At 41.6% G+C, this 60,948-nt stretch overlaps 1 protein-coding gene across 6 annotated transcripts; it reads left to right on the forward strand.

Annotated features, from left to right (window-relative positions):
* The first annotated feature begins 5,868 nt into the window (after positions 1-5,868).
* On the forward strand, positions 5,869-60,539 carry LOC140198100 (CD48 antigen-like). 6 transcript variants are annotated; one of them, XR_011886100.1, is made up of 11 exons: positions 5,876-6,045; positions 18,109-18,414; positions 20,638-20,892; positions 28,515-28,631; positions 32,324-32,404; positions 34,207-34,329; positions 34,417-34,500; positions 36,193-36,300; positions 50,944-50,969; positions 59,299-59,456; positions 60,426-60,539. XR_011886100.1 is itself a non-coding variant. In XM_072259003.1 (10 exons), the coding sequence occupies exons 1-10, from the start codon at positions 5,988-5,990 to the stop codon at positions 59,314-59,316; spliced, it is 1,176 nt and encodes a 391-aa protein (XP_072115104.1). In that variant the 5' UTR covers positions 5,876-5,987; the 3' UTR covers positions 59,317-60,539. The 6 variants fall into 6 exon arrangements, 5 of the variants coding, with proteins under 5 accessions (XP_072115103.1, XP_072115106.1, XP_072115102.1 ...); XM_072259003.1 differs by having other exon boundaries at positions 59,299-60,539; XM_072259002.1 differs by lacking the exons at positions 50,944-50,969; positions 59,299-59,456 and having other exon boundaries at positions 5,869-6,045; positions 28,560-28,631.
* The last annotated feature ends 409 nt before the right edge of the window (positions 60,540-60,948 follow it).

Consider the following 60,948-nt stretch of genomic DNA (forward strand, 5'->3'; position numbering starts at 1 on the left):
TGCACACCAACATCTGCTTAGGCCCATTTCGTGCTTTGGAACAGGAAGAAAAGATTTCTGTCATAGATGAGAGGGGAAAGCCTGAATGTGTTTTGTTGGATCGCCTTAAACCGGCCCACCAAGATCTGGAGGATTCAGCCTGTCTTGTTCTTGCCATCACAAATTGACGATAAGCATGGCAACACACCTCTGGGCGAGTCAGAGGCTCCTGCTGTTCCTCCACCTATGGAACATAGGACCCGAGCTGGAACGCTTGCTCAAGCTCTGAACAGGCTCACACTGGCAGTTTGTTAATTCTGGGGCTGGGCCTGTGTAGGGTAAAGTAATTGGTGGAAATGTCCAGAATTCAGAATGATTATCGTTGGGTTGGGGTTCACTTTATTTGTAGAATTCTTTGCCACAGGCAGCTGTGGAGGCCAAAACTTTATGTACATTTCAGGCAGAGTTTGATAGATTTTTAACTGCTCAGGGCATGAAAGGATACAGTGAGCAAACAAGAGATTGGGGCTATTAGTCATGATGAAATAATGGACCAGACTGGACAGGCCAAATGTCCTAACTCAGCTCCTACACATTATGGTTGGACATGAGGAGGCAATTACATAAATGACTTTTACTGTGTTTTGTGTTCAGTTTTTTTTTGGTATTCTTCTTCCACTGTCCATTGATTTCGATGTTGACTGAGGCCTGGGCAGAGTTGTATGGAAGACCAGCAGTTGCTCATGCTGCAGTCTCCCCTCTCCATGCCACCGATGTTGTCCAAGGGAAGGGCACTAGGACCCATACAGCTTGGCACCAGTGTCATCGCAGAGCAATGTGTGGTTAAGTGCCTTGCTCAAGGATACAACATGCTGCCTCAGCTGAGGCTCAAACTAGTGACCTTCAGATCACTAGACCGACGCCTTAACCACTTGGCCAAGCGCCAACACTTTTAAATCGGTAAATTAGTTACTGCAGTTTTTTCTAAACCTAACACTTATGCTGTTTTGTTTGTGAAAGCCTGCAGAACTGCATCAGGAACATTTGTGGTACTGAGGTTCTGCATTGGAGGATTGGATTATGGACTGCGGACTTTTTCAGTCTTATGGCTTTTATATGCTGTGTTTTTGCCCTTTTTTTCGTTAGCATGTTTTGTTAGTTTTTTGTGTGGATGGGGGGGGGTTCAGTACTGATTATCTTGGTGCTTTCTTTTTTGTGTGGGGGCAGGGTGGGCTTGATTGCCTTTTGAACCGCTTCCATGCTTTCCTTTGTTTCGTGGCTATCTGGAGAAGATTTATCTCAGAGTTGAATACTGCATACATACTTTGATAACTTTTGATATTTGATCTGAAAGTAGTTGTGCTGCTACTAGGATTGAAGCTTGGATACACAAAGGACTGTTGTTTCATTTGCGAATGGGACAGCCATGCTAAAGAATCTCATTATAGAAGCAGGATTGCTACTCCATAAGCAGTTGGTTCCAGGGCAGAGAAGTGTGCCACATGAGCCACTTGTTGACCCAACAAGGATATTTTTGCCTCCTCTTCATATGAAACTGGGGCTAATGAAAAATTTTGTGAATGCAATGAACAAGGAATGTGAAAGATTTTGATATTTGAGACATATGTTTCCCAAAATAATGGATGCCAAGATTAAATAAGTTATTTTTGTTGGTCCACAAATCAAACAGGTCATCAATGACAGGTAATTCAAAGAACTTCTTATCGGACTGGAGAAAATCTCACGGAAGGCAATCAAGGATCCTGATTTTTGTCTAGGTAACTGCAAAATACCAAACTATGTGCAGCTGGTTGACAACATGCTTCAAGCAAACAAAACCATAAAGTGCCACATCTCACTAAAGATTCATTTTCTTCATTCCCATTTAGACTTCTTCCCTGCAAATTCTGGCTCCGTCAGTGACAAGCATGGTGAAAGATTTCACCAGGATTTTGATATCATGGAGAAACATTATCAGGGTATCTGGAATCCATCAACACTAGCTGATCATTGTTGGACATTTAAGAGAGAAGCATCAGTCACTGAGTACAAACAAAAATCATCAATAACACACTTTTAGCGCAGTTGAACTATTGCAAGGTGTGAGCACCATTACACAATTAAATGCATTATATTCAATAAAAGTTAATTTCTTGTTTCTTCAAATTCCTATGTGATACAAGGAGGTTGAAACTATATTTGTGTTCAGCTTCAAGCCATCTATCATAAGCAAAAAAAAAATCCTGTCTAGTGTTAGTACCCCACCCTGATCGTAGAAGGAGACAGAACCCTGAGGAAGGTGATAGGCAGCTGGGGGAAGGGGCAGAGTGAAACTGGGGTGGGGGAAGGGAGGGGGAGGGAATTCTGCCTCCTTCTACTACCTATTGTGCTTTCCCATATTCCTTCTTCACCTTTCCTGCCTATCCCCTTCCTGCTTCCCCTCCCCCACCCCTTTATCTTACCCGACTAGTTTTTCACCTGGCACCTACCCACCTTCTCCTTCGCACCCTCCCCCCACCACTTTTATAGGGCCTCTTCCCCTTCCCTCTTCAGTCCTGACGAAGGGTTCCGGCCCGAAACGTTGACTGATCATTCCCACGGATGTTGCCCGACCTGCTGAGTTCCTCCAGTGTGTTGTGGGTGTTGCATGAACAACTGCAGTCCATCTGGTTAAAATATCCTCAATGTGGCTCAAGGAGGAATTCCTGGATTTAGAGTAGATGACAAAATATGTCCATATACTGTCAGTGGCCAACTTATTAGGTACAGGAGTGGAACCCTGTGTAGCCTTTGGTTACTGTAGCCCATTCACTTCCAAGTTCGACATGTGTGTTCAGAGAAGTTCTTTCGCACTCCATTGTTATAATGAGTGGTTATTTGAGTTACTGTCGCCTTCCTGTCTGCTTGAACTAGTCTGGCCATTCCCCTTTGAACTCTCTCATTAACAAGGTTTTCATCAACAGAACTGCTTCTCACTTGATGTTTGTTGTTTTTCATACCATTCTTTGTAAACTCTAGAGACTATTGTGGATGAAAATCCAAGGAGATCAGTTTCTGAGATACTCAAACCACACACAATCTGGCACTAACAATCATTCCATGGCTAAAGATCACATTTCTTGCCATTCTGGTGTTTGGTTTGTACAAGAACTAAACATCTTGACCATGTCTGCATGCTTTTATGCATTGGGTTGCTGCACATGATTGGCTGATTAGATATTTGCATTGATAAGCACCGCTAATAAAGTGGCCACTAAATGTATATAACCAATAGCTTGGAGATTTCTGTGTTTCTTTTGCTGTCAGTTCTCAGTGGTGGGTCTGACATATTTGGGAGGCATTGTCAAGGTAGACTGGGGCGAGTCCATTTTATAGATAGTACATAGCTGGTGGTGAAAGGATTCAATATTTAACTTGGTGGAAAAGTGGTTTTCTGGGTGGTACCAAACTTCCTGAGTGCTGTTACAGTGCTATTGAATTGGACAACTCGAGGTTATTCCATGACACTCCTGATGAAGAAAACCTTTGGAATATGAATTGAGGTATTTGTGCAACAGGCTCAGGGAGAGCTTCTTCCACTAGGCCATCAGGCTGATAAATTCATGCTGATACAATTGTATTTCCATGTTATATTGACTGTCCTGTTGTACATACTATTTATTACAAATTACTATACACTGCACATGGACTCACTTTACACCGCACGCTGTCGGAGCAGTGCTGTTGGCCTGTCCCCTAAAACCCTCACTAACTTTTATAGACGCACCATAGAAAGCATTCTTCTAGGGTGCATCACAACCTGGTATGGAAGTTGTCCTGTCCAAGACCGAATGAAGCTGCAGAAGATTGTGAACACGGCGCAGCACATCACACAAACCAATCTTCTGTCCTTGGGCTCACTTTACAATGCACGCTGTTGGAGCAGTGCTGCCAGGATAATCAAGGACACGACCCACCCAGCCAACACACTTTTCATCCCTCTTCCCTCCGGGAGAAGGCTCAGGAGCTTGAAGACTCGTACGGCCAGATTTGGGAACAGCTCCCTTCCAACTGTGATAAGACTGCCGAATGGATCCTGACCCGGATCTGGGCCGTACCCTCCAAATATCCGGACCTGCCTCTCGGTTTTTTTTGCACTACCTTACTTCCCATTTTTCTATTTATGATTTATAATTTAAATTGTTAATATTTACTAATTTTAACTATTTTTAACATTTAATATTTGTAATCCAGGGAGTGTGAAGCACAGAATCAAATATCGCTGTGATGATTGTATGTTCTAGTACCAATTGTTCGGCGACAATAAAGTATAAAGTATACAGTGATGCAATGTAAAGATTTTTATGCCTCGTATGTGAATGATGCAAGTAATAATGTCAATTCAATAAGTCACATCTATCATATCTCCACTCAAATTTTCAATGAATCTAAAGTATAGCCTGCTGCATCTTTTGACAACCTTTCTCAATATCCACGATTCCACCAACAGGCATGTGGATACAGACAACACACAGCATATACTTTAAATCACATAAAATGTACAGGACGGTGAAGAGAGGAGGTAAAAAAAGACTGCAAAAACAGGATCATGATGCAAAAAAAAAAGACAATCAGAGGCAAGTCCATGGTAGTGGTCGTGCAAAACGTGGTCCATGGTGTTTATTGCTGAGGCAGGGTTGGGTTGTGCACGGCGATTCAAGAACCTCACATTTGTCAGAAAGTTGGCTTCTGTCCCTCCTGCTTACCACAGCAGTGTTGTAAAGTGAACAACGTCACCACAGACACACTGAAGCTAATGGATATAGAAGTGTTTTATTTAGCAAAAAACGAGCACAGACATCATTCAGCATTAGAGGCACTCTTGGCAGAAGAGGCCTGCCCGACCCAATATGACATGACAGTTTTAGATGCTAAAGATCAAAGGTAACAGCATGATAATTCTACGTTTCTACATTGCTCCCTTTGAATAACATATAATTTTGAAACACCTCCACATAAACATCCATGCTCCAGGCACCCAAAATGAATGTTAATTCCCACTGACTCGGGGCTGCATTAATGCACATGCAGGTTTCTGCGACGAAACGGAGCGTTTCTTTGTTTGCACTACTACTGCTACGTCGACTCAGGCCCAGGGGGCCGGCGTCGGGCACGATGACGGACTTTCCACTTCTCCCTCTCCCTCATCAGTGTGTTCAGTTCATCTACAATAGACGCGCCGCTGTTTCCAACCAACCCCAAAACGCAGCATTATTCAAAGCCGCAGTTTAAATTCCATCTACAATCCACATTGAGGTCTGAAGACTGGCTGCTGTAAAAATTAGTATTTGCTTTATACCATAAAGCAACAAGTTAAGGCACTCCGAAACCCACCGGCGGTCGTTGCTAAATAACTGATCTATGCAGTTGGAGCACTAATATTCATAGCTGATAAAGACAGACAGGCACAGAAGCAATCGTACAGCAGTCATTCTCAACAAATACTGAAGGCAAATACTAATATAGGGTTTGCATAAAAACAATTGGAGAAAAGGGCAAGAGCAACCGTGGTTTCTTTCAACAAATACAGATAATTAAAAAAAATATAAACCTACTCTCTGAACTGAATGCGCTTTTTCATTGCTGTTTAACGAGTGTAATTTAATAACTTCGCATGTGCTACCAAAAACAACGTCTTTTCTCAAGAGTATATTAAATATAAACCAATTTACAATCAAATATTTAACTTTAGTAAAGCAGGCACTGCGGACCCCGACTTGCATATTTCGCCTGTGAGAAATACGTCCCCAAAGCGGAAATCGACGGGGGGGGGGGTGGAGTTGAGGTATGGATTGGAAATAAATAAAACAGAGGAAGACGACAACAGGAAACCGCCAGAGGCAAAGAATAAACTGATGCACATCCGCACCCCTAATCCCTCCCACTCTTACCCACACCACCATGCAGCAAAACCCGAGAGCTGATGAATTTTCCGTTATTTCCGATCTCTACCTTATTTGTAATTCGACATGTTGTTCTGCTCTCATTTCATCTCGCTCGTTCTGCTGGCGTCGCTGGGAGCTCCAGGTAAGATTCTAACCATCACGGAGCGGTAGAAAATATATTCTCATCTCAGTACCTATTAAGAAATTTGTCCAAATGCAAGCGCTCTGTTATTAGTTCCTGCGGGGGGGGGGGGGTTCGGGTGGGGCCGTGGTTGTCAACCCAGCTCAGCATTACTTGCGGCCAGCGCTGTTTATTCTTATGTTTAAAATGCCTTCATGGGATTATTGGTGGGACGTTCAAATTCATTTATAGTTACATTTTAGCTGGGGTTATGAAGTTACGCCCTTGTAGGTCACCCGAATTGTAACCGGGGTGTGTAAATCACCTCCCCGTCTGTATGTGACTGAGTAGGTTCTCTCCTCGGGTCTTAGCACCCGGCTTGTGTTTTATTTACTTATCGCAATAAAACGGGGCCCATGTAGCACCACTGCAGCGGCGTTACGGCGAGGGTCTATTAGAGTAAGCAGTGAACGAACAACTGGGCTGTACACAGCGCCGTGCGGGAGAAAGCATTGGGGCGATTGCAACAGATCTCCGCCACTGTGCTCGGCATGGCTACCCCCAGTTCCTCCCGCGGTCCAGGAAGAGCTTGCCCTACACGCTTTGGTAAAGGTGGTGACGCCGGAGCACCTTCGGCAGTATGTTCACCTGACATCACCATAATTGCGGGTCGAGGTACTGGCAGAGGCGGAGAGGGCAGAAGCAATTTTAGCCTCCCAAGCCGTTCCAGCATCGCCCCACATGCTGCGAGCCCGGGCTTTTATCACCGAGTTGGAGGAGGAAACTGACGAGGAGCAGCCCCGGAGACAGGTCCAACCTGTGCTGCGCTGGCCCCGTCACCTGCCAGGGAGCGATCTCTGCTACCGGTGTGGCGACTGTCTCGCTGCACCATGCTACAGCTCAGCGCAGCTATTGGGGAAACGCAGCGCCGCCTGAGACCTCCAGCAGAATTCCATCCGTTATCGCCTGTCCAGGTGAGCTGTTTGGGTGAAGAGCAAGGCTTATGGGAGGACTGTGTGGTGGAGGGCATCAGCAGACATCCCACCCTGCAAAACCTCGTTTCAGGGAGGTAGCACCATCAATTTGCGGGAGACTTCCGGGAGAAGTGGGATGTCTGTAATAGAGTAACTCCCTAGCAGCTGGCCAGCTTGAATTCCAGGCCGGGTCTTTATGTGCTGCTATTGTGACTCCCGTTTCCCCTTCCCCCACCAATACTCTGCAATCCCGTCTCCTTCAGATCCCATCGTCAGCTCCTGGGTCCTCAGAGGCTCCATCTTCCTCTCACCCCAACCCTCCCCACTCCATTGACACTCCCAGCCTCCCCCCTCTGATCCCAGCTCTCATCCGTGCAGGTAACATAGAAAATAGGTGCAGGAGTAGGCCATTCGGCCCTTCGAGCCTGCACCGCCATTCAGTATGATCATGGCTGATCATCCAACTCAGAACCCTGCACCAGCCTTCCCTCCATACCCCCTGATCCCTTTAGCCACAAGGGCCATATATAACTCCCTCTTAAATATAGCCAATGAACTGGCCTCAACTGTTTCCTGTGGCAGAGAATTCCGCAGATTCACCACTCTCTGTGTGAAGAAGTTTTTCCTCATCTCGGTCCTAAAAGGCTTCCCCTATATCCTCAAACTGTGACCCCTCGTTCTGGACTTCCCCAACATCGGGAACAATCTTCCTGCATCTAGCCTGTCCAATCCCTTTAGGATTTTATACGTTTCAATCAGATCCCCCTCAATCTTCTAAATTCCAACGAGTATAAGCCTAGTTCATCCAGTCTTTCATCATATGAAAGTTCTGCCATCCCAGGAATCAATCTGGTGAACCTTCTTTGTACTCCCTCTATGGCAAGGATGTCTTTCCTCAGATTAGGGGTCCAAAACTGTACACAATACTCCAGGTGTGGTCTCACCAAGGCCTTGTACAACTGCAGTAGTACCTCCCTGCTCCTGTACTCGAATCCTCTCGCTATAAATGCCAGCATACCATTCGCCTTTTTCACCGCCTGCTGTACCTGCATGCCCACTTTCAATGACTGGTGTATAATGACACCCAAGTCTCGTTGCATCTCCCCTTTTCCTAATCGGCCACCATTCAGATAATAATCTGTTTTCCTATTTTTGCCACCAAAGTGGATAACTTCACATTTATCCACATTAAATTGCATCTGCCATGAATTTGCCCACTCACCTAACCTATCCAAGTCACCCGGCATACTCTTAGCATCCTCCTCACAGCTAACACTGCCGCCCAGCTTCATGTCATCCGCAAACTTGGAGATGCTGCATTTAATTCCCTCATCCAAGTCATTAATATATATTGTAAACAACTGGGGTCCCAGCACTGAGCCTTGCAGTACCCCACTAGTCACTGCCTGCCATTCTGAAAACATTCCATTTATTCCCACTCTTTGCTCCCTGTCTGCCAACCAATTCTCTATCCACATCAATACCATACCCCCAATATCGTGTGCTTTAAGTTTGCACACTAATCTCCTGTGTGGGACCTTGTCAATAGCCTTTTGTAAATCCAAATATACCACATCCACTGGTTCCCCCCTATCCACTCTGCTAGTTACATCCTCAAAAAATTCTATGAGATTCGTCAGACATGATTTTCCTTTCACAAATCCATGCTGACTTTGTCCGATCATTTCACCGCTTTCTAAATGTGCTGTTATCACATCTTTGATAACTGACTCCAGCAGTTTCCCCACCACCGATGTTAGGCTAACCAGTCTATAATTCCCTGGTTTCTCTCTCCTTCCTTTTTTAAAAAGTGGGGTTACATTAGCCACCCTCCAATCCTCAGGAACTAGTCCAGAACCTAAAGAGTTTTGAAAAATTATCACTAATGCATCCACTATTTTTTGGGCTACTTCCTTAAGCACTCTGGGATGCAGACCATCTGGCCCTGGGGATTTATCTGCCTTTAATCCCTTCAATTTACCTAACACCACTTCCCTACTAACATGTATTTCGCTCAGTTCCCCCATTTCACTGGACCCTCTGTCCCCTACTATCTCCGGAAGATTATTTATGTCCTCCTTAGTGAAGACAGAACCAAAGTAGTTATTCAATTGGTCTGCTATGTCCTTGGTCCCCATAATCAATTCACCTGTTTCTGTCTGCAGGGGACCTACATTTGTCTTTACCAGTCTTTTTCTTTTCACATATCTATAAAAGCTTTTACAGTCAGTTTTTATGTTCCCTGCCCAGTTTTCTCTCATAATCTTTTCTCCCCTTCCTAATTAAGCCCTTTGTCCTCCTCTGCTGAACTCTGAATTTCTCCCAGTCCTCAGGTGAGCCACTTTTTCTGGCTAACTTGTATGCTTCTTCTTTGGAATTGATACTATCCCTAATTTCCCCTGTCAGCCACGGGTGCACTACCTTCCTTGATTTATTCTTTTGCCAAACTGGGATGAACAATTATTGTAGTTCATCCATGCGATCTTTAAGTGCTTCCCATTGCATATCCACCGTCAACCCTTTAAGTGTCATTTGCCAGTCTATCTTAGCTAATTCATGTCTCATACCACCAAAGTTACCCTTCTTTAAGTTCAGAACCTTTGTTTCTGAATTAACTATGTCACTCTCCATCTTAGTGAAGAATTCCAACATATTATGGTCACTCTTACCCAAGGGGCCTCTCACGACAAGATTGCTAATTAACCCTTCCTCATTGCTCAATACCCAGTCTAGAATAGCCTGCTCTCTAGTTGGTTCCTCGACATGTTGGTTCAAAAAACCATCCCGCATACATTCCAAGAAATCCTCTTCCTCAGCACCCTTGCCAATTTGGTTCACCCAATCTACATGTAGATTGAAGTCACCCATTATAACTGCTGTTCCTTTATTGCACACATTTCTAATTTCCTGTTTAATACCATCCCCAACCTCACTATTACTGTTAGGTGGCCTGTACACAACTCCCACCAGCGTTTTCTGCCCCTTAGTGTTATGCAGCTCTACCCATATCGATTCCACATCTTCCCGGCTTATGTCCTTCCTTTCTATTGCATTAATCTCCTCTCTAACCAGCAACGCCACCCCACCTCCTTTTCTTTCATGTCTATCCCTCCTGAATATTGAATATCCCTGAATGTTGAGCTCCCATCCTTGGTCACCCTGGAGCCATGTCTCTGTGACCCCAACTATATTATATTCATTAATAACAATCTGCACTTTTAATTCATCCACCTTCTTACGAATGCTCCTTGCATTGACACACAAAGCCTTCAGGCGCGCTTTTACAACTCTCTTAGCCCTTATACAATTATGTTGAAAAGTGGCCCTTTTTGATGCTTGCCCTAGATTTGTCGGCCTGCCACTTTTACTTTTCACCTTACTACTTTTTGCTTCTACCCTCATTTACACTCCTCTGTCTCTCTGCACTGGTTCCCATCCCCCTGTTGTGAACTAACCTCCTCTCGCCAGGCTTCTTTAATTTGTTTCCCACCCCCCAACCATTCTAGTTTAAAGTCACCTCAGTAGCCCTCGCTAATCTCTCTGCCAGGATATTGGTTCCCCTAGGGTTCAAGTGTAACCCGTCCTTTTTGTACAGGTCACGCCTGCGCCAAAAGAGGTCCCGATGATCCAAAAACTTGAATCCTTGCCCCCTGCTCCAATCCTTCAGCCACGCATTTATCCTCCACCTCATTGCAATCCTACTCTCACTGTCGCGTAGCACAGGCAGTAATCCCGAGATTACTACCTTTGCGGTCCTTTTTCTCAACTCCCTTCCTAGCTCCCTATATTCTCCTTTCAGGACCTTACCATCCCCTCCGAACTTCAACTGCCGGAGGCAGAATGCTCTGTCCTCAGTAAGGGCCTCACCTTTGTCCCTCTTTGCCCACACCTCAGCGAGTTCCGTGTTCGCCTTGATGCGGAACTTTTCTTCCGCCGTCTCCATCTCCGAGCCTACTTCTTTGGCAAGGACTCTTCCACCCCCACCAATGACTCCTTCTCCCATCTTCAACCCTCCTCTTCTTCATGGACACCCCACTCTGGTCTTCTGCCTGCTCTGGATCTCTTTATTGCTAACTGCCAACGGGACATCAACCGTCTCGACTTCACTGCACCTTGTCCCCATTCCAACCTCACTCCTTCCGAACGCTCTGCTCTCCACTCCCTCCGCACTAATCCTAACCTTATTATTAAACCCGCCGATAAGGGGGGTGCTGTTGTAGTCTGGCGTACTGACCTCTACCTTGCTGAGGCACAGCAACAACTCGCAGATACCTCCTCTTATTTACCCCTCGATCGTGACCACACTAAGGAGCACCAGGCCATTGTCACCCACACCATCACCGACTTTATCCGCTCAGGGGATCTCCCATCCACTGCTACCAACCTTATAGTTCCCACACCCCGCACTTCCCATTTCTACCTCCTACCCAAGATCCACAAACCTGCCTGTCCTGGCAGACCTACTGTCTCAGCTTGCTCCTGCCCCACCGAACTCGTTTCTGCATACCTCGACACAGTTTTATCCCCCCTTGTTCAATCCCTTCCTACCTATGTTCGTGACACTTCTCACGCTCTTAAACCTTTCGATGATTTTAAGTTCCCTGGCCCCCACCGCTTTATTTTCACCATGGATGTCCAGTCCCTATATACTTCCATCCCCCATCAGGAAGATCTCAAAGCTCTACGCTTCTTTTTGGATTCCAGACCCAATCAGTTCCCCTCTACCACCACTCTGTTCCGTCTAGCAGAATTAGTCCTTACACTTAATAATTTCTCCTTTGGCTCCTCCCACTTCCTCCAAACTAAAGGTGTGGCTATGGGCACCCGTATGGGTCCTAGCTATGCCTGCCTTTTTGTTGGGTTTGTGGAACAATCTATGTTCCGTGCCTATTCTGGTATCTGTCCCCCAGTTTTTCTTCACTACATTGATGACTGCATTGGCGCTGCTTCCTGCACGCATGCTGAGCTCGTTGACTTTATTGACTTTGCCTCTAACTTTCACCCTGCCCTCAAGTTTACCTGGTCCATTTCCGACACCTCCCTCCCCTTTCTAGATCTTTCTGTCTCTGGAGACAGCTTATCCACTGATGTCTACTATAAGCCTACTGACTCTCACAGCTATCTGGACTATTCCTCTTCTCACCCTGTCTCTTGCAAAAATGCCATCCCCTTCTTGCAATTCCTCCATCTCTGCCGCATCTGCTCTCAGGATGAGGCTTTTCATTCCAGGACGAGGGAGATGTCCTTTTTTAAAGAAAGGGGCTTCCCTTCCTCCACTATCAACTCTGCTCTCAAATGCACCTCCCCCATTTCACGCACATCTGCTCTCACTCTATCCTCCCGCCACCCCACTAGGAATAGGGATCCCCTAGTCCTCACGTACCACCCCACCAGCCGTCGGGTCCAACATATTATTCTCCGTAACTTCCGCCACCTCCAACGGGATCCCACCACTAAGCACATCTTCCCCCCCCCCCGCCGGCTTTTCGCAGGAATCGCTCCCTACGCGACTCCCTTGTCCATTCGTCCCCCCCATCCCTCCCCACTGATCTCCCTCCTGGCACTTATCCTTGTTAGTGGAACAAGTGCTATACATGCCCTTACACTTTCTCCCTTACCACCATTCAGGGCCCCAGACAGTCCTTCCAGGTGAGGCGACACTTCACCTGTGAGTTGGCTGGGGTGATATACTGCGTCCGGTGCTCCCGATGTGGCCTTCTATATATTGGCGAGACCCGACGCAGACTGGGAGACCGCTTTGCTGAACACCTACGCTCTGTCCGCCAGAGAAAGCAGGATCTCCCAGTGGCCACTCATTTTAATTCCACATTCTATTCCCATTCTGACATGTCTATCCACGGCCTCCTCTACTGTAAAAATGAAGCCACACTCAGGTTGGAGGAACAACACCTTATATTCCGTCTGGGTAGCCTCCAACCTGATGGCATGAACATTGACTTCTCTAACTTACGCTAATGCCCCACCTCCCCCTCGTACCCCATCCGTTATTTATTTTTATACACACATTCTTTCTCTCACTCTCCTTTTTCTCCCTCTGTCCCTCTGACTATACCCCTTGCCCATCCTCTGGTTCCGCACCCCCCCCCCAATCTTTCTCCCCGGACCTCCTGTCCCATGATCCTCTCATATCCCCTTTGCCAATCATCTGTCCAGCTTTTGGCTCCATCCCTCCCCCTCTTGTCTTCTCCTAACATTTTGGATCTCCCCCTCCCCCTCCCACTTTCAAATCTCTTACTAACTCTTCCTTCAGTTATTCCTGACGAAGGGTCTCGGCCTGAAGCGTCGACTGTACCTCTTCCTAGAGATGCTGCCTGGCCTGCAGCGTTCACCAGCAACTTTGATGTGTGCAGTTAGTTTAAGTAACGTCAGCTATGCTAATGAATGAATGACACCTATTAAACTCACCTCAACATGTCTTTTACAATCTTAACCCACCATAGGCAATAGAAAAGTCACTGTTGCAAATAGTGCAGTGAGCAACAAACACTTATTATTTTGACCCCTATTAGGCAGGGGTACACTTTAGGGTAGTATGGGGTGACGTACGTTTTATTTTTTTCGGAACACTCTCTCTCTCTTTCTTTCGTGGTCTCTCGCGCTCTCGCATACTTTCTCTCACTCGCTCTCAAAAAATTGATTTCCGTGATATTGCATATAATTTGTGGGCATCAGGGAACCACTATTAATATGCTGGAGACTTCTGGAACTTCTGGGAGATGTGGGATGTCTGCATCAGATGCCTTGAGTTGGTGGATACAGGGTCAACCATCACCATCAAACGTCCGCGTGTCCTCCCCAACACGGACCAGCTGTCCCCGTCTAGGTGGACAATGATGGCGGTCCAGCTGGCTATGGTCACTGGCGACTATGCAGCGATGAGAGGGAAGAGTTCGCCGTGCATCGCAGTGGGGGAAAAGACAGTGGAGCACAAGGTGTGGCTAGCCGACTTCCGGAGTCCACCGCACCCCAGGCGGCGGCGTCAACCACCACCCGGACTTTATTACGGACTCTGGAGTTGCTGGGGAAGGCTGACCCTTTGGATAGGAGCAGCGTGGCACTCTGGGGTTCATCAGCCCGCTCCAGCATTCCTAATGGCCAGCGGTATTTATTATTCTTGTTTTCAAATAGGTTCATGTGATTATGGCGTGATGTTCAAGTTCGTTTATTGCTACAATTCAGCTTGGGTTATGCAGTTATTCGCCTGTATGTTTGTGGGTCACGTTGACTGTAATTGGGGTGTGTAATAAACACTCCCCCCCCCCCCCGCCCCACGTGACTGGGTGTGTGAATGTGTTTTCTCCCTGGGTCATAGTTCTCTATCTGTTTTTTGTGGTTGTTACAATAAAATGGCTGTTGAGTTAAATGAGTTCTTCTCGTCTGTTATCATGGACTGAATGCTCACCACAATATATTCCAATGCATGTCATCAGATCTGCTGGTATTTCATACTTTGAAGCCACACACCATCTATACTGATGGGTTTAGAGCTGTTTGATGCAGAGAGGGCCCTGGAAGTTTACATTGGGAGTTCGCTCTGTATTCCCAATGTGGAAATAATGTTCTCAAAGCTATCTGAAATGCTCCTTGTGTTAAACACCTTGGAGTTCCCATTAGTTTAGCTGATGTTATACTTTTTCAATAAGGCTTTGAGAAATCCTCTGATCCTATCCTCTGTACAGCTGGCAATCTCAAACCATGACAGAGCTCTCTGCCATTACTTTTTGCCTACTTAACACCTTGCCCTCAAATGTTTCCTTCCCCTGCTTACAATCTCCAGTATTTCCATTCCTCCAGTATGCATCATCTCCATAGTTCCTTAAGAATATCCTGATGTAGGCAGCTTTGCTGTCCAGTTGTTCCAGGGTTGAGTGAAGAGTCAATGAGATGACATTTTTTGTGAACCTGTAGTGCCAGCAGCGAAGTTGGAGTGGCTACAAGTCACCTCTTAGGCAGGAGTTGTTGTGTTTCATCACCAACCTCTTAAAACACTTCATCACTGTGGATGTAAGTGCTATTGGATGCTGGTCATCGAGGCAGGTCCCCGTTCTTCTCAGACACCGGTATAAGTGAAACCTGCTTGAAGAAGATGGACTGCCAACGTGAGAGGTTGAAGATCTGAGTGCACACTCCACCCAGTTGATCAGCACAGATATTTAGTACTTGGCCAGGTACCCCTTCTGGGTTGGATGTATTTCATGGGTTCACCTTCCTGAAGGATACACACACACGTCGGCCTCAGGGACTGAAATCACAGGATCATCGGGGCTGCATTAGTTACCAATGGTTCTTCCATGTCTACTATCTGCTGAAGGATTCTGTGAATTAGCAGCCCTGGCCCAGCGTCTCCCCAGCTGATATGGTGCACATGATAAAGTTTTAAGGGAATTGGGGGATTCTCAGATTCCTGTAGATAATGGATTAAGGTTGAATACTGACTGTACCTGTGTATTTTGGTTTGAGAGTAGTTGCAGAATGTCTGAGCAGCTGCTCTTTAGGGTGAGGTAAGGATTAAAAGCTCACACAGACCCACAAGTGGATGTCTCCTGACTTTTCACATCTTTTTGGTTTGGACAAAAGGGGCAGGGCATTCCTTACATTCCTTTCCTAATTTCGGAAGAGTCTCTTATCTAAATTATTAAATTCTGCTCTATTTGAGTATCTGGAATATCCATTGATCTGACTGTTCTTTTGTATTGAGATATTAAAGGTTCAATCTGTCCTGCTAACGTGTAAATGCTGAGAAGAGGACAGATTGCCAGACAAGATCATGCAGGATGTGAGAATTAATTATACTCTATTCCCTGTTTACCTCTGCCTAATGTGATTAAGTACATTTACCTCTGTTTTAGGTGATTAAGTGGCCTTTGTCATGGACTATCACTGTTGCTAGGCTTTCGTGACAAAGATAGTATAAAAAACTATGTTCCTCTGTGCTCATTACAGAGCACAGCATCCACTTTTTTGAGAATCGACAAGACCAATATCTGGTGATTAACCTGATGTAATGAAACAAGTACCACAATTTACTCTTTTCCGTGGCTGACTCTCTGTGAGTGCAGATGGAAGGTTCTCTCTCATAATTTGCTACTAATAGAGGTGGATAAGAATCAACGATGGTACTTGTTTCATTACATCAGGTTGATCACCGTTAACACACAGATATTGGTTTTGTTGATTCTCAGAAAAGTGGATGCTGTGCTCTGTGATGAGAGTGAATGGGAGTGAGACGTGTCTCAGATTCCAGCTTTAGGAATGTAGGAATTGTTTTACCACTGAGGTTAAAATGTAGAAAAAAGGCTTTCAATATTAAACAGGCAGCAGGCCTGAATAGGGATCTTGACAGGATGAAAGTCTGGGCAGACGACTGGAATATCACCTTTGTGCCTACTAAGTGCAAGGCAATGGTGATGTCTAGGAAGAGAAATCCATCTAACCCCGACCTGTATTTTGGGAACTGCAAGCTGGATTTAAAGAAGGAGCTAGTAATCCTTGGTGTTAATATTGATAGCAAGTTGGTGTGGGATAAACACCTTTCCACTATTTCAAACAAGGGCTTGGAGCTCTGCAGACAGAAGCATCCAAACTAGACAAAGAGGGCAGAGCCACAGTTTGCAAAGCCCAGGTACGAAGTATCATGGAGTATTCCTGCTTATCATGGATGAATGCCTCACAGAGTGTCCTCAGCCAGCTTGATTCCATTCAAAGAAAGGCTGTCAGGATTATAGGTGTAGATGAAGCCACAACTCATGAGAAGCTATTCATCAGTAGCTTACACTACAGGCGACAGGTTGCTGCAGCTACTGTGCTAAACAAAATGCACACCAGCCACAGCCCTGCAGACCTTTGCACCATGCTGCCTTCATCTTATGAGAGACGGTGCACCACACGATCAAGTTTACCTATGCCTGCTCATGCTGTTTCTATGCCTGATGCGAGAACCTACACACTGGATAGAAGCTTCCTTCACTGTGCTATCAGAATTTGGAACAGCCTTCCAGATGCTGTGGTTGGAAACATCTGCGACGATGGGTCCAAGCCTTCAAGAGTCGAGTGCACAAACACCTATCATCTCTGGGAGGGAAGTCACATGCTTCTTCATAAGCTATCATGAAAGGGACCAGGATGGCAATGCTTGGTTGTTGGTAGGTAGGGTTAATACCTGACTTCAAGAGCACTTGTGAGTTATGTTCCAGTTGGACTTAGTCCTTAAACTGCTGGGGAACAGTGAGGAAAGACCAGGTGCTGTTTTCTCCCGGTCGGGATTAGGTTTTAGTTCCAAGTGTTCCTGCCATGTTTTGTCACCCTGCAACATTATCCTTCAATCTCTTTGAATTATGGAGGACAACATGTGTATAAATGTCTCTCTCCAGCAGACTTCATCATGATCATCATGACTCCAGTATTTCTACTATTTTTTAATGTTTCTTAATTGTACATATGAATTTTGTGTTCTATCACTGAGGAGCGGTGAACCATCTGATTGGCCTATCAGAGTTCTCTTTGGGGACTAGATGACTTGATCAGCATTTCTGATCTGGCTATTGTTCACGATTACACTTAATATATTAAAAAAACATTTTTTTTCTGAAAATCTTAGATGGTTGCATATTGGCTTTCAGTAATGTAACCCCCGAGTACTGTAACTTAATTGGCTTCAATTTGGAGCTTTACAAAATATAAAGAAAGGCTGTTTTTAATTATGATGATTTTCCCTCTGACCTTTTCGGGGAGCTTGGAGAGGCTAGGTAGTGGTTGCTGTGCTTAAGAGGAATTTAAAAAGGTACATGAAAATGAAGGGAATCGAACATGTAGGCAGATGGGATTTGTTTCATTTGTCATCGTGGGCTGAAGGGCCTGTTCCTGGCTCTACTGTTCTGTGATATGGATGAACCCATTAACTTTGTTTGCACGATTGATGGAAATTCTGGTTCCACGTTGTCAAGTTCCAAAACTCTAGGATGGCATTCTATAAATGTCTGTTGATATGATATATTGTGATTTGTGATTATACCTCAGTTATGCTGCTGAATAATCAAAATTTTACCACGAGAGTTCAAAGAATGTTTTTCTTTTTTTTTATCCAAATTAGAGAAATGGAAAGTAGTAAATGGGACCATTGGTTCATCGTTTTTTCTGGATCCTGAACACGAAGGTGATCTCAGCAGGAGTGAAATTTTATGGACCTTCACTGGCAGCAACAAAAGCCTTGTTACTATTTTGGATCACGTTCCAGATAAACCTGTGGAGAAACCATATGAACAATTCAGATCCCGTTTACAGTTTAATGCTTCTACTGGCTGTCTGCTGGTATACAGGATAAAACCTGAGGATCAAGGTGTTTATAATTTTGTTGTAGATGAGAGAAGAACAACTACAATAGAATTGCTTCTCTTCTGTAAGTATTCACTTGTTTGTGTATCTTGAAAATGCTGAAGCTGTTGAATTATTTACTCTTTTGCTCAAGACCTGTTCACACAGGATTTGTTATTATTGATACCATTGTAAATTAATTAGTTTCTTCACCCGGAAGATATAACATTAGTAAAATAAACGTAGCTGATCATTCAGCCTCTATCGTATCTACATATATATTTACTCTCCCTCTGAGGAGTTGCTATGGTATTGTGATCTACCATATATTTCTGTCCCGGTGGGATGAACCCAGACAAAAGAAAATCTGCAGTTGCTTTAAATCCAAGCAACACACACAAAATGCTGGAGGAACTCAGAAGGCCAGGCAGCATCTATGGAAAAAAAACAATCGATGTTTCGGGCCAAAACACTTTGTCAGGACTGGAGAAAAACAAAAGCTGAGGAGTAGATTTGAAAAGTTGGCAAGGGGAGAGAGAAACACCAGGCAAGAGGTGAAACCTGGAGGGGGAGGGATGAAGTAAAGAGCTGGGAAGATGATTGGTGAAAGAGACAGAAGGCCATGGAAGAAAGAAAAAGGGGGAAAGAGCACCAAAGGGAGGCAATGGGCTGTCAAGGAGATGAGTGAGAGAAGGAAAAAGGGAATGGAAATGGAGAGGTGGGGGGAGGGTTGGGGGGCATTGCCAGAAGTTTCAGAAATGAATGTTCATGTCATCAGGTTGGAAGCTACCTAAAAGGAATATAAGGTGTTGTTCCTCCAACCTATGTGTCGCCTCATCACAACATTAGTTGCAGGCCACAGCTTCAACTTAGTGCAGACGAGTAAACCCCAATGAGTACCAGTCAAGAAGATATAACAGAATCTACACTTACTGAAGAAATTGAGGTGCGCAAGGCTCTCTGTCCCCATCCTAAGAACTTTGTATAGGAGTACCATCCAGTGTCCTGTCTGGCTGAATCATTTTATGGTACAGAAGCTGCAAGGCATCAGACTGCAAGACCCTACTGAGGATAGGAAAAAACTACTGAAGAGGGTCATTGGAGACTCCCTCTCCCCTATTTGTGACTTTTACTAGGAGCGTTGTAGACTGGGCACCCGAAGCGTTGTTGAGAACCCCTACCAACCATCACAATCTCTTTGACCCACTATCATCAGCAAGGAGTTAGAGGTGTACCAGGACTAGGATGGCCAGATAGGGTAACAGGTTCTTCCCTCAGGCTGTGAGATTAACCCTAACTCTAAATCTAAGGAATACCCGGCTACCACCAAGGTCTCGTCACAAGGGGTAAGAAATTAAAAGTTGTGAGTTTTTACACCCCTGGAACACAGCCCATGCTGCTTCCCTGTGAAATTTCACTCTGCAGGCTGTCTCTGAATATATTCTAGAAGGCGATAACAGATTTCTAGGCACTCAAAAAACACCCAGCAGGGGTATCGATAAAACAACTGTGTTAAAAATAGCAATTCAGCCACAATTGTATTGAACAGCAAAACAGGTTCGAAGGTCAAACATCTGATCCCTCCTGTTAAATTTTCTGTACCATTTCTCTCTAACCTTTTGGGACTGACTGGGTATATAAGGCAGAAAATCCTTTTGGAGATGAGGAATTTCTTCAACAAAGATTTGTCACTGGTATGTAGAAATCTCCTGTCCTTCATTGGAACCTGATAGTATCTCCCCTGCATGCAGGCTTTTCAGGTTTTCAGGTGTATCATTGAACTGTTGGGTTCAATCACAAAGCCATTGAGAGCCAAACCCAGGATTATCATGGTAACAGTCTCTCCTTTCCTCAGTCATTATTTCTATGGAGTGAGGAGCCCATGGACTGAGGACTTCAAACAGAAAAAAGCCTTGACTGCCATTTCATAAAAGGCGTTTATCAATACATTTACTGGTGTCTTGTCTCTCTGCCTGCTGGAGGGCCCCCTGCTGGTAACATTGTTGTTGTCAGCAGCAAGTTTCGAGCAGTAAGTTCACAAACTTAGAAACAACTTTTGGTCTGGTATCATTTGCCTTTTGTGGAAGAAAATTACAAATATTCTTTGCATGGAAAGTGTTCAAATTTCATACATAAAGCACTGGCTCCAATTTCAAATGGTCTTATCATCTGTTGTTTTTTGGTTTATTTTGTTGATCTACAATCATTCTGTAAAATGCATTTATTTGTTCATAACTCAACCAATGAGGGCTAATTTGAAAAAAAGAATGAAATATTACTGCTCATTATTCAACAATTTTCCCTCTAGATAAGCTGTCGAAAATTTTCATAAGGAGCTATAGCGTTGCTGGCAACACCATCCAACTCACCTGTGAGGTTGATGGAAATCCTCATAAATATGAATGGCTGAAAAATGGAGGGGAAATCTCACAGCGTCACTGGCTAATCAATGAAAGCAGAAGCCTCATCTTGACTGACTTTGCAAATGTATGTAGAACGTACACCTGTGTTGCCTCCAATCCTATCAGCTTAGTCCAGGCAAATTACACCGTAAATCCCCCAGGTAAGGTTCATTTATAAAGATATCTTAAAGGTATATGTCACAATCTTTGTGGACTTTGGAATGCAGGCTGTGTTAATCAAACAGTAGCAAAGATTGCTAATAGTGGAATTAATAGATATTTTGCTACAATTTAAAAGGGTTGGACTGAGCGAGGAAGGGTGACTCCTGGCTGGGTGAAAGGGTTGCCAATTAGTTATCACTCAGAGAAAGATGAAGGGAAGGGTAATCAGGAGAAGTTGGTGGATTCTGAACTGTTCTGTGACAGGGATTGGGTGAGACGATGCCCTTTTGAATTCTTTGGGGAAATCCAATTAGTTTAACAACATGAACAACACACACAAAATGCTGGACAACTTAATAGGTCAGACTATATCTATTGGAGGAAATGAACAGCTGACGTTTCATGTAGAGATCCTTCATCAGGACTGGAAAGGAAGGAGGCGGAATCCAGAATAGACGGTTAGGAGGAGGGGGAGGACAACGAGCTGGCAGGAAATATGAGAAGAGGGACGAAAGGGAATGATGTGAGAAGCTATGAGGTGAGAGGCAGTAGTAGTAAAGGGCTGAAGAAGAAGGAATCTGACAGGATAGAAGACCATGAAACAAAGGGAAGGAGGTGGGGAACCAGAGAGAGGTGATGGACAGTCATGAGGTCGGTGTTGGCGAAGAGCTGAAGTGAGAGGCCACTGGAATAAGGGAAAACAAAAGGCAGTGGTGGAAGTGGAGGTTGATGAGAAACAGTGTGTGGTTACAGAAAGTTAGAGAAATTGATGATCTTTTATCATGCTTTGTGTATGTTGCTTTAGATCTCCAGCATCTGTAGAATTTGTTGCGTCTTGGTTTTATAATATTGCAGTTTCTGAATTTCAGATCCAAACCTTTCTCTTGCCACCCACAGTTACCAACTATCAAAAAAAAACGCAAACAACAGGAATTCTGCAGATGCTGGAAATTCAAGCAACACACGTCAAAGTTGCTGGTGAACGCAGCAGGCCAGGCAGCACCTCTTCCTACAGATGCTGCCTGGCCTGCTGCGTTCACCAGCAACTTTGATGTGTGTTACCAACTATCATATTGATTTGTGTAGTATCCTTTCTCACATAAGAATGCTGAAGTAGATTTTCCCTGGTCTTCAATTATCTGGCTCAAGCAGCTTACAAACCGGGCAGGTTTGACAGTAAGTGTAGGATATCAAGCTTCTTGGATATGACAGCACTGCACCTGGCAGGAATGCATAATTAGTATTACTGTGGAATTTACTTTACTGTGGAAGTAGGGAGATTGACTGATTTTTACTTTCTTTTAACTAGCGGTATGTGGAACAACAATCACATCCTGACTATTGCTGATTAGCTCTGTGTGTCAGATCAAGTAATTTGCCAGCATCTGCTGCCCAGTGTTGTATATGATGAGAGACTACTTGGGCAAACCATTCTGTAGAGAATGTGCAGAGAAAATAAAACTTGAGCCTACAGTGGGAAACGGAGATATCTGTTATTTTTCATTAACACACCTGTGCAAAAAGAACATGTGGTATAAGACACACTGTTGATCAGTCAGCACCCATTCTGTGTACCACATATGATTGATTTCATTGATTTGTTCCCAGTCCTGACTACTACCTCCTCCCTACCAAAAATATTTAGACACCTGCTGAGCTGGAATAATTACCTGATATTTTCTGTTTTTGATACCTGCAGTACATCTTCCAGTGCTTATGCACACTCAATGGATCAGGAGAAGGTGATTCCAATCTGATACGTTCCAAGCAATGCTTAAATTCAAACCATTAAGAAGATTTCTGCTTTCCTCGATAAATTATATCAGTAGTTGTTTTCGATGTCATCTTTAAAATCACAAGAGGCCTCTTTTTCTCTTTTGGAGAAAATTTATGCCTCTTTCATTTAATTCTTTATGGTATCAGTATTGCTTGCAAATAGATTCAGTACTGGGTTAACTGCATGAGGTTGCACTGAAATATCACCCATTGAAAACATGCCCTCAGCAATTTTCCATCAATTGACAATTTGCTCACAGTCCCTAATATAGGCTGTCAGCAGGTGAGGCACTGACAGTTCTATTTGATAGTTCCCTGAGAATCAATGTAATCTCTTCCTGTTACTGCCCATAGTGAACTTTTTCCCTCGGTGTCAGCTCTGCCTGATGTGGCAGTATTCTCACCTCTGAATTCCAGATTGTGGGTTCAGATCTCATTCTAATATCTTAATCAGAATCAGATCCAAGGTTTGATATCACTGGCATATGTCATGAAATTTGTTGTTGTGCAGCAGCAGTACATTGCAATACATAATAAAAAATACAACCAGTAATTATATAATTAAATGTGCAAAAGAGAGCAAAATAGACAAAACTAATGATTTAGTGTACCTGGTTTCATTGTCCATTCAAAAATTCTATGGTTGTTGTCAAAAAACTGTTACTAAAACATTGCGTATATGTCTTCAGGCTCCTGTACGACCTCCTTGGTGGTCACAATGAGAAGGAAACGTGTCCTGGGTGATGGGGGTTCTTATTGCTGGATACCACATTGTGAGGCTTTGCCATCTGAAGATATCCACGATGCTGGGGATGCAAGTTCCAATGATGGAGCTGGCTCGTGTGTAACTTTCTGCAGTTGTCTATGATCCTGTGCAGTGACCCCTCCATTCCAGACGGTGATGCAATTAGTTGGAGTGCTCCCCACAGTACATATGTAGAAATCTGTGAGCGTCTTTGGTGGGGAAACTGCTGGAGTCAGTTATCAAAGATGTGATAACAGCACGTTTGGAAAGCGGTGAAATCATCGGACAAAGTCAGCATGGATTTGTGAAAGGAAAATCATGTCTGACGAATCTCATAGAATTTTTTGAGGATGTAACTAGTAGAGTGGATAGGGGAGAACAGGTGGATGTGGTATATTTGGATTTTCAAAAGGCTTTTGACAAGGTCGGAGATCAGTGTGCAAACATAAAGCACACGGTATTGGGGGTAAGGTATTGATGTGGATAGAGAATTGTTTGGCAGACAGGAAGCAAAGCGTGGGAATAAACGGGACCTTTTCAGAATGGCAGGCAGTGACTAGTGGGGTACCGCAAGGCTCAGTGCTGGGACCCCAGTTGTTTACAATATATATTAATGACTTAGATGAGGGAATTAAATGCAGCATCTCCAAATTTGTAGATGACACAAAGCTGGGCAGCAGTGTTAGCTGTGAGGAGGATGCAAAGAGGATGCAGGGTGACTTGGGTAGGTTAGGTGAGTGGGCAAATACTTGGTAGATGCAATTTAATGTGGATAAATGTGGGGTTATCCACTTTGGTGGCAAAAACAGGAGAACAGATTATTATGTGAATGATGGACGATTAGGAAAAGGGGAGGTGCAACGAGACCTGGGTGTCATTATACACCAGTCATTGAAAGTGGCCATGCAGGTACGGCACACAGTGAAAAAGGCAAATGGTACGCTGGCATTCATAGCAAGAGGATTTGAGTACAGGAGCAGGGAGGTACTACTGCAGTTGTACAAGGCCTTGGTGAGACCACACCCTGGAGTATTGTGTGCAGTTTTGGTCCCCTAATCTGAGGAAAGACATTCTTGCCATAGAGGGAGTACAAAGAAGGTTCACCAAAATTGATTCCTAGAATGGCAGGACTTTCATATGATGAAAGAATCCATCGACTAGGCTTATACTCACTGGAATTTAGAAGATTGACGGGGGATCTTATTGAAACATATAAAATTCTAAAGGGATTGGACAGGCTAGATGCAGGAAGATTGTTCCTGATGTTGGGGAAGTGCAGAATGAGGGGTCACAGTTTGAGGATAAAGGGGAAGCCTTTTAGTACTGAGATGAGGAAAAACTTCTTCACACAGAGAGTGGTGAATCTGTGGAATTCTCTGCCACAGGAAACAGTTGAGGCCAGATCATTGGCTATATTTAAGAGGGAGTTTGATATGACCCTTGTGGCTAAAGGGATCGGGGGTATGGAGAGAAGGCAGGTACAGGGTTCTGAATTGGATGATCAGCCATGATCATACTGAATGGCAGTGCAGGCTCGAAGGGCCGAATGGCCTACTCCTGCACCTATTTTCTATGTTTCTATGACATACTAAGTGTCTTCAAACTCCTAATGAAATGTAGCCTCTGTTGTGCCCTCTTTGTAATTGTGTCAATGTGCTGGGCCCAGTATAGATCTTCAGAAATGTTGCACCCAGGAACTTGAAACTGCTCACCCTTCCCACTGTTGATCCCTTGATGAGGACTGATGAGTGTACCCTCGACTTCCCCTCCCTGAAGTCCACAATCAGTTCTTTGGAATTACTGACATTGAACGCTGGGTTGTTGTGGTGACACCACTCAACTAGCTGATCTATCTTGCTCCTCATCACCATCTGACATTCTGCCAACGTTAGTTATGTCACCGGCAAATTTATAGATGGCGTTTGACCTGTGCTTCACCACACAGTTATGGGTGTAGAGAGACTAGACCATTGTTTCCAATCTACTCTGACTATCATTCCCCGTTGAGGAAGTCAAGGATCCAGTTGCAAAGTGGGGTACAGAGGCCCAAGTTTGGAGCTTGTTGATTGGTACTGAGGGCATGATGGTGTTAAACGTAGAGTTGTAATCAATAAACAGCAGCCTAAAACAGGTATTACTGTTGTCAGGTAATCCGTGGCTGAGTGGAGTGTCAGTGAGATTGCATCCACTGCAGATGTATGTTGGTGATAGGTAAACTGCAGTGGTACAGCTCCTTGCTTAGGCAGGAGTTGATTCTCATCATGACCAACCTCTCAAAGCATTTCATCACAGTAGATATGAGTGCTACCGGGCAATGGTTGTTGAGGCAGCTCACCCAGCTCCTTTTGGGCACCAGTGTAATGGTTGCCCTTTTGAAGCAGCTGGGAATCTCCAACAGCAGCAGTGAGAGACTGACGATGTTCTTCAATATTCCCACCAGCTGGTTGGCACAGGTTTTCAGTGGCCTACCAGGTACGTCAGAGCCTGACGTTCTGCAGAGGCTTGTCCTCATGAAAGGTGTTCTGACGTTGGCCTCTGAGACAAATTATAGGGTCACCAGGTGGTGTTGGGATTCACACAGGTCTCGTTTTATTCTCTCTTTCAAAGTGTTCATGAAAAGTGTTTCGCTCATCTGGAGTGAAGCATTAGAGACATTCATAAGACCATAAGACATAGGAGCAGAATTAGGCCATTTGGCCCATTGAGTCTGCTCCCCAATTCAATCATGGCTGATCTTATTTTCCCCTCGTCAGCCCCATTCCTCAGCCTTCTGCCCGTAACATTTGATGACCAGAATAATCAAGAACCTAGCAAACTCTGCCTTAAATACGCCCAACGACCAGGCCTCCACAGCTACATGTGGTATTAAATTACACAAATTCACCACCTTCTGGCTAAAGAAATTACTCCACTCTGTTTTAAATGGATGCCCCTCTATCCTGAGGTTGTGCCCTCTTGTCCAAGACTTCCCCACCATGGGAACCATCCTTTACTCTGTCTCGGCCTTTCAACATTTGAAAGGTTTCAATGGGATCCTGCCTCATCCTTCTAAATTCCAGTGAATACAGACCCAGAGCCATGAAACATTCTTCGTATGATAATCGTTTCATTCACAGAATCATCCGTGCGAGCCTCCTCTGAACCACTCCCCCCAGTGCCAGTATATCTCTTCCCTCATCTTTTCTTAGATGAGGAATCCAAATCAGTTCACAATATCCAAGGCAAGGCCTCATCAGTGCTCCACAAAGCCTCAGCAACACACCCTGTTCCTGCACTCTAGACCTCTTGAAATGGATGCTAACATTGCATTTGCTTTCCTCACCACTGACTACCTGCAAGTTAACTTTTAGGGTTTCTGTGTAAGGACTCCGAAGTCCCTTTGCATCTCAGATTTTTTCGATTTTCTTGCCATTTAGAAAATAGTCTGCTCATTTATTTCTTCTACCAAAATGCACAACCATGCATTTTCCAACATTGTATTTTATTTGCCACTTACTTGCCCATTCTCCTAATCTGTCTCAGTCCTTCTGCAGCCTACCAGTTTCCTCAACACTACCTGCCCCTCCACCAGTCTTCGTATCATCTAGAAACTTAGCAACAAAGCCATCTATTCTATCATCTAAATCATTGACGCACAGTGTAAAAAGAAGTAGTCCCAACACTGACCTCTGTGGAAAACCACTAGTCACTGGCAGCCAACCACAAAAGGCATGATGTTAGGTTTTGCCCTGTAGGAAATAACAGTCTGCAGGTACTGCAAGTAAGCACAAAATCCCAGAAGTGCTTTCTGGGCCATGGCCCTGTTTTGGTTGTGGTTCTTCTTTCAGTAGAGAAGGAGAGGATCAAAGCAAGCTGCAGAGAGTTGTAAAGTTAGCCAGTTCCACCATGTGCACTAACCTCTGTCGTATCCAGGACATCTTCAAGGAGCGATGCATCAAAAAGACAGCGTCCATCATTAAGTAACCCTATCACCCAGGCCGTTCCTTGTTTTCATTGCTTCCATCAGGAGAGAGGTACAGAAGCCTGAAGGCATGTATATGTACATACTGCAATTCAGTGTTTTATCCCATTATAATGTATTGTATTGTACTGCCGTTGTAAAGTCAACAAATTTCACAATGTAGGCTGGTGATGTTAAACCTGATTCTGATTAAGTTCACTCTTGTGCTCCAGAATATTTATTTCTCAACCATTATTAACAAATCAGATTTTCTGTTTCAGCAGATTAAATCTTCCTCTTACAAATTGCAACAGTGAAATCATATAAATCATCACATTCTCTAAAAATACACTGGATAGATCAAGGTTTTGTTTTATAACTACATATAAATTCACCAAGATCTGTGATGAGTTGAATAACCAACTAAATTAATGCAGGCATCGCTGAATAGACCACATTCACCATGCATTCTTGGAGGTATGATAACTCAGTTGCAGTAATGCAGTAGACAAGAACCTTCATTCATTACGGACTTGAAGCAACATCAACCCTAATTTAATTTCAATTTCCTGACAGATGAGTCTACCAAATGGTCTGTATTGAAATATGGGAGTACTAATGGTCATTTTCTCAAATGCCTTTTTAAATTGTGTGATTAGATAGGCTTGGACTCTTTTCACTGGCAAAAAGACTATCAGGTGGGTGACCTTAATAGAATTTTAAAAGCAATCAGGAGGAACATAGGAAAGATGGATTGTCGCAGTCTTTTTCCAGGTAGGGGAGTCTAAAACTAGAGGTCATAGGTTTAAGGTGAGAAGGGAAAGGCATGGGGGAGCTGAGAGAAAGGTGTTTCACACTTGAGGGGGTGGGTATATGGATCAAGGTGTCAGATAAAGCAGTAGAGTCAATTACAAAATGTAAAATACATTCAGAGAGGTATGTGTATAGAAAAGATTATGAGCAGGGGTTCAGGATCTTTTTACACCATGGACTAATAGAATTTGCCAAGGGTTCTGTTGACCCCAGGTTGGGAATCCCAGGTAACTGGGACCATCTCATTAAGATACTTTGGTTGACATGGACAAATTGGGTCAAAGCACCTGTTTTTGTTGTTTATAACTCTCTGACTCTGTTCTATTATGTGAATATTTCAATAACAGGTATTTCTGGCAAAGACTCTATAATTATTATTGCGTCAATCACAGGACTGGTATCATCTTTGGTATCTTATAGTGGATTCTTGCTTCTGTCATGTTTGGAGAAGAAATCAAAGCAAGGTAATGTATGTGTCCAATGTTGAATAGGTTGTGAGGCTTCAATATCCATCACCGAGTTTTGCTGGGTATCACCTCAATAAATCAACCAGCTAGCCAGAATGATATCGCTGTCAGAATGGGTCTGGGGCATGGGAGGGATAAACTGACTTGGCTTTGTCCTTCCTAATCTACCTGTAGTGGATGCTTCTGCCGACAATAGTATTAGTGGAAGTGAGTGCCACACAGGCCTTGTGAAGGCAAGTCTTTGCACCTTCCATCATGTTGTGTTTCTCTGCAAGCATGCTGAATAGGATTGACTTGCAGTAGAACAGATTTGGCAGCTTTAAAACTAGGCATCTGTGAAACATGATGGATCATTTTCATTGGCAGAAATGCATATGTGTACAGCATGGTGTTCGTAGCCTTTCTGGAGTGCAGATCATCAATACTATAGGTGAGATGTTGTGGGTCTCATCAATACTATAGGTGAGATGTTGTGGGTCTCATCAATACTATAGGTGAGATGTTGTGGGTCTCATCAATACTATAGGTGAGATGTTGTGGGTCTCATCAATACTATAGGTGAGATGTTGTGGGTCTCATCAATACTATAGGTGAGATGTTGTGGGTCTCATCAATACTATAGGTGAGATGTTGTGGGTCTCATCAATACTATAGGTGAGATGTTGTGGGTCTCATAGCCTGTTCTGTACCCAGTGCAATAAGACAATACATTAAGACAAATACATTCAAAATATTTCACCTCAGAAACAAGAGAAAATCTGCAGAGGCTGGAAATCCAAGCAACACACACGAAATGCTGGAGGAACTCAGCAGGCCAGGCAGCATCTATGGGACAGAGTACAGTCGATGATTGGGCCGAGTCTCTTCATCAGGACTGGAGGAGAAAAGATGAGAAGTTAGAGTAAGAGGGTGAGGGGTGTGGAGGAAGGAACACAAGTGATCGGTGAAACCAGGAGTGGGGGGAGGGTGAAGCAAAGAGTTAGGATTGGTGAAAGAGATAAAGGGCTGGAGAAGGAGGAATCTGATAGGAAAGGACAGGAGACCATGGATGAAAGGGAAGGAAGAGGAGCACCAGGGGGAGGTGATCGGCAGGTAAGGAGATGCATGAGAGAGGGAATGGGAATGGTGGTGGGGGGGAGGTGGCATTACTGGAAGTTTGAGAAATCGATGTTCATGCCATCAGGTTGGAGGCTACCCAGATGGAACATAAGGTGTTGCTCCTCCAACCTGAGTGTGGCCTCATCACGACAGTAGAGAAGATCATGGACTGACATGTCAGAGTGGGAAGTGGAATTAAAATGATTAGCCACTGGGAGATCCCACTTTTTCTGGCAGATGGAGCATAGGTGCTCGGTGAAGTGGGATCCCAATCTACATTGGGTGTCACTGATTTACAGGAGGGAACACTAGGAGAACTGGATACAGTCGATGACCCCAACAGACTCACAGATGAAGTGTCACCTCACCTGAAAGTGTTGGGAGCTCTGAGTGATAGTGAGGGAGGAGGGAAAGGGGCAGGTATAGCACTTGTTCAGCTTGCAAGGTAAGTGCCAGCAGGGAGATCAGTGGGGAGGGGTGAATTCTCACAGATATCTGGAATATACTTCCCACCCTGTTAGTTGTACAAATGCCATCCCCTTTCTCTCAATTCCTCCATCCTCACTGCATCTGCTCTCAGGATGAGGCTTTTCAATTCAATTCAATTCAGTTTACTTGAACTCAATTGAAGTTTAATTGTCATTTAACTATATATGAATACTAATGAATACAGCCAAATGAGGCAGCGTTACTAGGAGTCAAGGTGCAAAGACACATTAACTACAGTCACACACAGTAAGCACAGACAAAATATCAATCACGCAATAAGAGTCCTGACACCCACCACCTCTCCTCCCACCCCACCCCCACGACACAATGCTCAGTTCCTGCACATACGTCAACAAACCCATACGGAATAGCAGTAAAAATACAACAATGCAGAATATGCATGTAGATATACAGTTCATTCCAGAATTACGGAGATGTCCTCCTCCTTCAAAGAAAGGGGCTTCCTTTCCTCCACCATCAATGCTGCTCTTACCTGCATCTCTTCCATTTCGCACACGTCTGCCCTCACCCCATCTCCTGCTACCCCTCCAGGGATATGGTTTTCTTCTCCTTACCTACCTCCCCACCAGTTTCTGTGTCCAGCACATAACTCTCCATAACTTCTGCCATTTCCAACGGGATCCCATCACCAAGCACATCTTTCCCTTCCACCTACTTCCTGCTATCCACAGGGATTGCTCCCTATGCAACTCCCTTGTCCATTCATTCCTCCCCAACGATTTCTCTCCTGGCACTTATCCTTGCAATCGAAACAAGTGCTACACCTGCCCCCTACACCTCCTCCATCACCACCACTTCGGGCACCAAACAGTCCTTCCAGGTGAGGCAACACTTCACCTGTGAGTCTGTTGGGGGTCATTTACTGTGTCCAGTGCTCCCAGTATAGCTTCCTCTATATTGGTGAGGTACGACATAGATTGGGAGTTGGTTCCATCCACTCAAAAAAGCGGGGTACCCAGGGGCCACGCATTTTAATTCTACAGCCCATTCCCATTCTGACGTCAGTCCATGGCCTCCTCTACTGTCATGATTAGACCACACTCAGGTTGGAGGAGCAGCACCTTATATTCCTTCTGGGTAGCCTCCAACCTGATGGCATGAACATCAATTTCTCGAACTTCTAGTAATGACCTCCCCCCCACCCTTCAGTATTCCCCATTCCCATTTCCCCCATTTCCCTCTCTCACATTATCTCCTTACCTGCCCATCACCTCCCCTTGGTGCTGCTCTCCCTTCCCTCTCTTCCATGCCTTCCTGTCCTCTCCTATCAGATTTCCCTTTCTCCAGCCCTTTATCTCTTTCACCATTCAACTTCCTAGCTCTTTACTTCACCTCTCTCCCTCTCCTGGTTTCACCTGACACCTATAACAGAAATTTTGCAGATGCTGGAAATCCAAGCAACACACAGAAAATGCTGGAGGAACTCAGCAGGCCAGGCAGCATCAATGGAAAAGAGTAAACAGTCGACCGTCCTGATGAAGGGTCTCAGCTCAAAACGTTAACTGTTTACTCATGTCACATGTCTTTGGAGAGGTAGTGGAGCTTGGGGATGGTCTGCTAATATTTATGAATGAGTTTTGATACAGAATGGTGATGTCTGATTTGTAAATGGTAGGAACTGTATTTGAGAAGGGGGCGCTGTTAGGATTATACACCAACAGAACTCTAAAATGGTGTTGTGATTGGGAGTTGGATATTATCAGCATGTGTTTAGAGAAGTTTTCATACTAGGCAGTGGAAGATGTTTGGTGAGGTTGGTTCAACAAGAAAGAGGAAAGGAAGGAAGATGCAGAGAAACTAATGGTTTTAAACAATGAATAATCCAGGTGCACCTAGTGTTTTATTGAAAGTGAAGCATAAGAGACAAAAAAAGTGAATTTGGGAGAGTAAAAGTGAGTGTTAGCTTTGTATTTCATAACAATCTATGAGCCATCACTGTCACTGTCAATCTTACCCACCCAGGTCCCTTCAATATTACCTGAGATGATGGTTGTGTACATTTTATTCATATTTATAAATAGCTGTCAAGTAGGTTGAAGTGGAATTAAGCCATTCTAATGTTGTTGTTCATTTCTCTGTAGTGTTTCAGAGCCTCGTTAACTGCAACATTTTGTCTGTTGTTGGTACCTTCGTTGCCCTCATTTCCTGGATTGTGATTAAAGGTATGAGCACAAAGATGTGTTTGGTCCATATCCCTCTCAAGCTCAGTGACCCTCTCCAAATGTCCTTTGTGAGTTGTTATTGTACCTACCTCTACCACTTCCTCTGGCAGCTTATTGCATATGTCTAGCACCCTCTCAGTGGAAAAACTGGCACCTCACATGCTCTTTGAATCTCTGAAACCATCAGCCAAGATTTCCTTACCCTGGAAAAGGAGGGTGTTCTCATGACTTTATAACCTGTATAAGGTCACTCCTCAGGGGAATCAATTCCAGTTAGTGCAAGAATAACACAATCTTCAGTGCATTAAATTGGACCATAAGACCATAAGATATAGGAACAGGAGTCGGCCATTCGCCCAATCGAGTCTGCTCTGCCATTCAATCATGGCTGATCCAATTCTTCCAGTCATCCCAACTCCCCTGCCTTTTCCACATACCCTTTGATGCCCTGGCTAATCAAGAATCTATTCATGATTGATGCAATGGAAACTGTGTATTTAAATGAAATATCCAAAATTTGAAAGCTTACTCTGCAATTTTCATTCAAGGAGAAAGAACTATTTAGTAAGGAATAGAATGATTAGTAGGAAAGTTAAAAATGCAATGGAATAATAATTACTGAGTTCAGCTCCAAATCCTTGTGGAGAATGTATGCAGTTCATCTGCTCATGTGAGAAGGCTTAGGCTCAGACAAAAATAAGGGTATCTAGATCAGGCTAAAACTATCTTTGTCAAGAAGATCAAACCAATGTACAGGTCCGAATGTTATTCGTAATGCTTCAACCTACCATCAAAAATTCTTTTGGTTGTCCCACACTGTATTCACATTGATAGCTTAGAAGGACATTTCTTTCCAAATCCACACCTCAAATTGCTGAGGAAAGGACAGCAGGTGCATGAAGTCACAATCACCAGTTGGTCCCTTGCCAAGTCATAACGATTCTGATTTGCAAATGTGTCACTAATTTTCATTGTTGCTGAGTCTTGTGTCACTATGGGGGTATTTTCTGGTGCTTTGCTGCCTACAAGAATGGAATGGGAAGACTCGCACCGAAGAAGCTTAGAAATGGGCACGAGACCAAGATCAACACCATTTTTCACCAGTCTCACTGATGAATGCATTGAAGAGGATTGAAACAGCGAGGCGAGTGTGGAATGTGAGCGAGTGTTCAGCACCTGATACCAGCCTCTTGCTCGCTGCTGCCGGAGGAAGTTGTTCGCATGTGACGGTCTCTCCCCCTGCCCCCTTGCTCACTGCTCCCAAGGGAAAATTCCCTGCACTTGAATGACCTCGCTCTGCCTCCATGCTGACAGAGGATGGTACCGAAGTTCTGAGTCTTCGGTTTATAGATTGGAATGTATTTCCGGATTGCTCCTTTATCTGTTACTATTTTGTGCAACTTTGCAGCCTGTAGGTAATGAATACTAAGCCGAACTGAATATGGACTCTTTTGATTTTGCGTTTTATATTTCTGTGCTTTTGATCATTCCTTCTTGTTCCCCTTTGCGCATGAGGGGGGTGTATGATGTATTTGTGTAATTTGTTTTCTGCATTTGGGGGGTGAGGTTTATGTTTTTCTTTGAACAGGTACCATGGTTTTCTTTGTTTTGTGGCTGTCTGTGGAAAAGACGAATCTCAAAGTTGGATACTGCATATATCCTTTGAACTTTGAATCTTTTGAATCCTTTGAATTTTCACCAGCTGTGCTCTCAAGGTCTACCCAGACCCCCAAAATATGAATTAGAAAGAAATTTAAATGTGTTATGAATTACTAACCAGTATTGTTGAATCTTCCCTCCAGGTGCTGTCTTTATACCTGTTGTTGCATTATGCACTGTCTCTGCCCTGCTTTTGGCCATAATTACACCAATTGACATTCTGAAATTTGGCTGCTCCTTTAATGGGAAATTCCAAGGCAAAAAAGGTAAAGAACAGTTCATTATTGTACAAAATTTCTTGCCTTAACAGTAAAACTATACTTGCAACTAAATATACCATTTTCTTTTGACAGGATCTCAACCTTTCATTGCCTTGAGTGGTTTTATTATAATCCCCATTTCAATCACTGTCCTAAAGGAAGAGATTCAGCAAAACAGTGAGTCTAATGTTGCAGACATTGGCATTTCTGTGTACTCAGCATGTTTTTGAAGTCACAAGTACTGTATGAAGTGGCCACTGCCATCACCACTGTTAAACCCAGATTAATCTGCAATCAATACATGTTATTGTCTATGGATATACAAGCCTTACTTCAATGTTGGCTAAACAATCGAGCTGGTTGTTGACTTCAGGGGGTGCACACGCTGCTGTTTACATCAAAAGTGCTGATGTCGATAGGATTGAGAGCTTCAGGTTCTTTGGAATGAACCTCGCTAATAGCCTGTCTTGGTCTAACCATGTAGATTCCGTGTCCAAGAAGGTGCACCATGGTTCTGCTTCCTTAGGAGGCTAAAGAAATATGGCATTTCCACAATTTTATAGATGCACCATACAAATCATCCTATCAAGATGCGTCACAGCCTGGTATGGAAACTGCTTTGCCCATGACCATAAGAAATTGCAGGGAGAACTGGAAACAGCTCCGTATATCACAAAAATCAGCCTTCACTTTGTAGACTCTCTAAACTTCTTGTTCCCTTGATAAAGCAGTCAACATAATTAAAGACCTCCCTGATCTCAGACATTCTTTCTTATTCCACCCACCCCCCCCCAGCGCCTCACCTTTCTATTGGGCAGGAAATATTATACCCTGAAAACAAGGGCAGTTCCTTGAGGGCACTTGGTATCCCTCTATTATCATCCTACTGAATTGCCTTCTAGTATGTAAAGATGGTCTTTTGCCCTCACAATCGACCTTGTCCTGGTCTTGTACCTTGTCTCCTTGCTTTGTGCTTTCTCTGTAACTGGGTCACTACATTCTGCATTCTGTTCTTATTTTCATTTCTTTTCAATGCACCAATACTATGATCAGTATGGATGGCAGCCAAAATTATTTTTTCTCTGTACCCCGGTAAATTTGAAAGTAGCAAATAGCAAACCAATTTACTAACTTAATTTATGTGGATGCGGCTGAAGAGGCTTTTCATCAGCTTGGTTCCCTTTCCTCTTGCCACAACCCTGGTACAAGCTGTCTTCTTAAGAACTCCTTCAGTGAGGTCAATCCTGATGCTATACTATTGGACATTGAAGACCCCGACCAGAGTAGATCCTGTCTCCTTGCTCTACTCAATGCCACCTCTAAATGGTGTTGAATATGGAAAGTTCAAAATAGTTTTGCTGAGGGAGGGTAGTTGGTGGCAAACAGGAGGCCTCTTTGAGTGCACTTGACTTTGCTTAGGAAATTTATGGAGTTCAGAATCAGTAAAGAGGATAATCAAGAATAGTTGTTGGATTTGCTTCTATACCATGCTGTGCTTTCCTGATGAGTCCTCTTGTGCAAAGATATAGCCAGGCATGATGAAATACTCCGGGGCATTGGATACAGACCATGATTATGGTTACAGACCATTGGTTATGTCCTTTACTTGACTACTTTTTGATTGAACCTTCTCAATTTGGCACAAACCCCAGATGGTAGAGTGTACATAATTGTGCTGAATATGATGTGTCCAACCCTTGGGTCTCCCTATGTATGTCATAACGTTCCTTTCTGTGGTATGGTATTTAGTTTGTGTGCTAATGCTGATTAAAAATTCTTTGGGTTGTTTTACCATGGTGAAGGTGCTAAATAAGTGTTGTATTGGGAGACATTCAACTTACTCAGTGTTTCCTTCTCACACATTTTCAGATCAAAGTTGTCACACCACCATCTTAACATGGAGCATACCGATTGCATTACTGGTCAGCTGTGTTATTATAATGTCTGTGTTCTTTGCAACATATCGCTGTAAATACCGTAAGTATCAAATCATATTAAATACCATAAGTATCTTTACTTCCTGAAGAATTCAGAATTGTTGACCTAAAATGTGATCCGTTCTTCACGCAAGTTCTAAAACTAGATAAAGATTACATATTAATTAAATAACACAAAAAACGTTATACTTGTTCATTTATTTATTGAGGGAAAGTGATCCGATATTACATGTATTTGTTGGAAAAGAAGTATATGAACCTTTGCTTTCAAGAACTCATGTACATCAACCTTAACCAAATGTTTCCGGTAACCGTTGGTCAGTCCTGCACATTGGTTTGGAGGAATTTTAGGTCATTCCTCCTTACAAATCTGCTTCAACTCTGGGATGTTGCTGGCTTCCTTGCATGAATTGTTTGCTTCAGATCCTTTCACAACACTTCTATGGGATTAAGGTCAGGACTTTGACTCGGTCATTTCAAAACACAAATCTTCTTCTTTTGAAACAATTCTGTTGTTGATTTACTCTTGTCTTTTGGATGATTGTCTTCTTGCATTATCCAACTTCTATTAAGCTTCAGGTGATGGACTGCTACTCTGACATTCTCCTGTAAAATGTCTTGATACCATTTTGAATTCATTGTTCCCTCAACGATTGCAAGCTGTCCAGATCCGGAGGCAGTAAAGCAGCTCCAATCCATGATGCTCCTTCCACCACGCTTCACAGTTGGGATGAGGTTTTGCTGTTGGTCTGCAGTGCCCTTTTTCCTCCAAACATAGCAATGTGCATTTCTGCCAAAAGGTTCCAGTTTTGTCTCACCTGTCCTTACAACATTGTCCCAGAAGCATTGTAGAACATCCAGGTAGTCTTTTGCAAACTTCAGAAGTGCAGCAATGTTTTTTGGAGAGCAGTTTTTTCCTCCATGGTGTCCTTCCATGAACACCATTCTTGTTCAGTGTTTTTCTTGTATTGGACACATGAACAGAGACTTAGCAAGTTATAGTGTTTTCTGCAGGTCTTTTGCTGTTACACTTCAGTTCTTTTCCACCTCCTTCAGCATTGCACATTTTGCTCTTGGTGTGATCTTCACTGGATGCCCTCCTCCAGGGAAAGTAGCAACAATAATAATTTTCCTCCATTTGTAGACAATTTCTCTTACTGTGGACTGATGAACACTCAGGTCTTTAGAAATGCTTTTGTTGCCTTTTCCAGCTTGATGCATCTCTAGAATTCTTTTGGTAAGGTCCTCTGAAAGTTGTTTTGATCAAGGCATTGTGCACATAAACAGATTTTTTTTGAGAAGAGCAGGCTTGGTCAGTAACCTGACCTTGTTTGTCTGTTCTATAGGGTATGGCACCACTACAACTCTCACCTCCAATCTCATTTCATTGATTGGAACTCTGGACTCCAAATAGCTTTTGTAGAAGGCATTATCCCAGAGGCTCACATACATTTTCCAAGAAATACATGTAATATTGGATAATTTTTCTCAATAAATAAGTGAATAAATATAATGTTTTTATGCTATTTATTTAAGTAGGTTCTCTTTATCTAGTTCTAGTGAACATCTGATCACATTTAGGTCATACTTATGCAGAGATGAAGATATTTCTACAGGGTTCACAAACTTTTTAGCACTGTGCTTTCTGTGCTCTGTTGAGTCCAGAAGTTTATAACCAAATAAAATTAATTATTTAACAAGATTAAATCCTGTGGCATTACAGGAAAAATACTGGCATGAATAGAGGAATGGCTGAAAGGCAGGAGGCAGTGAGTGGGAATAAAGGGGGCATTTTCTGGTTGGCTGTCAGTGGCTAGTGGTGTTCCTCAGGGGTCAGTACTGGTACAGATACTTTTCACATTGTTTGTCAATGATTTAGATAATAGAAATAATGGCTTTGTGGCAAAGCTTACAGATGATGCAATGATACGTAAAGGGGTTGGAAGAATAGGCAAAGAAGTGGCAAATGGAATACAGTGTTGGGAAATGTATGATAATGCATTTTGGTAAAAGGAACAATAGTGTGGACTATTATCTAAATGGGTGGAAAATTCAAACATCAGAGGTTCAGAGGGAACTGGGAGTCCTCGTGCAAGACTCCCAGCAGGTTAATATACAGGTTGAGTCTGTGGTAAAGAAGGCAAATGCAATGTTGGCCTTTATTTCAAGGGGAATAACATTATCTGGAAAGTAAGGAGATGATGCTGAGGTTTTATAAGACCAACTCAGGTCGCACTTGGAGTATCGTCAACAGTATTGGGGCCCCATATCTCAGAAAGGATACCTTTTCATTGGAGAGAGTCCAGAGGAGGTTCACAAGGATGATTCCAGGAATGAAGGGATTAACATATGAGGAACATTTGGCAGCTTTGGGCCTGTACTCACTGGAATTCAGAAAAATGCAAGGGGATCTCACTGAAACCTACTGAATGTTGAAAGAACTACATAAGGTGGATGTGGAGAGGATGTTTTCTATGGTGGGGCTATCCAGATCTAGAGGGCATAGCCTCAAAATTGAGGGGTGATCTTTTAGAGCAGAAGGAAGGAGCAAGTTTATTTGAGCCAGAGAGTATAGAATGTCCGTGGAATGCTCTGCCAAGACCACGGTGGAGGCCACGTCTGTGGCTATATTTAAAGCGGAAGTTGATAGTTTCCTGATTGGTCAAGGCATCAAAAGATAGGGCGAGAAGGCAGATGTATAGGGTTGAGTGGGATCCGGGATTTATCATGATGGAATGGCGGAGCAGACTCGATGGGCTGAATGTTGTAATTCTGCTTATTATGGTCTTATGGTCTTAAGATCTTAAAGTCACAGACCACTTAAAGATTATTTCACAGTGCACCCAATGAAATCAGCCCCACAAAATGAGTAAAATAATTTTCCTATACTTTATTAATCTTTTTATTGATTTAAAAGGAACATAAATACAAACAAGAGAATTATCGCAAATATATATATATATATCAATAACAATACAAACCGAGATTGAGATAGACATTATCAAAATCATACATAGTGTTAAGCTAGTATATAATATATAATAAAAAAAGAAAACAGCAATTCTCCTCTTACCAGTTCATAAGGAGGAAAGAAAAAAACTTTGGATTTTAAACGAAGAAAAAAAGCCCACTACACTATACAAAAAAAAAAGGACTGGGCAGTCCATTCTGAGGATACGACCAAAAAAGAGAGACTTTCTGATCAAACCTAAAACTTTGAGAAAAAATGTAACAAATCAAATTAAATGAAAATATTGAATAAAAGGTTGTCAGATTTGCTCAAATTTAAAGGATGTATCAAATGTCTGACTTCTTATTTTCTCTAAACTTAAACAGGACATAATGGAGGAAAGCCAATAAAAGACCGTAGGTGGATTAGAATCCTTCCCCTTCAATAAAATGGCTCTCCTAGCCAATAAAGTCAAAAAGGCTATCATACGTTGAGGGGAAATGGGAATGTCTCCTGCTTCTGATGGGATAATCCCAAAAATTGCCGTAAACAAATTACGTTGTAGATCCAGATCCAAGACTTTTGATAGCATTTCAAAAACACCTCTGCAAAAGTTATCTAGCTTTATACAAGGCCAATACATATCAGTTAAAGTGGCCACCTCAATATTACATCTGTCACAAATAGGATTCATATTGGAAAAATACGTGCTAGTTTATCCTTTGACATATGAGCCCGGTGCACTACCTTGAACTGTATCAAGGAATGACGGGCACAAATAGATGAGTTGTTAACCGAATGAAAAATTTTACTCCATTGATTATCTGAAAATGACTCTTGAAATTCTGAGTCCCAAGCATGTTTAATGTTATCATTAGATATCATTTGTGAATTCAATAACTGTTTATAGATTATAGCTATCAACCCTTTTTGAAATAGTTTAAACTGAAAGGGAGCATCTGTCATATTAGGTGGATAAGCAGAAGGGTAATTTGGCAACAAACCATGTAAAAAAAAAACTGCTAATTTGTAAATATCTAAAAAAGTGTACATTAGATAAATCATATTTATCCACTAACTGAGAAAAAGACATTGAACAGTCCCCTAAAAATAAATCTGAAAAAGTTATTATTCCCTTGGTTTTCCAAATTAAAAAGGCCTTATCCAAAATTGATGGTTTAAAAAAATAATTGAGATGGATATTACCAGAAAGAATAAAATTATTTAACTCAAAAAATCTACAAAACTGAAACCGAATTCTTAATGTATGTTTAATAATGGGATTAAAATCTTGTCTACTAGTCTTAGAAAACAAAAAGGGAAGAGGGGCTCCCAGTAAAGAGGCCAAAGAGAATCCTTTCACCGAGTTTTCCTCCATGAAGGGCATTCATGTATATCTGAATAGTGAATCCAAAAAGTAATATATCAAATATTAATTGCCTAATAGTACATTCTAAAGTTAGGCAAAGCCATACCACCATCCTTTTTTTACTGCAATAAGTGTTTACTCAATCTAGGATTTTTTTTTGTTCCAAATATAAGATAAGATTATAGAATCTACTCTGTCAAAGAATATCTTAGGAACAAAAGAAGGAACTGCCTGAAATATATATAAGAATTTTGGTAAAACTACTATTTTAATAGCATTAATTTGACCTATTAACGATAATGTCATAGGCGACCATTTAGAAAGCAATTGTTTGGTGTAATCAATTAATGGAAAAAAATTATATTTATAGAGATCCTTCAAATTTTTAGTAATTTTAATTCCAATGTAGTCATGCACAAACACGCTACTAAAGAAACACACGGAGGCAGAGAAAGCTGAACTCAGAATGCTTTTACTGATTCAAAATCGCGCGCTTAAATCTCCCCTCCCATGGGCCCCGGCGACCTGCAGGGCGGATGTGACGTCAGACTGTCCCTGGAATGTCCACCCCGAGCGGGTAGTTCCAAATGCGCTACCGCGAGTCTGCCCGCGGCTCCCGATGGCGGTTGAGTCCCGCGTGTGCGGGCCGCCACACCAAGATAGTTAAAGTAATTTTTAGCAACACGAAAAGGTACTTGATGATTTGGATTCAAGTAATTATTAATAGGAAATAACTCACTTTTATGTAAATTTAATTTATACCCAGAAAAACTACTAAATTCAGAAAATATAGATAAAATGGAAGGAATAGATTTCCTAGGATCTGAAATATAAACTAACAGGTCATCTGCGTATAATGAAACCTTGTGTACTTTGTCCCTTCTGTTAATACCCTGAACAGTATTAGAATCTCTAAGAGCAACAGCAAGAGGTCCTAAGGCCAAGTTAAATAATACAGAGCTAAGAGGACATCCCTGCCGAGTACCCCTATATAATCTAAAATAGGGAGCTTTTTGATTATTAGTTATAACCACAGCCTTAGGAGAATGATAGATCAACTTTGAATGTTAAAATGTGAATATCTATTTTTAATAAATCCAGTTTGGTCATTGGAAATAACAGTAGATAAAATAATCTCAAGTCTATTAGCCAAGATCTTAGAAAGAATTTTAAAATCCATATTCAGTAGAGAAATTCGTCTATAAGAAGCACATTCAGATAAATCTTTATATTTTAGGAATTAAAAAGATTGAAGCATCATAAAAAGTTTTCAGGAGAGTCCCAGAGGGTATAGAATCAGTGAAAATTTGACATAAATGAGGTATAAGTGTATCGGTAAAAGTCTTATAAAATTCCACTGTATATCCATCTGGTCCCGGAGCCTTAGCTGATTGGAAAGAGGATATAGCCCTTGCTATTTCTTCTTGTTTAATAGGTGAATCTAATGTATTCATATTTTGAATAGAAACTTTAGGTATATTCAATTTTTTCAAAAAAGCATTCATAAAAATAATATTGTTTGAAAATACAGATTTATAAAGATTAGAGTAGAAACCCATAAATATCTTATTAATTTCATAAGAATCTATCGTTTCAGTTCTATCAGGTCTTCGTATTTTCAGGATCTGTCTTCTAGCCATATTTGCTTTTAACTGACCAGCTAATAATTTGCCTGACTTGTCTCCATGTATATAAAATTGGCTTTTGGATTTAAGAAGTTGCTGTTCAATGGGAAAAGTCAAAAGCAAATCATGCTGTGCTTGGAGTTCCACCCTTTCCTTAAAGAGATCTTCACTAGGCATTACTGAATAAACTTTATCTATTTCTTTAATCCTATTAGTAATCAGTAAAAGTTCCTCCTTAGTTTTCCTTCTTAAACCTACCGAATATGAAATTATCTGTTCCCTAAGAAAAGATTTCAAAGCATCCCAAATAACCAAATTTGACATTTCCTCAGTTGTCTTTAATTCAAAAAATTGAGAAATTTGCTCTTTAATAAAATTTACAAAAGTTGAATCTTGTAACAATGAAACATTAAATCTCCACTGAGGTATCTGAATATTATCAGAAAACTTCAAAGTTAGTTTCACAGGCACATGATCCGACAATGCAATCACATCATACGCACACTCAGCAACACAGGGCATCAATCATATGTCCAGCAAAAAAATAATCAATTCTTGAATATTTATGGTGTACATGTGGGGACAAAAAATCTTTTTCTTTAGGATATTTAAATCTCTAAATATCCACCAAACTGTATTCTAATAAAAAAAAAGTAAAATGATTTTTACGTTACTGATTTAGCCTCTTCTAATGTCTATTGTCCCTAAGGTCGCTACAGTATGTTCAATTACAACTACATTAACCTGGAAACCACATTAACCTGGACCAAATATAAGAGAGATTGAGTCAAATCTGACTTTTCCATAGAAAAATGGTGATGAAAAACATAGAAAACCTACAGCACAATACAGGCCCTTTGGCTCATAATGCTGTGCCGAACATGTACTTACTTTAGAAATTTAAATGTTTAACCATAGCCCTCTATTTTTCTCTGCTCCATGTATCTATCCAGGTATCTCTTAAAAGACCCTAACGTATCTGCTACCACCACAATCAACGGCAGCCCATTCCACACACTCACCACTCTGCATTTAAAAAAAAACAAAACTAAACTTACACCTGACATCTTCCCCATACCTACTTCCAAACACCTTAAAACTGTGCCCTCTCGTGTTAGCCATTTCAGCCCTGGAAAATAGCCTGTGACTATCCACACAATCAAAGCCCCTGATCAACTTATACACCTCTATCAGGTCACTTCTCATCCTCTGTCGCTCCAAGGAGAAAAAGCCAAGTTCACTCAACCTATTTTCATTTCCATTTTAAAATTTTTTTATTAATTATTATTGAAAATTGACAAAGAAAAATACATTAAAAATAATCAAGTCAATATATCAATAAGTATAATAAGAGTCAAAGTATTAACCAAACTAAACAGTATATCAATAATAATAATTTAAAAAAACAGAATATTAAAGCTATGATTTTTTTTGAAAAAAGAACCCCTACTAACTAAAACAAAAAAAACCCTGATAACAAAAAAAAGGGGAAAAAACACCATTTGGAGCAGAAAACGGAGCTATATGCCATACAAGCTTCTAGTTTAAAAAAAGGCATCAATCCGCCAACTAAATCCATTTACCCAAGAATCAGAAGGCAACCATCTTAATTAACTCAAATTAAATGATAGTAGCAGGCAAAGGAGCCCCACCTTTTCTCAAAGTCAAATCGAGGATCAAAAGTTCGACTTCTGATTTTTTCCAAACTAAGACATAACATCACCTGAGAGAACCATTGTATCAAAGTGAGAGCAGAAGCATCTTTCCGTTTTAATAAAATAGCCCTTCCAGCCAATAATGTAAGAAATGCAATTACATATTGGTCTGATATCGAAATACCATGAATATATTGAGGAATTATACCAAACAAAACTGTCAATTTATTAGGTTGTAGATTAATTTTTAAAGCTTTAGAAATTGTAGAAAAAATAGATTTCCAAAACTATTTCAATACAGAACACGACCAAAACATATGTGTCAATGTAGCTATCGCAGTTTTACATCTATCACACTGACTATTAACATTAGGAAATATCTTAGACAGTCTCTCCTTTGTCAAATAATAATGATGTACAACTTCAAATTGAATCAAAGAATGACTGGCGCAAATCGAAGAAGAGTTGACCAACTTCAAAATTCGTAACCAATCCTCTGTTATCAAGGTCACGTTAAGCTCTCTTTCCCAATCTTGCTTAATCTTAAATAGAGGATAATTATCCTGTTGTAATAGTAAATTATAAATTTTCCCAATAAAACCTTTCACTAAAGGGTTGATTTTTAAAATAGTGTCTAACTGGTCAGAATCTTGTATATATGGAAAATTACTTAAATAGTCTTGTAAAAAATGTCTGACCTGAAGATATTGCAAAAAGTGTGAGTATGAAAGAGAGTATTTAGTTACTAATTTTTCAAAGGACATCAATCGGCCTTCTTGAAACAAATCCATAAAGGAATTTATTCCTCCGAAGAGAAAAGGTAGGATCACTAAGTGAAGGTTTAAATAAATAGTTTCGATAAATTAAACTAAGAAAGTTAAATTTTTTAAGATTAAAAAACTTAGAAAACTGGTACCAAATTTGTAATGACTGCTTAATCATAGGATTAATATTGAAAATAGAAATTTTGGTTAGTTGTACAGGTGAAGAAGCTCCTAATAACGAACTTAAGTAAAATTGTTTCACAGCTTTCAATTCCAAGTCAACCCATGGTGGACGTTCATTTTTATCAGTCCAATATAACCAAGAACAAATCTCCATCCTTTTTTTAATTTTTGTGAATGACATTTTCCAATTCTTGGTCTTTTATTATTCCAAACAAAAGATGAAATAATAGAGTCGACCTGATCAAAAAACTTGTTAGTTTAAAAAAAAGGAATATTTTGAAATACATATAAAAATTTTGGTAAGATCATCATTTTAATTGCATGAATTTGACCAACTAACGAAAGTGTAAGAGGATTCCATCTAGAAAATAATTGCTTCATAAAATCCACTAAAGGAACTAATTAGCTCTATAAAGGTCTCCATAATTTTTAAGTGATGATAATACTTAAATATTTAAAAGAATCTGTAACTTTAAAAGGAATATCATCATATATAAAAGCAGAATCATTTAAAGGAAATAATTCACTTTGATGCAGGGTTGATTTATATCCAGAAAACTTTCCAAATTCATTTAATAATTTCAATTAACTAGGAATAGATTCTGCAGGATTCGAAATATAAACTAAGAGATCATCAGCATAAAGGGAAATCTTTTGAATAATCCCATTTATGGAAATTCGTGGAATATCCTTAGCTTCACGAAGTGAAATAGCCAAAGGTTCCAGCACCAAATTAATTAACAAGGGACTTAATGGACATCCTTGTCTCGTACCCCGCGAAAGTCGGAAAAAGGGGGATCTGCAGTTATTAGTAATAACAGTGGCAATGGGGCTTTTGTATATCATTCTAATCCACTTATTAAAATTAGTACCAAAGCTAAATTTCTCTAAAACGTTAAATAAATATATCCATACAACTCTATCAAACGCCTTTTCAGCATCAAGAGAAACAACACATTGGGGAGCTTTCGAGAGGGATGAGTATATAACATTTAACAGTCTCCAAGTATTAGAAAAAGAATAACGTCCTTTTATAAAACCTGTTTGGTCCTGAGAAATAATTTTAGCTAGTATATTCTCCAACCGATTAGCCATTATTTCTGAAAGAATTTTGGCATCTACATTTAATAATGAGATGGGTCTATATGAAGCACAATCTGTAGGGTCTTTATCTTTCTTAAGAATTAAAGAAATAAAAGCTTCATAAAATGTAGAAGGTAACTCTCCTAACAAAAAAGAATCTTTAAACATTTCCAACATATAAGGAGTAAGCAAATTTTCAAATTTTTTATAAAATCCTACTGAAAAACCATCTAATCCAGGAGCTTTACCAGATTGCATTGAAAAAATAGCTTTCTGAATTTCTCTTTCAGTAAAAGGAGTATCAAGAATTTGTTGATCTTCAACAGATATTCTAGGAAAATCAATCTTTTGTAGAAAGGCAATCATTTTAGAAGGATCAGCTGGAAACTGAGATTTATAAAGTTCACTGTAATAGTCTTGAAAAATGTTATTAATATCTTCATAGTTACAAGCTAAACTACCATCTCCCTTACGAATTTTTAAAATTTGTCTGTTAGCTCTAACTGCTTTTAGTTGGGATGCTAGAAGCTTATTACTTTTATCTCCAAACACATAAAATTGACTTTTTAATTTAAGCAAATTTCTTTCAATAGGATAAGTTAATAATAAATTATATTGTGATTAAGTTCAACCCTTTGTTTAAATAAGTCAATATTAGGAGAAACTGCATAAGTATTATCCAAGTCTTTAATTTGTTTTGAAATCCTATCTAACTCTATTTTTGTCTGTTTCTTAAGCTTAGCCAAATAGTAGATTATCTGACCTTGCAAGTACACTTTAAATGTATCCCATATATTAATTTCGACATATCTCCTCTATTATTAAAAAGAAAAAATCTTTTATCTGGATCTCTATAAATTTAACAAAGTCCAAACTTTGTAATAAGTTTTCTGGAAAACGCGAAGGCAAGTTTACATTACTAACATTATTCAATTCAAAAGTTAAGCTTAAATGTGCATGATCCGAGACAGCAATAGTATCATATTCACATTTCTGGACTTTGGACAAAAATTGGAAATCAGCTATAAAATAATCAATTCACGAATATTTTTTATGGGCATGTGAATAACAAGAATAATCTCTATCATTAGGATGTAGATTTCTCCAGATTTTTATCAAACCATAACCAATTAAAAAGGAATTAATAAGTGATGCTGAACCACTCGGAAGCTGCTGATTGGTTGAACTCTTGTCAATCAAAGGGTTTAAACAACAGTTGAAGTCATCTCCCACCAGCAGCATATATTCATTTAGGTGTGGTAATAAACCAAATACATTTTTTAAAAAAGAAGGATCATCTACATTAGGTCCGTATAGATTAATCAAGATGATTTTTCTATTACAGATTGATCCTTTAATAATTAAAAATCTACCATTGATATCTGAGACGATATCTTCTTGGATAAATAAAATATTAGCTTCAATAAAAATAGATACTCCCTTTATTTTATTTTGACAAGCAGCATGATATTGAAGACCCTTCCACGTTTTAAAAAATCTATTTTGATCGCCCATTCTGATATGCGTTTCTGGAACAAAAAATATATCAGGCTGGAATTGGTTAATAATTTAAAAAGTCTTCTTTCGCTTAATAGGGTGATTCCAGCCACGTACATTCCAACTAATAACGTTTATCTGTTTATTAACCGTAGAATATTGTTTTAAACACAAAAAAACACACATACCGTCGTGGGCTAATCAAAGATGGTGGTGATGAATATAACCATATAGAAAACACGCATGCTCCGGAGCTCTATAATGGGGAAAAAACTGAAAAGGAATTCCTATAATAAACCCCAAAAACCGTAAATCCTTCCTCCATCCCAAAAGGTTGAAATCCGGCAAAAAAGAAGGAAATAGTGATTTAAAAGTTTTTCTCCCAATTCCCCCCTCCCCTTTAGAAAGAAATCACGTGACCCTAAGATAAGAAAACTCAGCACAGAAACAGAAAAAAGATGTTTATAGTTAATCATTGAAAATAAACTAGGAATGCTAAAACAGTCTCCAAATGCGTCAACACAACGCTATTTAAACCTAAACAGTATACAGGTTTCCCCCACCATCCGAAGGTAGAGCGTTCCTATGAAACGGTTCGTAAGCCGAAATGTCATAAAGCGAAGAAGCAATTACCATTTATTTATATGGGAAAATTTTGTGAGCGTTCGCAGACCCAAAAATAACCTAACAAATCATGCCAAGTAACACATAAAACCTAAAATAACAGTAACATATAGTAAAAGCAGGAATGATATGATAAATACACAGCCTGTATAAAGTATAAATACTTCTCTACAACGATTACCTGCACAGATCTCCGTAGCAAAAATCTCACGCAAGCGCTCTCGGCAAAAACACTCTCTCCAGTAACCTGTAAACTATAAAGCTGCCAAACCTACCAAATAACACGTAAAAATACACAGCCTATATGAAGTAGAAATAATGTATGTACAGTGTAGTTTCACTTACAGGAATTGGGAAGATATCGAGCACACTGATGATGGTGTGTTAAGTCTGAGCCGTCGCAGGTTGGGGTGGTGCAGTGGCCCCCACCCTCCGGGCCACCAACCCGATACATTGCCGCAACAGCGCAGCGGTAGCTGGGAGGCACACAGCACATCTTTAAGAAAAAAGCCAAAATAAACATTCTAATTAATTAGGTGCTGCCCGGCACGTAGATGTTGGCGCAGATCAGAGGCAAGTGCCTCTGATCCGGGCCGACAATTAAGTGGTAAGCGGCACCTAATTAATTAGCATGATTATTTCAGCTTTTTTCTTTAAGATGTGCTGTGTGCCTCCCGGCTACCGCTGCATTCTCTGCGAATCGGTACAGTATCTGTCCGGGGTTTGGGGTGGTGGGACACGGGGGTGTCATCTCATCGTCGATCAGGGCAGGCAGCTCATTTTCTCCTATGACTGCCCGCCTCGATGTCAAAAGTCGAGGTTCGTCGTCTGCTGTGGATGATGTGGAAGGCTTGCTTGACTGCTGAGCCTCACGCATTTTTCTATCATACAGTTCTTTGTAAGCAATCAAACCATCCTGAAAATATCCCCTAAACCTACGTACCCTTTCAAAATTAAAGTCGTACTTTATCATTGCAGCGAAAATCTCACGCAGTTGCTCCATTTTCGCTACTGCATTCAGTTTCGATTGTTATCCTTTCCTCTTCCAATTGCATCAGCTCTTCATCTATCAGTTCTTGGTCATGGGATGCCAAAACCTCTTCAACATCATCTTCGTCAGCTTCCACAAGCCAAACTCACTTAGTCCTTGCTTCGTTCACCATGATTGAAATGCATAATTATGTTTAGCTTTACGCTAAGTGTAACACCCTTACGAGCTCTTTCAGGCTTTTCCGACACCTTAGAACTCATCTTGCTAACAGCTGCTCAATGCAACGTGTTTAAGCAATGCCGTTCCAAATCCGGGGGAGAGCAGCTGCTCGGGACGCGCGCTGCCTTTTATCGCGTGCTGATTTTTTCACGTGCTGATTTTTTATCCTGCGCTGCCTTTGTTCATAACAGTGAAAACACCTTCTGAAAGCGAAAACAGGGTACTAATGTAGGTCTTTTGTAACAGTGAGGTTTCGTAAAGCAAACGTTCAAAAAGCAGGGGACACCTGTATTCTCAAGCAAGAAAAAGACACCATTATTCCTTTAGCTTAAAACTAAAGCTAATTATGTATTCTAATCACTCCTCACTACATAAGAAAGAGTCTATATAAACTATGAAAGCTATCACTTAATTCTTTTATTAATAAAAGAAAAGGAAGAAAGAAGCAGATAATCAAACTAGTTAATAATCTGTCCACTGTGGTAGTTCACTCCATATACCAAACAGACTTCAAAAAAGTCACTCATTAGTCAAACCAAGAAGTTCACCTCTTCTTTAAATACTTCATCAGTCGAAGGAAATTTTCAGCATATCAAAAATCTTCAAAGCTTGTTTTCTTTCAGAAAATTATTCAGCAACCCAAATATCCTTCATGCGTCAGCCGACTCCACGATAGAGCTAACAAAATCCAATGCTGCTTGGGAATCCAAAAACACATGAGGTGTAGAATTTTTAGGAAATAATTTTAGTCTTGCTGGCTAGCGAAGCAATGGAAAAAGTCCCTTTTCATAAGCAGTTTTCATCACTGGGGCAAATTTGATCCGCTGTTCCATAATTTCCCGTGGATAATCTTCGTAAAAACGGATCTTGGAACCATTAAGTTTTAAAACCCTTCTTGCACATTTTATAATTTGGTTTTTAACTTTAAAGCGAAGAAAATTGACCAGAATAGGGCGAGGTTTACTTAAGGTCTGAGAATTCGATATGAAAATTCTATGAGCTCTTTCAATATCGGGAGGTTGAGGTAGAATATCCGGAAACAAAGATTGAAACAAATTAGCAAAATAGTCCAATAAATTCCCAGTTTCAGAACCTTCATCAAAACCGATAATTCTTATAGTATTTCAACGAGATTTCGCCTCTAAATCGACAATTTTACGTTGAGCCTGTTCCAAGCAGGTTGAAATATCCACAATCTGACATTTCGATTCTTTAAACTCAGTATTCAAGGAAATAATATTTCCCTCAATAGTCTGAAAACTCTGTCGGAACAACTTCAACTCAGAAGTGTTATTGTCTATTTTGTTGTCGAGAGCCATCAACGCACGCTCCAAACGCTCAGCCCAGACAGGCATGTCTTCCGATTTTTCTTTCAAAGTTTTTCCCTTTCCATTGCTGGGTTCAAAAGGCAACTTTCCACTTCTTAAAGGATATGACATGATGACAACTATTTCCCTCTAAGATCCGAGAAATAAAAGTTAAAAATTCAAGGTTTAAACTGGGGAAAAGGAGGAATTAAAGGCAGCCACAAAATTTATGTATTACTCCATCGAGCCGCAGGCTGCAGTTGCTCACTCAACCTATTTTCATAAGGCATGCTCCCCAATCCAGGCAACATTCTTGTAAATCTCCCCTGAACCTTTTGTATAGTTTCCACATTCAAAGAAACAATGTTCTTTGTTAACTATCTGGAATTTATAAGGGTTTATTTTATTTGTTATAGACAGAAATGGAAATGCAAGCATTGAGGTAAGACAGCAAGTATGTTATCATCTAAATGTCTGCAATTGTCTAGAACTCTGTTATTTTTAGGCTAGTTTAATACGTATTTATAAAAATGAGATGTAAATCTGGTCTCGGGCAGAGAGTGGGTTTGGGGGCTCAGTATCATTGAAAATGTACCAAATGTTTGATAATTTAAAATAATTCTAAAATCTGTTGTTCCATAGAATTGTTACAATGCAAAAGGAGGCCATTTGGCCCATTAGGTTTATGCCAGGTTTATTACAGAAATCCCATCAGTTTCATTCCACTTCTTTCTGTACCCTATCCCCCACTGACTTGGAAATTACTTTTTTCTCATTTGTCTGAATAACTGACTTCTATAGGCTTTGATTGATATAGTTTTAACCACAGCTACAATCAGTGAGTTCCAGATTATAGTCATGAACATCTGGAGGGGTAAGGGGAGTAAACTCTTAGAGCAGGGTTCAGAATCAGAATCAGGTTTATTATCACCAGCATGTGTCGTGAAATTTGTTAACTTAGCAGCAGCAGTTCAAAGCAATACATAATATAGAAGAAAAAATAAAATAATAAATAAATCAATTACCATATATGTATATTGAAAATCGTGCAAAAAAACAGAAATAATATATATTTTAAAAAGTGAGCTAGTGTTCACGGGTATAATGTCCATTTAGGAATCAGATGGCAGAGGGGAAGAAGCTGTTCCTGAATCGCTGAGTGTGTTCCTTTAGGCTTCTGTACCTCCTACTTGATGGTAACAGTGAGAAAAGGGCATCCCCTGGGTGCTGGAGGTCCTCAATAATGGACGCTGCCTTTCTGAGACACCACTCCTTGAAGATGTCCTGGGTACTTTGTAGGCTAGTATCCAAGATGGAGCTGACCGAATTTATAACCTTCTGCAGCTTCTTTCGGTCCTGTGCAGTAGCTCCACCCCGCCTCCATACCAGATAGTGATGCAGCCTGTCAGAATGCTCACCACGGTACATCTGTAGAAATATTTGAGTGTATTTGTTGACATAACAAATCTCTACAAACTCCTAATGAAGTATAGTCACTGTCTTGCCTTTTTTGTAACTGCATTGATATGTTGGGACCAGGTTAGATCCTCAGAGAGCTTGACACCCAGAAACTTGAAACTCTGCTCTTTCTCCACTTCTGATCCCTCTATTTGGATTGGTGTGCGTTCCTTCATCTTACCCTTCCTGAAGCCCATTCCCCTGTGACCATTCCCCTCAGCAACAAGTGTGCCCCTTTGGATGCTGCCGAGTGGAGGGTGGATGGCTTACCAGGGTGCAGCTGCAGCAGCCAGGCCCATGGCACTGTGTCCGGCTCCGATGCTCTGCCAGGAAGGATGCAGTCATGTCATCGGAGACTCGACAGTTACAGGGGTGGCCAGGAGATTCTGTGGCCACAAAAGACGCACCAGAATGGTGTGTTACCTCCCAGGTGCTAGAGTGCAGGATGTTTGAAAGCAGCTGCAGAGGATTTTCAAGAGAGAGAGTGAGCAGCCGGACATTGTGATGCATAAATGGCACCAATGACATGGGTAGAAAGGGGGAAGAGGTCCAGTGAAGTGAGTGTAGGGAGTGAGGGAAGAGGCTGAAACTCAGGACCTCCAAGGTAGTAATACTTGGAGTACTCCTGGCATTTGCTTGTCAGAGCAGTAATAGGATGATTGTACTGATGACTGAGTAGCTGAGGACATGGGATTTCAGACTTCTGGATCATTAGGATCTTTTCTGGGGAAGGTAGGACCTGTACGAAAATGGCAGATTACACATGAACTCGAGTGGGAACAAAATACTTTGGGCAGGTTTGCTAAGGCTGCTAGTGATAAACTAATTTGGCAGGGGATGGGAACTGAAGTGATTGGGCTCAGGATGGGGCAGTTGGTATACAAGTCGAAACATTGTGTAGTGAGTCTGTGAGGAAGAGCGGGTGGATAATAGGGCAAAATTGCAATCAATTGGATGAGATGAAGTGCAACAAGGTGGCAAAATTGTTAAGTGTGATGAATGCAGGACTGAAGGTGTTATATTTGAATGCACGCCATATACAGAATAAGGTAGATAATTTTGTAATGCAGGTAGAGATTGGCAGGTATGATATTGTAGGTACATTGTAGACATTGTAGGTCGTGACTGAAAGAACATCATAGTTGCGAGCCTAACATCTATATAGTGTTGAAAGAACAGGCTGGTAGGCAGAGGGTGGCTGTGTTGGTTAAAAAAAATGAAATCACATCCTGAGAAAGTGGTGACACAGGACTGGAAGATGTCGAATCCTTGTGGGTCGAGTTAAGAAACTGTAGGGTTAAAAAGAAACTGATGAGAGTCAGATACAGGCCTCTGAACAGTAGCCAGGATGTAGAAGAGAATTACAATGGAAGATGGTAAAAGCATGTCAAAAGGGCAATATTATGTAGGTCATGGGAATTTTAATGTGCAGATAGATTAGGAGAATGAGGTTGGTGCTGTTATCCCAAGAGGGGGAGTTTGTGGAATGCCTGTGAGATGGCTTTTTAGAGCAGCTTGTGATTAAACCCACTGGAGGATCAGCTGTTGTCAATTGGATGTTGTGTAATGAACCACATTTGATTAGGGAACTTAATGTAAAGAAGCCTTTGGGAGGCAGTGATCTTAATATGATAGAATTCATCTTGCAGTTCAAGAGGGAGAAGCTAAAGTCAGTTGTCTACATGGACTTTAGTAAGACCTCTGACAAGGTCCCACATGGGAGGTTAGTTCAGAAGGTTCAGACACTAGGTATCCATGGAGAGGTTGTAAACTGGATTCAAAATTGGTTGTGTTGGAGAAGACAGAGAGTGGTAGTGGATGACTAGACAACGGGGTGACCCACTGGGGCACCCTTTGAGAGAAGGGTATTGCAGTCTGATGTGACCAGAATGAACATTAAATTTTTCTGAATGCTATTGGTATCACTTTGGTTTGGAAATTGAAGAAGAAACCCCCAGTTTATTAAAGAAGTACAATGCATAGCAAGGCAAATATAGCTCCTACTCATTTAACAAAGGAAACTTCTGATGACATCATTTCTGGTTGATCTTCCACCCTTGTGCCTCTCGTTGTCATTCCGGATACGTGCAGTCCTTTCATCCCCTGTCTCTTCATCTCTTCTGCTGTTTATTCTTTGTCTCTGATCTTGGAGACATGCATTTCTCTGCTCCTTTGTCTCTTCCTCGGTCCTCCTCCTGTTCCTGTTCTTGTCATTCTGGAGACGTGCAGCCCTTTCATCCCCCGTCTCTTCATCTCTTCTGCCTCATCCAATGCTTGTTCTGTCCCTCTCCTTGCTGCTTCCTGACGGCGTTTGGCGTCATCTCTTGACCATGATATCCCCCTTCTCTTTCCACGCGGCATATCGAGGCTGACCATATTTTTTTTTACCCTAATGTTGGATAGAAGATAGGAAGCAGTAACACCAAAGGATGCTGATTATTCTTGATGATGTGGTTGGCGCTCTCCTAAATGGACGTGATATAGTCACCGCTGTCCTTTGACTGCAGCAAAGGGTTTGATGGGTGTCTCGAAGTACGTCATTACAATAAGATTTAATTATCTCTTATTGATGGGTCTCAGTTTGATCCATCCCAATCCTGCACATGCTGATGGTGATTAGCAGAATGTGACTGCTCGAATTAGAGCTGCCCTGCCCTTTTGCTCTGGTTGGTGTCGCTGCTGTGAGCACCGTGAGTCGCTTCTGAGGCTGGCCTTGTGCATGCGTCATGGTGTCACATTGCGGTTTCCATCTTGACGGACATCGGCTCTCGGGTGAAAGCGGGCTGTAGATTTTGGCGAGTGAGCAATTTTATACGAATATATAACCCTGAACTTTGACTGCATTCTGTAAGTTAGCATATTTTAAGTCGATTTAGCCAAAAATAGTGCCGCTGTAGTGCACCGTTTGCGCTAATTGGAGATCACAAACAGACAAACAGAGCATGGGAGTTTTAGTAGTATATAGATTGCTTCCCAGACTGGAGGCCTGTGACTAGTGGTGTGCCTCAGGGATCTGTGCTGGGACTATTGTTGTTTGTTGTCTATATCAATGATCTAGATGATAATGTGGTAAATTGGATCAGCAAGTTTGCTGATGACACTAAGATGGGAGGCGTTGTGGACAGTGAGGAAGGCTTTCAAAGCTTGCAGAAGGATCTGGACCAACTGGAAAAATAGGCCAGAAAATGGCAGATGGAATTTAATGCAGACAAGTGTGAGGTGTTGCATTTTGGAACGACAAATCAAGGTAGGACATACACAGTAAATGGTAGGGTACTGAGGAGTGCGGAGGAACAAAGGGAACTGGGAGTTCAGATACATAATTCCCTGAATGTGGCGTCACAGGTAGACAGGGTTGTAAAGAAGGCTTTTGGCATCCTGGCATTCATAAATCAAAGTATTGAGTATAGGCGTTGGTATGTTATGGTGAGGTTGTTTCAAACATTGGTGATGCCAAATTTGGAGTATTGTGTGCAGTTCTGGTCACCTAACGTAGGAAGGACATCAGTAAGATTGAAAGAGTGCAGAGAAGATTTTTCAGGTTTCCCCCGCCATCCAAAGGTAGAGTGTTCCTATGAAACGGTTCGTAAGCCGGGATGTCGTAAAACGAAGAAGCAATTACCATTTATTTATATGGGAAAATTTTGTGAGCGTTCGCAGACCCAAAAATAACCTACCAAGTCATGCCAAATAACACATAAAACCTAAAGTAACAGTAACATATAGAAAAAGCAGGAATGATATGATAAATACACAGCCTATATAAAGTAGAAATACTTTTCCACAATCATTGACGGCACTGTTCTCCGTAGCGAAGATCTCACGCAAGCGCTGTTGGCAAAAACACTCTTTCCAGTAACCTTTCAGCTATGAAGCTGCCAAATCACACCAAATAACACAAAAATACACAGCCGATGTAAAGTAGAAATAATGTATGTACAGTGTCGTATCACTTACTGGAATCGGGAAGACAGCGCTGAGCACACTAACGATGGTGTGTTAGACTGAGTCGCAGGTTGGGTTGGTGCAGTGGCCCCCATCCTCCGGGCCACCGACCAATACTGATCCGTGAAGCATGCAGGGGTACAGTGGTAGCTGGGAGGCACCCAGCACATCTTTAAGAAAAAAGCCAAAATAAACATGCTAATTAATTAGGTGCTGCCCGGCACGTAAGTGTTGGCCCAGATCAGAGGCGACATAATCGGCAATCCCCTCTGATCTGGGCTGACATTTACGTGCTGGGCGGCACCTAATTAATTGGCATGTTTATTTTGGCTTTTTTCTTAAAGATGTGCTGTATGCCTCCTGGCTACTGCTGCATTCTCCGCGAAGCGGTATCTGTCCACGGCCTGGGGGTTGGGGTGGTGGGACACTGGGGTGTCATCTCATCGTCATCTGCTTCCATGAGGGTAGGCAGGTCATCTTCTCCTATGACTGCCCGCCTCACTGTCGAAGGTCGAGGTTCGTCGTCTGCTTTGGCTGATGTGGAAGGCTTGCTTGACTGCTTAGCCTCATGCATTTTTCTATCATACAGTTCTTTGTAAGGACTCAAACCATCTTGCAAATATGCCCTAAAGCTACATACCTTTTCAAAATTAAAGTCGTACTTTATCATTGCAGTGAAAATCTCATGTTCAGTTCCTGGACGACTTCACTTCCGCTACTGAATTCGGTTTCGATTGTTATCCTTTCCTCTTCCAATTGCATCAGCTCTTCATCTATCAGTTCTTGGTCATGGGATGCCAAAACCTCTTCAACATCATCTTTGTCAACTTCCACAAGCCAAACTCACTTTGTCCTTACTTCGTTCACCACGATCGAAACGCTTAATTATGTCTAGTTGTGCACTAAGTGTAACACCCTTACAAGCTCTTTTAGGCTTTTCCGATACTTTAGAACCCATCTTCCTAATGGCTGCTCATAGCAATGTGCTTAAGCAATGGCGGCGAGAATTGCTGTTCCAAATCCGGGGGCGCGCGCTGCCTTTTATCGCGTGCTGCTTTTTCAAGCGCGCTGCCTTTCTTTGTAACAGTGAAAACACCTTCTGTTAGCGAAAACAGGGAACTAATGTAGGTCTTTCGTAACAGTGAGGTTTCGTAAAGCGAACTTTCGAAAAGCAGGGGACACCTGTAATAGGATGTTGCCGGGTCTTCAGGAGTTGAGTTACAGGGAAAGATTGAACAGGTTCGGACTTTATTCCTTGGAGTGTAGAAGAATGAAGGGAGATTTGATAGAGGTTTACAAAATTATGAGGGGTATAGACAGAGTAAACGTGAATAGGCTCTTTCCACTTAGATTAGGAGAGATAAATACGAGAGGACATGGCTTTAGGGTGAAAGGGGGAACATTAGGGGGAACTTCTTCACTCAGAGGGTGGTGGGAGTGTGGAACGAGCTGCCATCTGATGTGGTAAATGTGGGCTCACTCTTCAGTTTTAAGAATAAATAGGAGAGGTCTGGAGGGTAATGGACCGGGTGCAGGTTAATGGGACTAGCGGAATAAAGTTTTGGCACAGACTAGAAGAGCCGAATGGCCTGTTTTCTGTGCTGTAAAAAACAGAAGTAGTGTTCTATGATTCTATGTAACAATATTACAGTGGAGGAAAGGGAATTAAAGGAATGATAGAAGAACTAGCCAAGATTGATTGGAAGCAGACTCTAGCAGGGATTATGGCAGAACAGCAATTGCCTGAGTTTGTGGGTACTTATTGGAAGGTGCAGGATAGCTACATCCCAAAGATGAAGAGGCATTATAAAGGGAGGGTGAGGCAATTGTGGCTGACAGGGAAGTCAAAGACAGCGTAAAAGCAAAACAGGGCATATAGTACAGCAAAAATTAGTGTGAAGTAAGAAGATTGGGATGTTCTTAAAAACCAACAGAAGGCAACTAAAATGCCTTATAAAAAGACCAAAACATCGGCAGTGTATTCATTTCTGGAATGGTGCCTGACTTGCTGAGTTCCTCTAGCATTTTGTGTGCAATGATTTGTATATCCATCATCTGCAGAATTTCTTGGGTTTCTGGCGTGTTTACTTAGAGAACAGATGAAATAACAAAGTAAGGTAGCCAATCATATAAAAGGATATCAAAAGTTTTTATCAGATATATAAAGAGTAAAAGAGGGGCGAGAGTGGATTTTGGACTGCTGGAAAATGATGCTAGGAAGGTAGTGATGGGGGACAAAGAAATGGCAGATAAACTTACTAAGTATTTTGCATCAGTCTTCACTGGGGAAGACACTAGCAGTATGCCAGAAATTCATGAGGAAGACATGAATATCATTGCTGTTACAGAAGTGCTTGAGAAGATGAAAGATCTGAAGGTAGATAAGTCGTCTGGACCAGATGAACTACACCCAGGGTTCTGAAAGAGGTAGCTGAAGAGATTGTGGTGGCATTACTAATGATCTTGCAAGATTCTGGAATGGTTTTTGAGGGCTGGAAAATTGCAAATGTCACTCCACACTTTAAGAAGGGAGAGAGGCAGAGCTGTTGAAGTCCACTGTTAAAGTTGTGGTTTTGAAGTACCTGAAGTCATAGTCCATCAAATAGCCAGAATCAATATAATATCTCTGCCTTTGCTCTCTATGCTATTAACTATGAAACTTGGATTTCGTACCCGTTGTGAATTGCTGTCTGAACATGCTCTGACATTTTCACATACAAAATCCTTGGGCATGTATACTGTATAGCTAGTCTGCTGAAGACCTTTGGACAGTACTGCAGTAATTTTATGTGGTGCACTGTACTCCTGCTGCTGCAGAAAAAAAACAATTTTCATGACGTGTGAGTGATGATAAACCTGATTCTGATGTGGGTCTCTATTGCAGGTTGAGAGTGGGAAGTGGGCAGGGAGAGGGGAATCATGGTTGGGAAAAGGGGAACTGAGAGAGGAGGAAGTGGGAAGCAGCAAGAGACATTCTGTAATGATCAATAAACCAATTGTTTGTCATCAAATTAACTTGCCGCGTGTCTCTGGGCTGTGAGTGTCTGCACCCACGTCAACCCTTGCTCATGTTTCCTGCCCTTAAGTGAATTTCTACCCCAGCCAGTTATGAACCTTTAATTTCATGTGCCTTAATTTTGCTAACTAATGCATTATTTGAGAAAATGCTTGTAGACGATATCTGTTTTCCCTTCTTAAAATGCTTGTCTTTATTAGAATATTCCCCACAATGCATCTGGTATAAGGGTTGTTGTAATCTTCCCACTGTCTATTTCACCCATTTCTCTGTTCAGTGCTGTTTACTACTGCTGGCAATTGGAGAAAGTGTTTGATTTCTACATATAACCAATATGCTTTGTTCTTTTTAGGATAATGAAGACTTGTAAGATTTCAGTATTATTGACATAGAACTGGGTGCTACAGCCAATTCACTTCAGACTCTTTAAAATGGATATGATGGGTATCAAGCAACACACATAAAAGTTGCTGGTGAACTCAGCAGGCCAGGCAGCATCTCTAGGAAGAGGTACAGTCGACGTTTCAGGCCGAGACCCTTCGTCAGGACTAACTGAAGGAAGAGTTAGTAAGAGATTTGAAAGTGGGAGGGGGAGGGGGAGATCCAAAATGATAGGAGAAGACAGGAGGGTATCAATTTTGGTACTGAGTACCAGTGGAAAAACTTTGTCCATCAATAGAGCAAATACATACCTTCATTCCTATGGATTGGCACTGTTATTTGAAACATATTATAACAGCCCTCTGTATGATTTCAGTATTGTTTACTTTCAAAGCACTGTTAGGATACATTACTTGGTAGGTCTGATATAAGAAGCACCCTCACCAAACTAAGAGTTTCTGACCAGAGAATCAATCTTGAAATGGTGTGGCAGTTTTTCCACGTTGTGCTGGAGTTTGATGTGAACAGAAAATCAATGGAACAGTAATTGTAAGACTTGCACTTGACGACTGCCGTTTGGTAGACCTGAGGACTGAAGTCGATACAGAGTCTATAGATACCAGAATCTGGAGCAAAAGATGTAAACTGCCCGACAAACTCAGAGGAACAAGCAGAATCTGTGGAGGGAATGCAGCAGTCTAAATTTCAGATTAAGATCCTGCATCAGGGCTGAGAGTGTTGACCGAGAAATAGTTGCCATTTCAGAAGGCTTCTGCATGATAGTTGATGACAAATAATGGATGGAAAAGGTAACAGGGGAAGAGAGAAAACAGATGTATTGGTGGGGTGTAAATAACCTGAAATTAGAGAATTCCATACTTATACCATGATAAGTTACCCATGTGGAGTATGGAATGTTTTTATTGGATTACAGTACTGATTGGTGTTTTCTTGAGTCTCTGTTTTTTTAATTTACAGTATAGTTTTAGCTTTTATGACACCAGTGACCACTGGTGATGTCCTGCATACATTTCATTAAATTATTACTACCCGCTCAGTTTTTGTGCCATTTGTGTGATTTTTTTTCTTTTTTTACAGCGTGCTGGGCGTTTGATGTTTTCTGTAAACGGGCTCCATCATGTTTCTTTGTTTTTTTGGCTTTCTTTGGAAAGTATGCATACATGCTTTGATAATAAATATACTTTGAATTTTCTTGAATCTTTTGAATCTTATGATTTTACTTTCTGTCATTTGATGACACTTTCTGACCATACGCACTCTGATGATCCAGCTGGATAAGACTGCTGAAGAAATCAGAACAAAATATACCGCGAATGCTGACTCTAATGTAATATTCGCCAGGACTCTCGAATGCAATATGTCAGGTGGATGATATTAAAAAAGCATTGGGCAAGGTCCAGAGAATTCCTGAGGGAAAGAAGAAAACCAAATCGACATTCGTAGTCTCATGACAACTAAGAGAGAATGTGTTAGAAACAATGTCAGCATGACAAAGACTGTGAGGTCTAAAGAATAGATGTGTGTTAACTGAACAAATGAGAAAGGAAAAGGAGAACTGTGACAAATTACAGTCAGTAAAAACTCTGTAGAGTTGATCTGC

This window comes from Mobula birostris, chromosome 5, assembly GCF_030028105.1.
Source record: "Mobula birostris isolate sMobBir1 chromosome 5, sMobBir1.hap1, whole genome shotgun sequence".
Classification (NCBI taxonomy): Eukaryota; Metazoa; Chordata; class Chondrichthyes; order Myliobatiformes; family Myliobatidae; genus Mobula; species Mobula birostris.

Bases quoted from the DNA above. Each gene is read 5' to 3' on its own strand.
- LOC140198100 (XM_072259001.1), top strand. From the start codon at position 5,988: ATGTTGTTCTGCTCTCATTTCATCTCGCTCGTTCTGCTGGCGTCGCTG. The intron at 20,893-28,514 runs GTAAGGTTCATT...TTTCAATAACAG, and splicing joins TTACACCGTAAATCCCCCAG to GTATTTCTGGCAAAGACTCT. The intron at 36,301-60,425 runs GTAAGTATCAAA...CTTTTTTTACAG, and splicing joins AACATATCGCTGTAAATACC to CGTGCTGGGCGTTTGATGTT.